The sequence below is a fragment of the Mastigoproctus giganteus genome, chromosome 14, assembly GCF_048544385.1.
Source record: "Mastigoproctus giganteus isolate SK-2022 chromosome 14, ASM4854438v1, whole genome shotgun sequence".
Classification (NCBI taxonomy): domain Eukaryota; kingdom Metazoa; phylum Arthropoda; class Arachnida; order Uropygi; family Thelyphonidae; genus Mastigoproctus; species Mastigoproctus giganteus.
The window spans coordinates 43688466-43760554 of NC_143588.1; positions in this window are offsets into that span (position 1 = coordinate 43688466).

The window sequence follows — 72089 nt, forward strand, 5'->3', positions numbered from 1 at the left end:
ATCTTAAGGTTCACAACAATCTTAAGATTTATGATTTGATAAATATTATTTTCCATAAATTTTGCTCAACTTTAAACGTACAACATTGCGTAAATCAATTCAATTAATTGAGTTAATATCCATTATCAGCGCGTGCGTATCGATTATAAGTTTCTTATTAAAGAAATCGGGGTCTTAGCAAATGGCTAACACCGGAACTTCGCTATTTCTCACATCTGTTGACATCCAATTCGCATGTAAATGAGCCGCACAACACTTTTTCTTCGGGCCAAGGGAGACCTAAATTGCATCAACTGACAAACAGTACGGCTTCCATCATCAGCCGAAGCAATCACAGGGAGACAACCCTTTGCAGGCTTCTTTCCATGTAAATTCCTCTGATAACAGAGGAGAAGGGAAGGGGTAAATTTCCCATATAATGCCGGTACTCGACTGAACCAAGTGAACCTACTAATTACGCTGTCTTTTACACTCGCCCATCTTTCAGGTCCTCGGAAAAGTAATTAGTGATTCGATTTTCAAGAACTATGTTCAGCGTCTTAGCCGTGAGAAAGAGTATAAATCAATTATTCTATACCATTGTCCCGCTGCATCATTCCACCCATCCGAACAGTCGAAACATTTGTTGAGAAAAGTAGCGAAACTATGTTGTTTACGTGCACGTGGAATTTTAAGTCTACCCGCTTTAAATCTTCACCAAAATGTACGCTTCACTTTTTCCACTTTGGTCTTCAGGTGGACAAAGTAAATTGATCCAACGAGCTCTTCACCTCCAGTAGTTTGGCACAGAATGACGTCATCGGTTACCCGTTAATATTATAATCGTTACCGCTGCGCCCAGGTAACAGAGGTCGTGAGGTAACGGCAGGAGCTTGTCTGTGTTCTGAAGTTAGTTTGGTGGATGAAAAACCGGAGCTTCTGCAAGAAGAAAGTGTACAGTTCTTTTTCAACACACGCCCTCGTGGGTAGAAAGAGGGCGTGTGTTGAGAAAGATAGTTCTTTTGTAGTATAGTTATTTTTCAACTCTGTACTCCCTCGTTGGTAGCACAGTGGTTATAATTACCACTGTGCTACCTACCACACCTGGTAGAAAAAGACCGGAGTTCGAATCCATCGATGACGCGAGGAATTTTTGTGGTCTTTGAGTCCCACTAACTCAGCCACGTTGTGAAAAAGCCCGTTAAAATTGCCTCTGAAGAAATTGGTGTTTTGTGGATATTTATCACACGACTTACAACATAAAGTTCTGTCTCACTATTCAGACTTTACTGTTTGGCTTAGAATTATCTCTTCTTCCAAATCAGCCGAATTTATAAGATATTCAAAATGTTCAGGATTTTGGCTCTCTCAGATGGGGTCCTAACCTTGAAGTTCATTTATATGAAATGATATCTTCTGATTGGGCAAATATTACACCCAAATCTGGTGAATAGATTTTCAGATCCTGAACATCCAGGACAGTACGGTACTTCGGTTAGGTTTTGGGTAAAATAAAGATTACAAAAAAATAAAAAGAATGTAACAGGAGAAGAAGGCTTGAAGGTTCCGTCCACTGGAAGAATGGGCTCTTTCGGATCGTACTCCAGTAAGCCGGGTTGGTTGTAGTAGAGTTTTTAGGTGTATGAGCAACTTCGGCCACGTTTCACAGTATATAATATGTAAATTGCGTGTATTCTGTTGTCGATTTGCTGTTTGCTAGACAAAAACCCGAATTTCCGGGAGTACAGACCATTCTACCCTCTCCTGAGACCGACTAACTCAGATGTTGTGAAAAAAACCCATAAAAATCTATCGCGTCTTTGACGGATTCGAACTCAGATCTTTACCACCCGATGTGGGGGAGGACGGTGATCATGATGACTGTGTTACCACAAGAAAGAGCTAGTCAGCCCCTAGCTAACGCCTCATTTCCCCCAATTAGGCCGGAAATCTTGACCAAATTCAAAATTTAAATGAATAAACCGTCAAGTGACTTCATCATCGTCTTTGCTTGTTTCTAATAAAGATATAGAAACGAAATTGTTTATACATCGCGGAGAATCGCCTACTGACGAGCTCCTAAAAAGTCGAAAGAGTAAACTGCGTTTAAATCCCCAAAATAATAACGCCGACGGAATGGGGAAGTTTCGAGCGCATCCTTTAAGTGTTTTAAAAGAAAACGTGAAGGGTGGGAAGGGCAGAGACATAGCAGAAGACAATTCTATAAGCGGAGCGTCGAAATGCAGACAATTTCAGGTCCAGCGCCAGAGAAGTATCCTGCCAGAAACGTGACTGTCGGCTAGTTGCGCAAATGGCGGCCTCAAGATTTATTATGGTGGCCGCCAGACGAAAGATTTATGCGGAATTAGTGTAAGCGTATCACAGTAGCCGTCATGTCTGTGGCGAGGCCAATATAAATCAATTTGCTGGTTTACAGAAAGGATGAAAAACGTGGGGGCAGCCGTCTTTGCCGCTTCCTATCTTTCTCCGTTCAGGTTCTTCAGTAGGCCATGAACAATATTTCACTCGGCGCGTTTCTACAACTCCGAGAAGTATATCTTTACAGGTGGCGCTCGTAAAGTTCGGTTAAGTGTACGAAGGCCGGTCCCGGCTGAGTTAGCAGAAAGGATAAGCGCAAAAGGGAAACAAAAATATGAGCGGGTTAGGCTCAGCAAGACGTGTCAGTTGAGGTCTTAATGTTAGGAAATTGTTGATCTGCGCGCGCAGTGATGGCTCCTACAAGTGCTCCGATTTAACTTCGACTTGCCAACCCCTGTTCGAATGATTCTCAGCACGTTGATTCTTTGCAGGAGCAGGAATCAGCGCGCTAAGGATATCTCGTTAAAAGCGTACCTATTTCTATTTTTTAGCTTATTATTGATGTTTGTCTGGATGAAAAACCCCCAGTTTCTCTGAAGTGTGAAATATGTGACCCTTCCCCGAGACGGAGTAACTCAGCAATGTCTAAAAAAGATCCTCCCTTCAAGAAGGGATTCGAATCCAGGCCCTTTTTGTGTTTCTGTTTAATAAAAAGACCTTTCTCACTGCATTCAGATAAAATCGTATCCAAAGTGTACTAATTAGAAGATGCTAGCTGATCATGTCCTAGTTTGTTAATTAGAGAGAAAATTTTGGAAATAACCTGATGGAATTTGTTGGTTTTCGGGTGTAAAAACGATTTTGTCCTGTGTTCTGTCTAGAAGTGATTATGATGTTAAAACCTTCACTTTGATCACCTTGGATAAGAGCAATCCTTCTTCAAATTTTCCCTTAGTAACTAGTTTTCTTGGAGTTGGTGGTAGACAAGGAATCTAGGGACAGTCACGAACCCAGGATTATTTTTGGGGGATTGGAGACTAGGGTCACAGCTGCTCCTTTGATCTAGAGAAAATTACTGTTTTGATCAAGCTATTTGTGGTGGCAAAAGCTACGCAACTACCACCTCCTCTTCTGGTTGAGTCCTCGCCTGTGGTAGAGGCTATTGCATTGCTTATACGAAAGTGATTTGGCAGTTTCAGTGATCCCATTCACCTTGCCAATAACTTGGTTTAATGTCCGTAGAAAATGTTACACCAAACTTTTTGGAATGTCGATTAGATACGAGAAGCGTCTTTCTCCTCCTCCCTTCTTCCTCTTCCCCATGGACCAAGGTTAGTTTTTTATTCCTCCCCCATAAAATTTCGAGTTATCTCTGTACATAAATGAAACTAGATTTCTGAAGATTGGCATTACTTGAGTTAGATCGACACCAAATTTTCAGGGTATGTTCTGTTAGTCCTTGGAAAGGTTTTAGGATCAAATCCGACACAATAATCCTCCCCTTCCCTCACAGTAATCTATTTGTTTTAGATGTTCAAGCATTATTCACATTGACACCAATTTTTCAGCGAAATGACGAAATGATGGTGAAGACAATTGGTGGCCAAGACTATTCGATGAATTCTTTGGGAGAATTCAGTGTATGGCAAAGCAAGACAGAAAATGCAAACCTCTAACATGTCGTATTGTAAATGGTGGATTTGGTGACCACGATATTTTATGATTTTGTACTTTTGATGGAGCGTACCATCCACCAATTAAAAAGAGTGCCATGGACAGATTGGACATTGGAATACAAGAAAACCTTGTATTCCAAAGGTCTTTTCCACCTGGTGTGGGGGAGGACGCCGGTTCTACCAACTGTGCTCCCCACTGCTGTCCAACCCATCCTGAATATCGTGTGAGGATTTGGTAAGCAGTTCTGGAGAGCGTTCATACTTCACCCAACTTGTTTATACCCTGATAAGATGGAATTGAACGAAAAACAGTAAAATGCAAATTTGGATCCAAGTTAAGAAAGTTGAATTTTAATGGAAATTCTTACAGCAGACCTGATTAGGAACTACATTTGCAGCGCTTCATCCCAATTGGAGCAAAGAAATTTAAAAGAGAAATGTGCATTAAGTAGAAAAATTTTAAACACCCAACTTAAAATTAGGTCAAAGTTTTAAAGGCTTGTCTGGATTAGTTGGATCTTGGTGGGTAGCGCGAGTCATTATTTATACAAACGTAGCTCACCTTCCTACTGAGACAGGCCCACAGTGACATGATTGAACATTATAGAAACTGGCTATGAATAGTTTTGGGAGAGGAAAAAAAAGAAACCAACTTCTTCCATCCATTTCTCATTTACGTCGCCTTAATCTTTCGTACTAAACTCTTGCCCAACAGAAGCTGACGTTTCCAAACAAGGAGAGAAGTGAAAGATCTCGGTGTGATTGCAGTCTGACTGCCGAGGAGTCTGGCATTTAGCCACATATCGATGGATACAGTCATCCATCACCACATTCGAAAGGCTCTGAGCACAGACGATCTACAAGGAGTTGTTCTTTGATGGAATTTAGACAAGAAACAAACCGGTTCCTTACATTCCGAAGGAAGAGGCAAGGAAACACGTCTTTGATTACATTTTGTGATAAGGATTCTAAGAATAACAAAACCGGAAAGTGGATGCTGTTGTCTTATAATAAAGATGGTTATTTAGCGATGAGGATTATGGGTAACGATATCTGCAGATATCATGAAGGTTCCTTTGAGGATTTCGAATTCGGCAAACTCTGGAGATTGTCATCCATTTATGCAAACGAAACGTTGACTTAAATATCTTGTTTTAAGACTTGTGGCAAAAGTATGGTAAGATGGAGTCTTGCGAAAATTCGATCATCGAAATCTGAGGGCTAGAAAAGGGCGATCTGACATCTAATCATATACACTCCGCCCCCTCCCCTGGTTATGGGTATATCTTGTTTTAAAATTGTGGCAAAAGTATGGTAAGATGGACTGTTACGAAAATTCGATCATCAGAATCTGAGGGCTAGAAAAGGGGGAGTCTGACATCTAGTCATATACTCTCCCCCCCTTGCTGGCTACTCTTACCAGAAAAGTAAACCGCTTAAAAGTAGCGTTTCTAATAATCTGGTCACGGAATGTAGTTTCATATCATAATGCTATTAATATCCACGTTAACCTAGGATGTGAAAACTCTTTAGGCTAAACTTAAGAAACCTTAGACCAATTTGTTTATTAAACACATCGGCATGCTGTCATCTGAAGAGGGAAGTTTCCTCTCGATCAAAAGACGGTGTGGCAGGTGAGTTATGGTGAAGTAACAACCCTCCATTCATCCAGATGTCTACTGACAGGGTATCGCTTAATCACGGATACACTCCGGATTTACAATCGCCGAACCACAGTTAACAATCACTAAGAAACTTTATTTCTGGGACAACATTACCCCCGATTTTATTCCTCCCCCTCCCGGAGATCACCTAAAGGCATCATCAAATACCCGGATGGTCCATGAGATTGTCGATTGTTCATCTTTTCAGTTAACTACCTATTATTGCTTCCTGCGCACCAGATATTGAGGCTAAATAGACATTTTGTTTTAGAATAATAACGCAGACTTTTTATTATAATTGTGACGTCACAATGTCTTTCGTCTTCTTGTGAATCTTTTGGACGCTGTTGTCTGCTGCAGGGTTCGGCGAAAAATTTTGGATAGATCCAAAAGGGTTTTTAACTATTTAAAGGAAAACTTTCCAAAAATTACATGGACAAACGTGGGCACAGTGTCGTTTGGCCCACTTGACTACTAAATACGGTAATGTTCTTGTATTCTCCATCTGGTGATCTGAGGCATTTCATATTTTAGTGCCTATTGAGTGTTCAAACCTCCCTGTGTATTCATAGTCATATAATATCGAGCTTGTCCGAGCCACTGAAACCTACAGCGCCACCTATTAATTAGATATCAGTGCTTTGGAGAACATTCGTGTAGCATCATTGTTTCTAACGAACATAGTTTTTTCTTGAATCCAATTCTCAGTTGTGGGAGGTGGTCGTTTGCACCAAGTGGCCGATAATTCCGCGGAGGTCGCATTACGGCGATTGACGATCAATCTCATTGGTTCGGCGGACCATTGTTAACACCTACTCACGTATCTGTGATCGTCTGGTCGCGAGAGAGAAAGAGAGAGCGAATTTAAATACCCGTACCTCGAATTAACACGCTGGAAAATGATTCAAGGGAAGCATCGATGTATTCCGCATGCGCTCGAGGGATCAAAGAACCCACCGAATGTCAAGGAAATGTCTCAGGTAGCCCGAGAAGTTGGTTCCCTGAAGAAAATGCGTGCCGGGAGTTTAATTTCTTTTAAGAGACAGAAAACGTCTTCTAACAGCTAATGCCCCCCACGTCTCGCAATTAAAACACACACCAGCGTCTTAATTATTTACGATATATGCAAATTAGAGAAACAGGAAAGATTTTCGAAGAAATAAATTGCTTCTCTAATCGAGACCTAATGATAATTTTGACAATTAGTGCGAAAAGAGCTACGTTTTTATAATGAATTAGCTGGATGAATTAATTAAAAGAATTTCGTAGCCAAAACGGTCTTCGGGATGTACCTTTTAACGGTACTCAGAAAAACCGGGGGGGGGGGAGGGGGGTCACAGAAGTGATTAAGTTAAAAGAGTCGATGTAGAAAAATTCTTAATGGTCGGAAAATGCTGACAAACAGCATTTAAAATGTTAATGCAGTTTTCGAAGTATACGGATAAATATGCCAAAAAATAATAGCGGATGACAATTCGCTTCATTGCTAGCAGACGATCGATAACTTTACACCAATAACGGAAGTCGTCGTCTGCTTCTAAATATGAACTGGTAGATTGGCATAGCGCTGATACTTAGACTAGCAGATATATCCCTAGACGAAGAAATCATAATTAAAAAAAAAAAAAAACGGATTTTAATAACTGACATTAAGTTATCGTTTGGTCAGCTTTTGAGGCAGTTAATATCGTTTGGTCGGCTTTTGAGGCAGTAAAAGTCATCTTTCTTGAATCCTACAAGGTGTGTATAGCTTATCCTGCTCGTTTTAGTCCATCCGTATAAGTGGCTCTTCGAGTTCTCCATATTTGACAGAAGCCTCGTGTTCTTAATTGCCTTGGGAAAATAATGTAGCCGCGAAGGTTCCCAATTACGTTCAAATCATCTTTGAGAAAGCAAAGATAGTATTGGTCTACTCCATTTGTATCTAGAGGTGTTCGTATATTGAGATATCAGTTCCTAATATTTTTACAGGGCACAGTGATTAAAAAAATAGATCCGGAGGATTAAAAGAATCATCTTTAAAGATGATTCTTGCATCAAATGGCTAATTTATTTTCTAAATATTTCTCGTATTTTTTTTCTCTCTGAAAAAAAATAAAGCTATCTACCATAAGACTATTGTTGGAGCGTCAGCTGCTTGCATTCTGTTCATTGTTGTATTTTACATGAAAAGTGGAGCATGTCTCGCGACTTTCAATAATGTAAAAAAAAAAAAAAGGAAAACACGCAACAATACTCCCATGTCACTTGTTAAGCAGATCTTTTGGCCTCTACTAATACTTAGACTAACAGATATATCCCTAGACGAAGAAATAATTAAATAAACAACGAGTTTTAATAATTAACATTAAGTTATCGTTTGGTCAGCTTTTGAGGCAATTAATATCGTTTGGTCGGCTTTTGAGGCGGTCAAAGTCATCCTCCTTGAATCCTACAAGGTGTGTACAGCTAATTGTGATAGTTTTAGTACATTATAAGCGACTCTTCAGGTTCCCCATATTTGTCCGACGCCTCATGTTCTTAATTTCCTTGGATAAATAATGCAGCAGCGAAGGTTGCAAATTAAAACTATCTACCATAAGACTATTGTTGGAGCGTCAGCTTCTTGCATTCTGTTCATTGTTATATTCTGAATGAAAAGTGGAGCATGCCTCGCGACTTTTACTAATACAGTATACTGTATATATATATATATATAAAATAAAGGAAAACACGCAACAATACTCCTAACAATACAAGCAACAATACTGTCATTTGTTAAGCAAGTCTTTTGATATCTACTACTAGTAGATATATCCCTAGACGAAAAAATTAAAATTAAAAAACAACAATGGGTTTTAATAATTGACATTAAGTTATCGTTTGGTCGGCTTTCGAGGCGGTAAAAATCATCCTTCTTGAATCCTGCAAGGTGTGTACAGCTAATTGTGGTAGTTTAAGTACATCATTATAAGCGACTCTTCGGGTTCGCCATATTTTTCAGACGCCTCATGTTCTTAATTGCCTTGGCATAAGTAATGCAGCAGCGAAGGTTCCTAATTACGTTCAAATTAACTTTGAGAAACCAAAGATAGTATTCGCCTACTCCATTTGTATCTAGAGTGTTCGTGTATCGATATATCCGATTCCTAATATTTTTATAGGGTACTATCGTTAAAAAATATATCCGAATGGATTAAAAGAATCATGTTTAAAGATGATTGTTGCATCAACTGGCTAATTTATTTTACATAATTATAAATATTTCTCCTATTTTTTTTCTCTCTCTCTGGAAAAAAAAAAAAACTATCAGCATAAGACTATTGTTGGAGCGTCAGCTTCTTGCACTCTGTTCATCGTTATATTTTGAATGAAAAGTGGAGCATGCCTCGCGACAAAATAAAGGAAAACACGCAACAATACTCCCAACAATACTGCCGTTTGTTAAGCAAGTCTTTTGGTATCTACTAATATTTAGACTGGCAGATATATCCCTATAAGAAAAAATTTAAATAAAAAAAAAACAATGGGCTTTAATAATTGGCATTAAGTTATCGTTTGGTCAGCTTTTGAGGCACTTATGTCGTTTGGTCGGCTTTTGAGGCGGTAAAAGTAATCCTTCTTGCATCCTACAAGATGTGTACAGCTAATTCAGGGCGTTTTAGTCACAAATGACTAATTTATTTTCTATAAGTCTAAATATTTCTATATTTTTTTTCTCTCTAAAAAAAAAATAATAATAAATAAAAAGCTATCTGCCATAAGACTATTGTTGGAGCGTCAGCTGCTTGCATTCTGTTCATTGTTACATTCTACATGAAAAGTGGAGCATGTCTCGCGACTTTCAATAATGTAAAAAAAAAAAAAAGAAAAATACGCAACAATACTCCCACGTCACTTGTTAAGCAGGTCTTTTGGTATCTGGTGGGCAGCAAATGTAAGTGGAAAACTGTTCCACCCAGTCGAGTCACTGTTAAGTCATGATTGATAGACCTAGTTTGTTTCGCTATGGGGTAACTTTGTTGCATGAAACAGTAAGTCCGCGCTGTCCCGTTCCCGCTTTCTCTTTCTCTCTCTCTCTTACCAGCCAAAAGATAGCTGAAAGCTAAAAAGCAATCGGCTACTCGGCCAAGCCATGCGTGTTGAGTAAATAGGGTTCCAGGTTCGCTGAGTGCACACGAGCAGTCGGCCGTGGCTACGTGAGACGAAGAGACTGTACCGGACAACCACGATCCGGTCGATGGCTTCTGCGGAGACCATTTCAGCAACCAATGCAAACAGTAGAAAGATGAATCGGAGGCGATTGTCCGTGGACCCGATCGAAAAAGCACCGTGTGGCTAACTTTGTTTCTTTCCCCCCTCTTATGCCCCCGTTTTGGTGGTTGAGAGGTGGGTTTGCGGGGAAGGATAACTTATGGTTTCGTTGGATGGATTGGAAACGAGAAAGAGAGATCTTATAGGCCAAGTGAAAGATGATATTTGCAGTTCTGGCTTTAACTGACGGGTTTGAAGTCGTTAGAAGAGTAAAGGGGCCCTTCTTCGCTTGTAAAAAGCACGTTTCTGCAGATATTGGGATTTCGCGCTGTGTTTGTCGATACCCAAAGTCATATGTATACGCGGAGTTAAAAAAAAAATAGTGTTCGAAGGTGTGGAGGAGGTTATAAAATACCAGGATGTATCGGTAAGTTTCAGTACATCTTCTAAACGATTTATTTCAGAAATATGGGGCAATTTATAGATTTTGGCAGAGCCAAAAAAGTGATTGGTAAAGACTCGAATCAATTACGCAGTGTTTTGAATCTTTGCTTCATTAACTGAGCTCCCAGAGTACGTCTGTCTGTTGCCCAAACAGGTGAAAATTGGAAGTTGTAAGATCAGGCTGTGTTGGTTGTTGTGATAGGTTCTCTTTCATAGCTCGTGGTGATCAACAGAAGTGTGTAAAATATGCCAAAATTTGAATAGCTAGTTGTGAGGTTTATCAGTCACTTGGGCTCCAGCCACGGTCAACTCAAAGACGTTTCATATCTTTTCAAAACAGTGCAGGGCTCAAATTTGTGAGTAAGATTTACACGTGCATGATGAAGATCCACAAGGGTTTCTTTCTAGGACTAAGTGGTGATGAAGCGTGGATTTATCACTGAGAATAAAATACAGATCCATACAATGGAAACATCATGGGTAACCATCTTGAAAAACATTCAGGACTTAACCCTCCCCTGAGAAGATCACAACCATTTTTTTTTTTTTTTTTTTTTTTTTGGTATATGAAAAGAATTCTTTTGATAGACTATGCCACATAATAAAATAATCACTGGAGATACCTCTGGCTTCTGTTCTCACAAATTGAAGAGGGACCATAAATAAACAGAGAAGAGGGGAAATTAACACGAGATGTCTTCCTTCTTCATGAAAAAAGCTTCTGTACATAAATTCTATAACGCAATTGCTGCTCTGAGAGATTGCGAATGTTAGGAGTTAAACCATCCACCTTATGGTGCAGACCTGGCACCCGGTGTTTATTTCCTCTTCAGAAATCAAAAACACTTGAACGGGAATCGAATTTCAAGTGATGACGAACTCAGAGAACGTATTGAACTAGAAATATTGAACGTGTAGAACTAGAAAATATATTGAACTAGAAATATTGAACATATATTGAACATATAGAACTAGAAATATTGAACATGTAGAACTAGAAAATATATTGAACTAGAAATATTGAACATATAGAACTAGAAAATATATTGAACTAGAAATATTGAACATGTAGAACTAGAAAATATATTGAACTAGAAATATTGAACATATATTGAACTAGAAATACTGAACATACATATATTGAACTAGAGTGAAAGTAGTTGCCATTTTTAAACATGACTTTCGCCGCTGGTATTGCCAAACTTATATCACAAGAATTAGAAATACGTGTTAAGGATATATAAATATAAAGAGTACTGTATTTATATAACTTGGCCCAGCAGCTCGATTACAATTTCATTTATTTTAAATCAGCGTCCAGTTGCTGCAAGGCCGTTGAGCCATTTAAGTACAGACTCTGAGAATTACCCAAGCTCGTCTACTCCCACTCTAAGATTCTGGTAAGCATATCGTCTTATAAATAAAAACACCCAGCTCGTTGTCTCTCCAAAGTTTTACCCACTGGATACACAAGTATGAGGCTCTCGAGCTAAAGATGTTTTTTCTTCTCTCTTTTTTCTTGTTTTCAACCGATGAAGAGTGTATTTGACACAAGGAGGATGGATTTGCTTATATTTTACGGAAAAATCTTCCCGCTCTTCTCTGAATGAGTGGCAAAATCCGGGTAGCCTGTTGTTTTCTCTTAAAAATCGATTAACTGCGAAGAAAGGGGAAAAGAAGAGCTTCAAAGACCGCCCACGGAGAACAGCTTGTCGAGACAGAGCGATCAACAGCCTGACATAGCGGAAAAGAAGAATACAAGGAAAGAAGTAAAACGCTCATTTTCCCAACCCTCCGCTCTTACGAACTATTTGGTAAGGGTCACTGTTTATTGCCCTGTCCAGCGTGATCGATCACATTTTCGCTGCGACTTTGAAGTATACAAGTGCAAGTATAACCTCGGCAAATGGATCACCTTGTATGTCGCCTCTGTGGAAACACTGACCCACCTGGCTGTGCGGACCGGCCAGTCACAGAGCAACAGGTATTATGGCAACGCTAAGGATTTCGACAAGATGCTCAAGGCGTAGAGAAAGTTAGCCTTCAGTTTCGGAGATTTTAAAAGATAAGCGAAACTCTCTCGGAGCATGGAAATCTAATATATTGCGTCATCCCGATATTGCATCATCCATATACTCTTCATCAGCGTAGACCACAGCGTTAAATAATCACTTGAGGTGTTTGGAGGTCAGATTACAGCAGATCTCTCTCGTAAAATCCTCTGAGCATGGAACTCTAGTATATTGCGTCATCCCGATATTGCATCATCCGTATACTCGTCATCAGCTTAGACCACACCGTTAATTAATTACGTCAGTTGTTTGGAGATCAACTGTGTGATCAGATTACTCTCCTGAAACCCTCTTAGGTTGTTGTGGAAATCTAGTGTATCCCGATATTGCATCATCCATATACTAGTTATCGGCATACACCACAGCGTTAATTAGACAAGTGGTGTTTGGAAATGAACTGTGTGATCAGGGGAGGTCAGAATACAGCGGATCGCTCTTGTCGACCTCTAAATGGATCGTTGGGGTCGAGGAATGCTGTGAACCCCCTCCTTTCCCCGATCCTTACAGTGCCAATCTCTCCTGTTGCAAATTTGTTCATTCTTCTTTAAAGGATCTCTTGGATTCAACTAATGGTATCCAGTAATTAAATCAGGTTGAGTTAATTACCTAAAAACGAAAATTATTCTGCGCTTTGTGAGACAATTGGACGCATCTGCGAGTTACTCTGGGAAGCGACTCAGCCTTAACAGATTACGGGCACGTGCCCCCCGAACCGGTTTCTATTGAACCTTATAAAATGAAGCTAAATCACCCGCACTATTTTTAGCAGTCAATTCCACATTCCGAGCAATAAAGCGAGTATCAGCTTCATTCCTCTGCTTTAAGAGAATTTCAAAATTCATAATACATTTCTTTTTGACTCGGGGTGCATTTGATGCGTGAAGGCGATATATTTCCATTTCAAGTAGCGAACGCGTTCCAAAGGAGGGAAGTAAATGGCCCCATCATTACTCTAATATAAGGTAGTGTACGTAAATAATGAGGTGATACATTGCTGGGATGGATGGCAATGGCAGACATCGTATTGTCATAAATATGTATGAAGGCTTTTAGATATGTTTGCATTACTGGCTCGGAAACACGTCACTAAATCACGGGGTTGGTTCAGGTGCGCGTGGAACATCGCAGCTAATAGTAAAGACAGTATTTTGTGCCACATAGACCTACAGATCTGATGGAGCATTATAAAAAATCCTCCCTCTTTCACTATTGTGTTTTGGAAGCCCATCCTCGGTTGATTTGAACTGATGGATAATGAAGACTGCGCATGATCTCTGGAAAGTTTGAATGTGTAATGCTTATTTTACTGACGTGGCCATGGTACTCAAGGTTTTTGTCTATTTTGTTTTCTCCTTAATGTAAAGTTGGTGATTTGTTTGCACTGGTGAAAAAACTATGGAAATCACAGCACGTGATGTGATGATGTACGTACCTTGCGGTGTAGTTGAAGGTAATTTCCATCCAGTGTACGTCGAAAACGTTTAAAGCAACTGCAGAATGAACAGTAAGGTCTCCAGCAATGTTTGACATCTAACATACATTGATAAAATCCAGGAATCGAGGAATTGTTGAAGAATCAGGCGCCATTCTTATTTAAGTGGTGTTTCCAGGTGACTGAAAGCCGCTGGACAGTCCGGAAGAGCTGCAGTACGTCTTCTGGACAGTACGGAAGAGCTGCAGAACTCGTTTCAGACGAGTTCGATGGGACTCGAGATCGGTGGAGCAGGCAGGCCAATCCATACGAACGATACTCTCATCTTCCAGCATATTTTTGACTAGCTGTGGACTTTGACAGTTCTAAAGGTCTAATCAGACACTTGGTCTGATTAGACCTTGAGAATTGTCATCCAGCAAAACGAACTCTTCGTCTACCGTTTCAGAGGGAAGAACACTCTGGTGCTGTAGGCGAAATCTATAATTGTGTGCAGACAGAGACTCGTCATGAAGAGTAGGGCATGTACGGCTATAGAAAGTAATGCCATTCATACCTGCAATCCACTCCCATCGAACTGACAGTGGTCCTGTATATATTCGTGATTGTTTCGGGCTTCTTTTTCACGCTGTCCTACAACTTGACAAGAATTTGATGGCAGGTTGTACTTAGGTTAATTTGTGAAGAGTCCAATTGTGATGTTCGAATGCCCACGTTCTTCTGGCCCTACGATGTTGGGCAGTCGGTGGAACACGCACTGCCAATCTTTTCGCATAAAGTGCAGACAATTTCGGATGGTCTGCGTTGACACCCATGTCCCTTTTGCTTCTAAAAAGCTTCCAAGTGACTGATTAGACCTCAAGCATCGATTACACAAAGGAAGTTGCGAATGGTCTAGATGTGGTGTAAATTCCTTGAAGGGAAAAAAAGAAATTGATGTAAGCACAGCAAGAAACAGTGCAAAGCCTAGTTTATTCACTGCACCAGTACCATTTTGTTGTATTAAGAGAGCTGAAAGACCATAACTTGCTGTCTTCTATTAGACCACTATTTTATGATGAACACCGACCTCAGCCAGCTGAAGAATGAACTTTGAAAGAAGCAGAATCAAGAGATAATTCGGACAATAAACCTACTAGTTTCTGAGTATCCATTTTGCTATTTAATCATGGAACATGAAACATATTTACTGTATGTAATTATGAATCATCCTGTATTCATAGATCCATCGAAGCTGTTTTCAGGTGGAAAATGCTTATAAATTGTTTTCATTTTCTCTGTGATAAATGTCTCTGTTGTGGTATTTATCACGGAGCAATAAGATTTCCTCTGTGAGATAAATCCTCTATTCTTTTTCTCGGCTTTCAAGAATGGCTTGATGTCTCCTGATAGCCAAATTTATACCTAGTGGTCTTCTAACATTCTTATTGCCTTCTTAAGAGGTCGAAATGGGAACTCTACTCAATCACTTTTAGGTTCTTCACTATCTTCTCTGGTTTAACAGATCAAATTGAGAAAGAGACTTTATCCTGGAATGCTAACGTTTCAAAGTTTTGAGTCTTAGTATTAAATGGTACCTCGACAATAATAGGAGGAGCAATTGTGTCCATTTCTGATGCTTTTTGATCCAACATCCTGGCATGACTCGAGCTGTTTCATAAGGTCCAGAAAGTTGTGTAGGGGATTATCTTCAACTGGAGAGAGGCTGGCCGTCTGTAGGCTGATGTACCTTTCTTTTGCAGGGCATTGTGAGTTGATTGGCTCACCTGTGACTCTGCTTATTTCTTTTTTCTGTGATCCTTTGATTCCTGGTGTGTTTATTCATCTCATCCATCTAATATGGAAAAAAGTTAACAGAGAAGATATAATCTAAATATTTGTCCATTTATGAATCTTCCAGTTCCTTTCTTTCGTTGATTGTGGTTTATACAAATTTTTCTAGATAGGATTGGTCAGAAATTGAATTGGATTTCAGTTTATAATATATGAACTGGGGTTTTCCACCCAATCGGAACTATAATGTACTCAATTTATACGAATAATTTATTATTATAGAAAAGGTTTTCGAAATCAGGGTGAATCCTCATTTTGTTTTGAGTGGAGTTGAATCTCAATACTCCATTAATAGAATTTGTCATTATATTCGGCTTTTCAAGCAAGGGCCGTTCTCAGGTAGACGCAGAGACACCACTGATTTAAACACGTACAAATGAGAATGATCGTTGGCGAACATAAAACTCCATGAACCATCTTCAAAGCACCAAGTTCGCTGGTGGGCCAGTCTTCCACCAGATGGCATTGCGATCTGTCGATCAAATCAGCCTTTGAAAACACGAACTTCCATTCTAAGCCTTAATTATCAACTAATACCAGATGGCGCTGCCCAACAAGGACATCGGGAAGCCAACGAGCCCCGACAAAGAGGCGGGCAATTAGGTTAAACAGCGTAATAGTTCAGATATCTACGGAGTAACTGCTTTTCTTCGGAATTTGCTCTCCAATACCCACTGCTGTCAGCTCACGAGTCACACTTTACCCCCCACAGTCTCGTTGAGACCTCCATCGACGCACTGACAGAGATTATTGCAGTTCTAGCAAAGTCAAACAATCCCGAAGTTTATATTAAACTTTCCTTCATCAGCTTATCCCAACTCCATTTTTTTCCCTTCCTTTTCTGAATACTTCATAAATTATTCTCAGCTCCGTTCGGTGTTTGCGCAACTTTTACGGGAAGGAGGAAAACCCCTGACAAACGACAGTCTCAGCGGTGTCCCGTGTCAAAACTAGTCGGAAGCGGAGCAAACGGGCCGTATAACGAACCGTAAAGCTGCACGTCTGGAAGAAGTTTCTCCCTGTAGACCCCTACCGTTTAACACTCGGAATGCCCGTGTCAGGCACCATTAGTAGAAAGGCCAGGTAGAAGGGGTAAGCGAAACTGTAATGTAATTTATCTTTCTCCCTGCGCGTTTTCACCACGTGCAGTCGGAGGATCCTGCTGCAGAAGGAGGCGGCATTAGAGCGATGTACAAGCGCCTAACAAAGGGATCCTTCATAGCCCCGCAAAATCGGAACAAATGCTGACAGGTACTTGAGGAACTTGGAGATAAATTAACCGAATTACAAACTAAAAGAGCGCTCACGTGACTCGTAGGTACTATGCGGAAAGTGTTGTGAAAGCAAATAAGTTTCGAATCCTACCCCTACCATCCCCCCCCTTCCACGCACTTCAGTAAGGAACAGCCATTAGTATTGATGTCAACTAATTGATTTAAATCAGAATGGGTGAGTGTGACAATTGAATTTGTGAAAAATTGTTAATACAACTAATTATCTCTAGAGGGAGTTTATTTTATTCCCCTCCGGAATGAACTAATAATATTTAAACTAGGTAATCGGTATATATATTTATCTATTCTTATTTTTTTGGTTGATGAGGACCTTGGCCCACTTAACAGGTATCAGAAACCGACGATTTTAAGAGAAATTAACGAACGAATTTAACAAAAGGCACGAGGATCTGATAGGATTTATCTGTTGATCTTAAAAAGCAGAGGAACAGATGGCCAGATCCCTGTCCATTACAATAGATGTGTTCAGGACTTAGGGGAAGTCCCAGCAGATTGAAGATGTGCAAATGTTCCAATGTCACTCCAATACCTGTTAAAATAAAATCTCTTTAGAAGGTATCTAGGACTCAAGATGTACTGCAGCTGTATCTGGAATTGAATTGCACAAGAAGCAGAGTACGGTTCATTAAAGGCGAATCGTGTCCATCTAATTTGGTATGCTTAATGAGGTTGTTAAGAAACAACTGGATTCTAACAATAATTTTGATATAGGGCCATAGATTTTGGTACGAATACTCCAAAATTATCTTCATAATCTATTGCCATTGAGGATGCAGTAAAGGTTCATGGGGAATTGCTGGTTCCGGGGGTTTGGGTAGTTGGCACACGATTGGGTCAGAAGAAAAATCAATCGGCAATTGAAAACCACTTGGGAAAACACTTTGAAAGTAACTGTAAAGGTGAATTGGGTTTGTTAAAAAGGGAGTGATCGAGGGGTCGGCGTGATGCTTTTGATCAAAAACTGCCTGAAGGTGGAAAGAATGCTTCTTGAGTTAGATCAAAGTAAGGCGGATATTGAGGAAATGTGGTTGATATGACTTGCAGAAAAAGGAAGAGAGGTTTGGGGTATGTTACTGGAATTCTGCTCCTTAGTTTTAAGAATAATATCTTAGAACTAAGGAGCGGAACTCTATCGAAAGCTTGAAATTCGGTGAATAAATAACAGGCAGTGATCACCAAATGAGTTATATCTAAATAAACATATTTAGAAGGGCGAAAGCTGATTATGAGAAAGCACTAGCAAAGAGAGACAAGAACGGGGATAAGAATTCCCTTTTCATACGCGAATAGAAGAAATCCATTAAGTCCCTTAATTAGCTGCAATGGAAGGTGTGCAGAAATCCCAGTAGAAGTGGCACATAAGTGGAACAGATATTTCTCTATATATTTACAGTTGAAAGCAAGCTCGAAACCATCCGCTTCATTTCCTTGGGCTTGCCATTTTAACACTTCGGTTGTGTTTTTATTTTTTTCCTAAATGCCTTCAATGGACTAAAAATGGGCACACTTTTCAGTTTAGGGAAGAGAAAAATATCAGAAGGGACTAGGTCTGGCAAGTAGGGTGCAGTTCACACAGAGGGATTTGTTCTTTGGCCAGAAACTGGCGAAGAGAGAAGGCTTTGTGGGCGGCAGCATTGTCTTGATGGAGCATCCAACCATCCTTCCACAGTTCGGGTCTCTTCCTTCGAATTTTTTCCCCGCAGCCTTGTCAGAACTTCAATGTAGCATATTTGAACGACAGTCTGATTTGGTGGGACGTATTCAGTCATGATAATTCCTTTAATATCGAAGAAAACAAGAGGCAACAAGAAACGTGATTTATCAGACAACTAAGGAAAGATTCAGAGTCAACTTAAGTGCCTTTTTCCCCCAAGTAAAGCTTAGTGTGTAGTGGCTGTGCGTGCGGTCTCGTTATTTAATAGCACACCTTGTAATGATCTCGGAAGAGTGTTTGCTAGAAAAGCTACTGATGTTAAGAGGGCAAGGGGTCCAGAAGTAGATGGCAAGTATTCAGTTGTAATTCAAAAGGTTGCTTGTGAGTCTATCAAACCGTTTAGAATATTAATTGCGAGCATTGCTGCATTTGGGAAGGATTCCGTTGGACTGGAGAAGTGCTAATGTCTTCCACAATCCACAAAGGTGGTTCTAGAATGACAGTCTACTTGGTGGGACGTATTCAGTCATGATAATTCCTTTAATATCGAAGGAAACAAGAGGCAACAAGAAACGTGATTTAGCAGACAACTAAGGAAAGATTCAGGGTCAATTTAAGTGCCTTTTTTAGTGCCTTAAGTGCCTTTTATAGAGAGGAGGTAGTTAACTACAGACCAGTGAGTTTGACTTCTGTGGTAGAGAAGATCATGAAGTTAAGGATGGGACGAGGACTACATCAACAAGAATGATATCTTAGATTCCAGCATGGGTTCTTTAAGAGGATGTCACGTTTAGTTAATCTGGTCAATTACTGTAATGTGGTCATCAGAAAGTTGGATGGCTAGACCAATGTAACAAGTTGGGTCCCTCGGGCCTCAGTGCTGGATCCCCCCAATTTCTAACTTTCATAAATGATATTAATTAAGGTATCCAAGGGAAGCAGTCATCCAAATTTGGCTGGTGATTTTAAGGTGTGAAGGGTGGTTAATAACCCGAGCCAGGATTATTTTCAGTCTGGATGGGTATGCAAGAAGAGATCCTTCAAGCTCACATTGCAAACTAACTTTGGAACTTCAGCCATCAGATGGGTTTGTCTTTCAGCAAGACTTCCAAGTAGCATTTGTGAACTGTTCATTCAATATTATTGAAGTCGCTCAAGATCATTAACTTTCTCCTAAATGAGAACTAGAAGCAGTCACCATTTATCCAGTACCTTCACAAACTGCTTCATCAAGGTCAGTTTATGTGGAAGAGAGGTAACAGCACATTGGTTTGGTGTATCAACTTTTAACAGAAGCTTTTTCTCTCTATCCGACTCCTTCCCTCTGTCTAAAAGATTGGTTGATAATCATACATAACTTTAATATTTAAAGATTTTTCATGTTTCTTTGAAGTGAACAGTAGCACAACGATTAATTTTGGAGGCGATCATCTTTCGAGTTCGTCTTACAGGAGTTTTGTTTCTTTGGTGCAAAATGAAACAGGTGATCAGTGGGCTTGCACAAAATAAGAAACAAATTGAGCATCATGCTTTCTATACCAAGGAAAGGATTCTCTTGAAGAAAGCAAGCTGTTGGCTTGGATTGAAAGTATATAAAAGTATATGTACACTGAGTGATCATTGAATTATGACCACTTACCGAATACCGTGTTGTCCTCATTCTCACGGATACAGCAGCTATTCGCCTAAGCATTGACTCTACTAGATGTCTGAAGATGTTCGCGGAGATCTGCAGCTATGGTGCCTGAAAGGTTTTCTACAGTGTCGGAACATCCCGTTCCAAAACATCCCACAGGCATTCAAGTGGATTCAGGTCAGGCGAATTTGGAGGCCCATCAAGAATGGTGATACCTTCACTCGTGCCCAGTTGGGGAAGCCCGATGACAAGGCGCCTTATCATCTTGGAAGATTCCAGTTCTGTCCGAAAAAAAAGAATGCAACGTGGCAGGGTGCACATGGTCTCCTAAGAGGTGCCAGTATAAGGTATAAGGTATAAGGTATGTTAGTGTCTAACGGCTCCTGGGATTTCTCCCATCTCCGCGGGTGTACATTGTATCGGGGCCAGAGATTTGAAGTGTGTGGGGGTCATGTGCTGTGTATTGTGTTGTGCCCTTTGTTCCTCCGGTCTATTAGCCGCCGAGCCCCTAGTGGGACCCGACGTTACCACACCATGCCACGGGGAGGCTGACCGGGTGTACCACTGTAGCTAGAGTACTCTGGCGGGTCCTGCCACCTACTTTCCTGGGATTTCAGTGGCTAGGACCAGATTTGAGAATGAGCTGATCGCTGTTTCTTGAGCAACGGTTGTAATTTTAACAGAGCGTAGGGTTGTTCGCTGATAACTTGTTCTAGGGCCAAATAGGTCGGGCAGTAATTTTGATGTTTTTAGATTTAGACCTGTGGGGAATGCGTGTGTGTGTATATATAAATATATGTATATACACACACACACGCACACATATATTATATATATTATATATATATATATATAAACTAAATAAAAAAAAAAAAAAAAAAAAAAAACGTTGTGCAAGAGAAAAGTAAGGGAGGAAGGCAGAAGACTGGAGGGTAGGAAACAGAAGAAAGGGGCCAATAGGGAAGATGGCCCCTGATGACAGTGTGGCATGCCCAGTGCCTCACCAGAGAGAGGAGTGGGGTGGCGGGTGGACGAAAACCACCACCCCACAAAAAAAAAAAATAAAATAAAATAAAATAAATAAATAAATAAATATAAAAAAAAAAAAAAAATCATTCTGTAAGAGAAAAATAGGGGGGGGGGGATAAAAGAACGGATGGCAGGAAACAGAAGAAAGAAGCCGAAAAAAAAAAAAAAAAAAAAAAAGGAGAGAGAGATATACTCCGCAAGTTCAGGGTAGGTACAGCTAGCACGGCCAGTCAGTTGGAGCCGACAACTTGCTGGAAATCCAGCAGTGTGAGTGCTGCTATGGTGGATGGGTCATGTTCAGTAAGGTCTAGTTCAGGTGCCGTCATTGGGGCTCCATTTGGTGAGTCTATGTCGCATCCAGACTGAAGGCTGGTCCAGTAGTCCATCAGAACGAACAGTGGGGGGGGGTCAAAACCGGGAGTCCAAGATTGATGGTCAAGTCCAGGGATCGATGCTAGGCCTCTTCTTGATGAAATGTGTCACATCTGGGCGAGAGAAGTTTGTCCAGAAATCAATGATGAGGAATTTGTCAAGGTATGTGCGGACCCTGTCTTTTATTGCACTGCTAGTCAAGTCTTGTGCAAGTTGGTCCAAGGCGTTAGCATCCATGGCTCAATGATGCGTAGCAACAATTGGCAGTCATGGTTGTTATGACCTATTGATTCGGATACTAAGGTGGTGGTAGCGCTTTCTGCCTGGTAAATAAGTCCATTGCAAATTGAGTCAGAGCTCGGTAAGTTTCTTCATTCTGTAGGGTGAGGTGTTCTTGATTTTGGTAGTTGAAGCGTAGTTTTGTTATTAGGATCCTCCTGAAGTCCTCGTAGATTTCACAGCTGTGGGCAAGGTGCTCCCACGTCTGATCCTCTCCACAGTGGCAGCGGGGTGAGTCTGAAATTCTGAAGTCATGTAGTTTTTTCTGGAAGGAGCCATGTCCAGTGAGGAGGTAGGTAGCATAGAGTCCTGGTGAAAACCAGACAGGTGTGAGGGGGTAGGAGGCCCTGACATCAGGGAGGAATCTTTTGGTGACAGCGCCTTTAGTTGATGCCTGCCATCTTTCTTGCCAGGTGTCTGTTAGATGTTCATTAAGTCTCTTCTTTTCAGCGTTTCTATTATTTGCTGGGTCAGTGGTGAAACCTGCACAAGTAACTGCTCTTCCTTTGGCTATTTGGTAGAGCAACCCATGACGAACAATCTCCAGGTCCAGTGGAAGAGATCCAGTGAGGACCTGGAGCGCATGGGTGCTGACAGTGCGACAGGCACGCGAGGACAGAAGGAGAAGAGAGCGCTGGATAGTTCCTAGGCGCGATCTGTTTACTACGGTATTGGCCTTCTTGTACCAGACTCCAGAAGCATAGGTGATAACCGGGATGAAAACTGCCTTATAGAAGAGTGACAGCGTTCTCTTCTTTAAGCCCCAGTCCTTCCGGGCAACTCTTGAGACTTGGGCAGCATACTTCCTGATCTTAATCCTGAGTTGGTCTAGATGAGGAGTGAAGGAAAGGTTTTTGTCTAAGATCAAACCTAGATATTTAAGCTCTGTTTTTAGTTTTACTGTAACACCATTGACCTTGATTTGGGGAGGTCTTCTCAAATCAAGGGTGCCTTTTAGTAGGATCGAATTGGTTTTCTCTGGGGAGATCTTTAGGTTGTTATGCTCTGCCCAAGCTTGAAGGGTGGAGATGGCCTGGTTGGCAGTTGCTTCTAGTTGGGTTCTGTTATTGGCAGAAAAGAGCATGACCAGGTCATCTGCATAGGCCTGGGTTTGTACATTGTTGAGTTTGGTGTTCAGGAAATCATCCAGCACCAGATTCCAGAGGAGAGGCCCCAGGACAGATCCCTGAGGGCATCCCCTGAAGACTGGTCTGGAGACACTGCAGTGGGGAGCAGACACGACAACTCGCCGGTCCTGGAGATAGGTCTTGATGCATCTATATAAGTTTTCTGGGACATGCGCTCTTCGGAGCCTGCCCAGGACGCTGGGCCACCAGAGGGAATCGAAGGCACCAGCAAAGTCAAAGGAGATTAGTAGAAAGTATTTGGAGTTGCAGTTGGTAGCAGCTTCAATGATTGTTTCCAGTGCATCAATCGTGGAGCGTCCTTTCCGGAAACCGTACTGCTTAGGTGAGGAGAGACCAGCGTCATTGTAGTGGGCTTCTATTCTATGGGAGATCATCCGTTCGAGAAGTTTGCTGAAGACTGGCAGCAGTGCAATGGGCCGGTAAGATTGTGGCAGATCATGTGGTTTGGTTGCATTCTTCAATATAAGTCTAAGGATTGCAGTCCTCCATTGTGTGGGGAAGAATCCTTGGTGGAGACAGTGGTTTAACAGGTTGAGTATTGTAGTGGGAATAAGTTCAATGACCTTCTGGACGATTTCTGGATCGAGCATGTCTCTGCCCGGAGCCTTCTTGTTTCTGATTCTAGATGCAGCTAAGTTGAGCTCGGTTGTGGTGAAGGGTTCTTCAATTGCAGTTGTGTGATATGTTTCATTTTCCGTGCAGAGCTGTAGCTGTTCCGATGTGTGTGGGTCAGCAGGCTGCTGGAATGTAGCGTCTAGAATATTATTGATAGTATCTTGCCACGATCTGGTGTACAGTCCGTTCGGTAATTTCGTGGTTGATACGACCTCACCTCTGGGGAGCTTGTTAGTGGTCACTTTGTACACAATCCCCCAGGGATCGGCGTTCCCTTCAGTGCTTACCAGGGCTTCCCATGAGCGCCTTTTGCGCTGTTTTATTGTTGTGGTATACTGGTTCCTGGCCACTCGATATTGCTGCAGTAAAGCCTCTGTTTCTTCTGGAGGCCATGTTCTTCTTGCACGTTGATAGCGTTTTCGTCGGTAAATGACTTCGCGTCTAAGAGTCTGGAGTTCAGGTGACCACCAGGGGACAGCACCAGGTCTGAATCTCTTCTTTTTGATAGCCTTGTTTGCAGCATTACTGACGAGCTGTGTAATTGCGCATTGATGCTGGTCTGGGCTGAGGCCGCTAGGATTGAAGCGGCTGGCTGCACTGGTCAATTCCTCCTTAAAAAGGTTCCAGTCAGCCTTATTCAGGGCATATCTTCTTTGTTGAGTTCGGTTGGTTGGTTGAGTGACTAGTGAACGGTGTAGTTGGAAGGTTAGTACCCTGTGGTCAGAGGTGGTCCAGTCCTCACGGACTGTCCAGGAAGCAAGGTGCTGAGCAATGGAGCTTGAGGCTAAGGTGATATCTATTGTAGCTTCCCACAGGGTACTGGAGAAAGTTGGCAGGCAGTTAGGTTTGTTTAGAATGACCAGGTTGCTGTTAGACAAGTAGTCCTCAAGACGTTGGCCATTTCTATTTCCTCTGTGATTTTGAGTTCGGCTGTGCCAGGCTGGGGACCTGCAGTTAACATCAGCCCCTATAATGAGTTTTGCATTTGTCATTTGTAGCTGGATGGTCTGTAGATATCGGGTGGCAGGAAGAATATCTTCCCCCGGTCGACAGTATATCGAAACTAAGTAGAATTGCCCCAGTGGTGAAATTACATGGGCGCACACAGCCCAGCTAGTACACAGATCAGTGATTTTGGTGACAGTCAGTTCGGGATTGCGAACGACGATCGCGGCCCAGGGTGTGTCACCATCAACCTGGACCACTTTAAATCTCAAGGGGTAGCCTTTTACCTCCTTGTTATGAGTGTATGGCTCCTGAAGTAGCAGCACATCTAAGTTCTCTTCATCTGCCTTTTTGACCAGTTGTGCAGCAACAGCCTTGGCCCTCTGAGCGTTATGTTGTGCTATTTTCACGGTGTGGGTATTTAGGTTTGGTCTGTTACTCCCCATATTCTATTCTTGATTGTTGAGCACTTCTGGCTTTGAGATAAACTGGGCAACTGCTGTCACGGAGCGAATGGTTGGCTGGCACCTTTAGGGCCTTGCAATTGGCACATGTGGGAGGTTGAGACTTTTTGGGACATGTAGCGTATTCATGCCCCATTTCGGCACAGTGGCCACAGGTGGGCAGATTTTGCCTGCACGTGTGCGTGGTGTGGCCGAAACGGCAGCACCTGAAACATTTGGGGACGGCTACATGCTCCCTAAAGCGGTGGCTGCCCCAGTTGATGTAAATTCTTGTTTGTTGGGAGAGGATCTTCCAGGCCTTGGGTGATAGCTCAAAGACCCAGTTAATGGTGTGCCCAGCTCTGGGTTTTGTTTGGAATTTAGGGATTATGTGAGAAGTTGGTTCTTCATCTGGGAGTTCCTGTTTCAAGTTTCTGTGGAAAATTTCGCTTTGCAATTCCTCTGGAAGGAGATCCTTGTCCACATCTAGTACCAGTATGCAAGGGCCCTTTTGTCTAGGGGGCTCGGCCAGGAGTCCCAGAGATGGTAATTTAGGATTCTTAACAATCAGTTCAGCATCCTCTTTTGTGGCTGTTTCTATAATTACTCCCGTATTTCGCGTTTTGCGAATTGACTTGATTTTAGTGTTCTTTAAGTCATCTGTCAAGGAATCCATGATGGTCTTCTTGACCTCCTCACTGGACATACGACCTTCATTGGTAAGGGGTTTAAGTACCACAAAGAGGTGCCAGTAGACCTCATCAGTGAAACGTTGGTCCGTACACACCAGGAATCCTAGTTCTTGTGAGCAAAACATGCGCCAAATTAAGCAACCACCGCCAACTGCCTGGACAGTGGGAACCATGCACGATGGGTCCATGGACTCGTATTTCTTGCGTGTTGCACCAGGCATTTGGGCTCATCCGGCCAGCGCACTCGTTTCCAGTTCGCCAGTGTGTTGTTGACACCACAGCATTCGCTCTCGACGATGATCAGGGGTGAAGAGAGGGTGTCTCTTGAGACATCTGCTGCGGAACCTCATGTCTTAGTGTGCGGCGCATCGTCATTTGAGATATTATTCTTGCATTCCTCGTGTTGTATTGCGATTTGAACTGTTGCTCAGTGATTTACCTTTCAGCCTGTGAATGCAATAATTTAAATTATTCTTTCATTCTGTTTCTGCCGTGTGTATTTTGTTGTATTACATCTTATATCCAATCTTGATTCTGTTTTCAATAAAAAAAAGAGCCGGTTTTTCTTTGCAAGATATCAAAATTCGTGCTGTTGCTGCAAAATCTTCCAGAATTCAATCTTGCAACAATTGGAGGATTTCAAAAATCGTACAATTGTTGTAAAATCCTGCAGATTTCCTCCTTCAACAATTGGAGGATTTCAAAAAGCGCACTTTTGAGAAATTTAACGAACACGATCTGCAAAGACACTCCAGCCACGAAACCGCTTTTCAACTTCGGCAGATTGCAGGGGCTAACATCCCGGGATGTCAGTTGAGAATTAAGCGACGCATAGATGCATAAATAAAGAGTTTATTTGTGAGGTGTGCCTCCGGAAATCCTTAAAAGCGACGATGGGGCCCTGTTACCAAAATTAATTAAATGTACACTCTCGCAGTTGGGGTGAGAAATACGCTCGCGCAGATAAAAATTAGAGAAATACATCACGGTAAACAAACGTGTACGTAGAATTAGTTTGCTCACAGTTGACAGAAAAGGCCACTGTAATCAAACGGGAGGGAGGAGGACGTCTTGAGGAGAGCGGGCTCGAGGGATGTGACAAGCCACGTGAATCAAACGTCATTCATCGTCCGCCGAGACACGAAAAGAAATTACAAGTCGGTAATTTCAAAAATTTAGTTTGACAGCATAAATAACACGAAATAGGAATAAAAGGGAATGCGGCTAATGCACGTGGAAGAGGAGAGAAAAATATTTTAGTGACGCTGATGAAAAATAATCCTTTTTAATTATTTTCAATATTAATGTCGTTTAGACACTGGAGAACACTTGCTGAGATTATCTGAGCTTGAAATTTTTATTGAAGCAACGGATAGAACTTAAATTATAGAGGTAGGAAGGAGAAGTACACTACCTTGCCAAATTACTAGACGCTAATGTAAAATAGATACCAGATTCTGTTTCTTCCACTCAGTTTACATTTCCTGTTAGCTTCATAACCCAAGAAAGTTTGTTGGCAGCTCTCGTCGGCAATTAAAATAATCTTTTGCCAGTCCCTAGACCATTAAACAGACTTTTTAAATTTTCAGTGTGGTTTGCCAGATAGTAATTTCTTGTACTCCATATTCGCTCAAAGAAAAGTGGCCGAATAGACCACAGGATCCATATTTAGAAGTCCCTGCCAAATTGGTCAAAGGCTTTTGAAATTCCAGCAACTTATCGAGTTTCTCCAGATTTTTCCATAGAATTTATCCAAAGACCGGAGACTTGAAACTACAATAGGCATTGCGTCAATTGTGTTCAATCTGATGTACGTGGATTTAACTATCTTTCTTTAGATGGAGATACTCCATGAAAACGGGTTTTTCATCCAGCAAACAGAAAATCGACCACAGAATTTAGACAATATACGTGGACCAATATGACCTTAGTCCGATGCCCTTAATACTTTACTGCAACACTGGTTTTTCATCCTGTTTCTCAATGTTCACCAGAGATCAACTAACTCTTCTAAAATGGGAAAAATATATATAAAAGTTGATCCTCCGAAACGGGATTCGAACTCATGGCCTTCGGCTGAACTCTCTAATACTTTGGACACGTAGTGTACTTATTAAAGACTCAGTTATCTTAATTGACTAAAGATTAACATCATTATTCAGAAAAATAGGTTGCATATAGTGCATTATAAATGACAGTTTATTTATTATTTCAAATCATTCCAATTTATTTAAAAAAAAAAAGAAAGAAAAATCATTATCCTGAATGCTCAGAGACCTCTGTGGTATCTTCCATCTCTTGTAAGAATAAATAATGCATATCAAAAGATTAACATTTATCGTTCTTAATGCGATTAAATCCCAACAGCAGCGATCGGTTTAAAATGTCCGCCCTCCCTCTTCTATTAAACAAACTTAGCAAAACATAAAGAAACATTAAAAGGGGGGTAATAATAGAATATTTCGAGAATCATTTGCAATGCTCAAAAAGACGTATAGGCCACATTCGCATAATGTTTCCAAGCTCATTTAAATTCACAAAGCATTAGTATTTAGCGAGCTGAGAACAATCGCAGCTACTCGACATGAAAAGCCCCATCTTGCTCCCACTTTAACAATCCAACAGTCAATTTGATTCGGCCAATTAAAACGCCGCTTAGTGGGGCTTTTTTTGTGGGGGGCAGGGGGGGATCCCACGAAGAATACAACGTACTCAGGTATAAGTTATGACGGTTGTCTCTTTCTTTAGCTTCCAGCGCGGTAGCATGCACCAGTTGTCAGAGTGTAAGGGAAGAGTAATGGGGCTATATTAACCTCACTCACTAACCTATTTGTCACGTGTTGTATGCCATCAATTGAGCAAGAATGAGCACTTATTTTCTCCCGCCTTATGTTTTAATATATCTTTGGTGACACCGGGAGACGGCTATAGTGACGGGGTACCGAAACACACTATTAATTCGTTCTGGGAAGGAGAGAATTGAGTCGCATTATCTTTTACAGTATTCATCTAAGAGAGGTGACGCGGGGTTTTCTTAACACCATTTCTCGTAAGGGAAATATTTCTTAAAAAAATGTGGACCTCGATTACTACCAAGTGTTGGTCTCTTTTTTTTTCTCGATGCGTGTGTGTGTCATCGGCACGTGCAGCATGTTTTTGAAGCTGGCGTACCGTCCTATTACATATTAAAATCATAAGAATGGAAGGCTTTTTTTTGGGGGGGGGGGACTGAGGGCCGGCCACGTTCTACATACGCACTTGTCTTTATATAAACAAATAGTGGCGGTAATCAAATGAAAAATGACCTAGAATCTACAAGTCACTTAGGATTTGTTTTTCTTTTTATAAAGGGAAAGACGTTCTGTTGCTTTATAAAATACTTAAGAGTGAACGTGGAAATTGGTAGAGGCCGATTAATCTTACGAGACTTTTTTTTAAGGTTTTGTTCTCGGTGTATCAATAAAGGAGGCTTAATGAAAGATAAGGGGGTGTTGTGTGTAGGGTAGTATACCATTGAGGTTCGAGAAGAAAAAAGGGATAGCGTGATGCGAAATATTCATGAGTGGAAAAGAAAATATTTTACATATCCGGTGGAATTGTGGATTACTGTTCACATCATAAAACTTAGATTAACAGCTTTTGAGTTCGCTCATATTAGTAACTCTACTAACAGTTGCTTGTTTTTTGAGTCTTTGTATTTTCTTTAATATAAGAAAACCTCAAATCTAAGGATATTTGCATTTATGACGTGTATTCCTCAAAAGATGTCTATGAAAAATTTCTGGAATACTGTGGGCTGCACAGACCGCATTTACAATGAAGTCTTTCGGATAATGAACTGTTTTGAAAGAGAGAGCGGGAATTATAGAAGCCAGTTCAGAAGAACAGTGCCCATGGAAGTATCTGTAGAAGAGGCATGCAGCAGAAACAGTACGTCTATGAGAAAGCGAGTGGAGAAACTCTGTTAAAGAGGAGTCATTAATTAACCTAACTGCCCTCTTCTGAATGGAATCAAGAAGCCTGAGAGAGGTTTTGGGGGCACCACCCCAGCTGTGGGAACAATATTCCATGGCAGGGCGGATTTGCGATTTATACAGAGTGAGCAGCTGTTTGGGAGAAAAGTAACGCCGAAAGCAAAAAAGAAAATCAAGTTTTTTAGATGCAGAGGAAGCAATATTTGTAATGTGCTTGTGCCAAGAGAGATTAGAAGTCAGGGTAATCCCCAAAAGAGATATATCATTTTGCCTAGAAATCGGAGTGTCATCACCAAAGATAAGCATAGGAGCAGAAGAATCCCTTTTGCGAGATATAAGACAAGACTGAGTTTTAGAAGGGTTGAAATCAACTAAGTTGTCTTTGCCCCACTGGAGAATTACTTGAAGATCGATATTTAAGGAATTGGTAGCAAATTTTCGAGAGGTTGGAGCTGATTGAGCAAGACAGGGTTTCTCAAAATGGAAAGTTGAATGCAATGTGCTATCATCGGCAAAACTATGGATAGGATTTCCAGTCAATGGAAGAAGGTCATCAATATACAAGACGAAAAGAGTGGGGGAAAGAACTGAACCTTGAGGGACACCGGCATTAGTGGAGAAGTCATCTACCATCACCCTCAGTGAGCGATCAGAGAGAAAACTGGATAACCAATTAATAAAAATAGTTGGCAAACCGTAAGATGGAAGCTTGTTTAGAAGACCTTTATGCCAAACACGATCTTTGAAATGTCAAGAGCAGCTACTTGTGTTTCACCGAACCTTTCCATTGAATAGTCCATAACTGGGTAACATAAGCCAGAATATCACCAGTGGATCGACGCTGACGGAATCCATACTGGCGATTGTTGATCAGACGGAAGATTTCTAGGTAGTTTAAGAGTTGGCGGTTAATTGATTTCTCCATTACTTTAGAAAGAGTAGAAGTAATTGCAATGGTGACAAATCCCTCCCATCCACGATAATTGGATAGGAGGGATTTGTCACCCTTTTTAGGAACTGGCTGGATATGAGCAAATTTCCAAGCAGAAGGAAAATCACCTTTGGAATAAGAAAGTGAAAAAAGACGGCAAAGAGGAGTAAGTTCAGGAGCACACATTTTGAGAACAAGTGGAGATTACCATCAGGAACTGGAACTTGCTCATCATCAAGATTGTTCAAAATCATTCTGAGATCCTTTTTTATGGAAGACCACAGGAGGCATTGAATGGAGCGTGTTGGGAATGGTGGGGAGTGTTTTACCAAGATCATTAATACGTGAGTTGGAAGAAAAATGGGATGCTAGCAGGTCAGCTTTATTTGGGATGCTAGCAGGACAACAGAACCATCTGGTTTTGAGAGAGATGGGAGCAAAGATGGGCAAAAGTTGCGGCCAATAGCTTTGGCAAGAGACCAGAATGCTCGGCTACCATTAGGGCAAGAAGCAAGTTTTCTACTCTTAGCCTGTTCAAACTTTAGTTTAATAACTTCTTTACAATTGTTGCGAGCTTTGGTGTAGACAGAAAATGAAGACCTGGAAACAAGCCAATTACGATATGCAACATTCTTCTCTTGGACAGCCTTAGCACATTTATTGGAAAACCAAGGTTTAGATAAAGGACGAGATTTTAAAGTGGAGTTTGGGATAAAGGATTCCATTCCTACAAGAATAATTTCACTGATACGATCTGAGCAAACGTTGACATCAGAACTTTTGAAACAGTAATCCGACCAAGGAAAAGAAGAAAAGAAGTCTCGCAGGTCATCCCATTTTGCATTCTTGTAATGCCAAACAACACGAGGTGTTGGGAATAGCCATGAGATAAAGGTTCCATTGGAGAAGAGGCAATCACCAAGTTGTGATCTGAAGTGCCTAAAGGACCTCTCACTTCAACTTTGTACTTAGAAGGGTTGTTTGTGAGAAAAAGATCAAGCGTATTGGCTGTATGATTAGGATTGTCCGGTATTCTTGTAGGTAAATGAACAATCTGTGCTAGGTCGTTAGTAATTGCAAAAGCCTCAGCATCTCGACCTGCTGAGTCGGTGTGACTAGAAAACGGAAGCCAGCTGGAGTTGTGAGCATTAAAATCACCTAGAAAAATTACCTCACTGTTAGGAAAGTTGGACTGGAGAAAGTCAAGTTGCAAAGAGAGGAAGTCAAAGAGCTCCAAGTGATTAGTGGAGTTGGGAGAACGGTAGAGACAACAGATGAATTTGACACAATGAGGTAGAGAGATTTTAAGCCAGAGAAGATCAAAGAGAGGAGATTCCAAATTACCAATTCTCTCACAGGGAATATCAGAACAGACATATTCACAAGTACCTCCTTTGAGGCGAAAGGAATCATACAGCGAATAATTTGGGCATCTGAGATGAGCAGTAGTTGAATCAACCGATAACTGAGATTCTGTCAGAAAGAGTACATGGGGTTTGGCAGACTGCAAGTGGAAATGGACATCGTTGAGATTAGAATTGAGACCACGTATATTTGTGAAATGAATTAGGAAGTGTTTTGGGAAGTACGAATGAAGCCGTATATACTAATGAAGACTTTCAAACAATGAAGTACGAATGAAGCCTTTCGTAGAACGAAGTACGATGAAGCCTTTTCTACTAATGAAACACGAATGAAGCCTTTTGTACCAATGAAGCCTTTCATACAATGATGTAGGGCTTATAATACCGGAATCCCGATCATTTTTTTCCGGTATTTAAATCCCGGTATTGATTCAAAAATACCGGTTTTTCGGCACTAATTTAAAAAATAATTGTTTATGATTTATTCACATAAAGGTTATAAAATCGACAACAATAAATCATTAATTAATATTGCTGAATTTGCAAATGAGGGTTTGTTATTCGCAGTACAAATGCAACGGAACCTGAAAACGTCATGAAACTGTAAGACATAAAATCTTACAAATATATTTCTCTTAGTAAGTATAGTGTGTGTGGAAGTAAAGCACTTAAGGAATAACGAAAACATCATTACAGAAATATTTCCATTAGTGGCAGCAGGCCTGATAGGGCAGGGTTAAAATTAAAAGCTTCTGAACAATAGTTTAATCCCTCTAGTACACCGCTATTTGAGGATGCGACATTTAGTGCTTTTGGGAATGGAGCAGTTCAAAGGTATTGTGAACAGGTGATGTTGAGGTAAAAGATGAAAGCGTTTCGTTGTGTGGGAAAAATATTCTGTTTTTCACACCAAAGGAAGAAGAGTGAGTTTAAAGAATAACACCGTGATTGGATCAGGTTTAAATTAGATAGGGGGAGATACGTAAATACTCGCAAACCCCAGAGGGGTTTGCACATAAGCTTGCGTATAAAAAAAAATAGTACAAGGGGCGATTGTAACTCGCAATAAATAAATAAATGAGAAGGAAATAAATAAGGTGCCCGCGCCAAAAGAGGGGTTTGTGGTTGTTGTTCGGAGGGGTTGCATACTTGCTGTGGTAGTTCTGGGTTCAGTTCGGGTCCAATTCTGGGAATGTCCAGCTGTTTAGTAAAGGGTTCCGCCGAGCATGTTCCTGTGCTAGAAGTTAATCCGGAAGTTGGATAACAAGCCAGTCAGATACTGCCCTGGCTTCTACTACTGCTGTGGTCATCATCATCAGCCATTTTCAATCCACTGCAGGATGAAGGCCTCTCCAGCAACTTTCCAGTTCCTTCTGTTTTGAGCACTGGCCATCCATTTACTACTCAAAAACTCATGAATTTCATCTATCCATCTCCGCCTTTGTCTTCCAGGTTTTCTTCTAGCTCCTCTTGGGTACCATTCTGTTATTTTCTTAGTCCATCTGTCATCATGTCTTCGAGCTATGTGTCCTGCCCAAGACCATTTTAGTTCTTTAGTTTTGATAAGAATGTCCTTTACTTGAGTTTGCTGCCTAATCCATGTGTTTCTCTTCTTATCTAACAGTCTGATTCCCAATATAATTCGTTCCATTCTTCGCTGTGTAGTTCTCAGCTTCTCTTCCATTCTTTTGGTGAGTGCCCAAGTTTCACTTCCATAAGTCATGGTGGGGAGTATACATTGATTCATTATTTTACGTTTCAGACAAACTGGGATATTGCTCTTCAGTATGTGACTATATTTCCTGAATGCTATCCATCCAAAATTTATTCTTCTCTTGACTTCCAGACATTTATCATTATTACAGCTAATAACTTGTCCCAGATAAGTATATGACTCCACCTTTTCAATTACTGCTCCTTCAATCATTATTTCCCTTTCCGTGGCATACTTGTTCATCATTACTTTTGTTTTAGCCATATTCATCTTTAGTCCAAAATCCTTACTAACTCTGCATAACTGATTAAGATTTTCCTCTAATTCTTTGGGATCGTGGCTTATGACCACAATGTCATCTGCAAATCGTAAATGGTTTTACTACCACTGCTGTGGTAATTTCCCTCAATATTAACAGAGGACTGTTCTCGAAATCCTGAAATAAGACAGTACTGGAAGAGCTGTACAGCAGAGATGCAGAGTTCAACTAAGAAGAGAGAGAGAGAGAGAGAGATCACGGCACTCTGTAGAAGGAACCTGCACAAAGGAATCCCACCGTGAAAGAGAAGTCCTCTGAACTGTGTTGTTTTGGAAATGGTACTTAGATAAAGTGGGAGATTATTTTAGAGTACGGTTGAAGTTGAAGAAACAAGGAAATGTTTAACTTTGAGTTTGTTTATTGGTTGAAGTTATAAAGAAAATTGATATTGCTAAATTAAGAGAGATTATATGCAATTGTTAGTCGCAGACTTATGGCTTGCTGTTGTGAAGACGGTTGATCTTGGTGATTAAGAGAAATATGAGGAAGTGATTAAGATTGAATTAGTTTAGTGTTTGGAGCTGTAGAGAGAGTTGTTAAATGAGAGAAATTTTATGGAAATTATAGCATGTATTAACAGATCAAATGAGAAAAATAAATGGATTTGATGTAAATGAACCCCAGTTATGTTTTTTAAGTAGATTTGTGTGAAAAAATGACTTTTGTTTTATATTTGTGTCATTGCTTTTGAGAAACTGACAGCTCACATATAATATATATACGATATATAATATACTCATGTGGGGGAGGGGCAAATATCCCTCAGTTCTTGGAAATTATCATTTTTTTTAACGCAGTAAAAAAAAAGTCAGGTAGATTGTGGGGCTTAGTGCTTGAGGGGAGCTGCTGTATGGCCACTGACGGAAATAAAAATAAAAAAATAAATAAATAACCCCCCCCCCCCCCCACAACTTAGATTTGGTTTCCTCACCAAGCTTAACCGTCAGATCCTTTCTTTCATTAATACGAATATAGTACCATAAAAAGTCAAAAGGGAAGTGTTTTTTATTCTTGATAAAAAGGAAATAAGATTTATTGAAGATGAGGGAATAAGGTGGGGGTTAAACTGCAACTCGTCTATTACTATCTCAGTACAGAACACCAACAAGCTTTTCGTACAATGAAATACGAATGAAGCCTCGTTGTAAATGAAGTACAAATGAAGCCCTTCGTACAATGGAGCACGAATGTATGAATTTTTATGAACGAAGCCCCTTTCGAACAATGAAGTACGAATGAAGACTTTCTTACAATGAAGTACGAATGAAGACTTTCTTACAATGAAGTACGAATGAAGACTTTCTTACAATGAAGTACGAATGAAGACTTTCTTACAATGAAGTAGGAATGAAGCCCCTCTTCAATGAAGTACGAATGAAGACTTTCTTACAATGAAGTACGAATGAAGACTTTCTTACAATGAAGTAGGAATGAAGCCCCTCTTCAATGAAGTACGAATGAAGACCTTCTTACAATGAAGTATGAATGAAGCCTTTCGAACAATGAAGTACGAATAAAGACTTTCTTACAATGAAATATGAATGAAGCCTTTTCCTACATACGAATTACATGACGGGAGTATGTTATTCAATAATCTTCAAAACTAAAAGAATTTTGGAAAATTATGTACGAGCTGTGTACACCAGTATATGACTTTACCAGTTGCTTAATACAAACATTTTAGATCCCCGTTCATCTTAGAATGAATGCATTAAAGTAACACAATTAATGAAATAGATTATATCATTAATTCTACGCTTATAAATTAGCATCATTTAAAGATGGGATCGTAATCTTCTGCAATACAGACTGCGAAGGAGCTGGTGAGTCGCTAACCTTAGTTTTCAGAATTTGAGAAAAGAGTTTCTTTTGTTTTCAGCTTACTGCGAAAGATGCGCTCACCAGATAATAAGGAATAAATGTAAGGGGACTTCGCCAGATATTTCAAACTTTGTATGTGTGTTGCTTTCTCGACTGTTGTGTCCATTTATCTCCTTCTATTCTTCGCTGTACGATGCAGTTTCAACAGTTACTCTGTACCTCTCTGCGGTGTTAAGTTTTGTGTTTCTGATGTTCTACCCAGGTCGCAGGCTCGGAAACCATTGGACAAAACCACATCGAGCCATTTATGCAGCAGCTTCCCTGCAGATTTAAAACCTTTCCTGCACACCAGAGCATACAATCAGTCATCGGAACGATTTATCTTCCGAAAAGGATGGAAATGTCACAGAGTTAGTACGTGTGCCATAGTGAGTGATCCCGGAACAGTTGAAATCCATAGTTTTCCGAGTGATAATGTATTCCCACCCTACTGTCAACTCCAGTAAATATTGTTTACTAAAAAATATTGTTTCTTCAATTTTTACCGAATATGGTTTTTGTTTTGTACTTCTAGGACAAAAAAAATGTCTTGTGCTCTTTCACATTCTTCGCAGAAAGCCATCAAGAAAGCGAATTCTAAAAAATATGGGCCGAAATTATGAGTGGAATGTTTATTTAATGTTTTCTCTTCTTGTAGGACTTCATATACCCCGGCTTTTTGGCCTTCGCGGCGACAAAGGGGCATTGTGGGTTTCTGAACAGTCACTGTCATAGTGATTGACTATTTTTCAAATTGACTGCATATTCCGAGTCGTGCAGAAAGAGAGGAATGCCAGCTCATAATCCAATAGTTTTCAAGATGTATATTAATCACGCTATGTGCTTTTTACTCCACGAGTTATGGAGACTCATTAATAGATTAATACTGGTCACCATCCTCTCCACACCGGGTGTAAAACACCTGCAATCGAGAGAAGGAATTTTTAGGGGCCTTTTTTCGCAACGTGGTTGAGTTAGTCGGTCTCAGGCGAGGGTAGAGTGGTTTTCATCCCGGAAACTCGGGTTCTTCATCTAGCAAACAGATAATCGATCTCAGGATCTCAGCACACAAGCAATTTACAGACATGTACGCAGACAACATGGCCTTAGTCGCCTATACTTCTAAAACCCTACAACAACAACTGAAACCTCGTCTTCAACTTCTTCAATAGAACTGTCAGTGATAACTGTTTGCCCACACAGTTTGTATCAAAAGAGATTGTCTTTGGCTTTCTACGCTGTATAGGAAAGGTCTGGATTCGAATGACACAGAGAAGAGTAATTTATGGGTTTTTATTTCCACTGCGCCAAATTATTCGGTGTTGGACATTGCGGTTTTTCATCCAGCGGACATAAATCACCTACAAAACATACACGGTTTTTCATCCAGCAACCACTCGTAAGAGTTATGCCAAATTAATAATTAAATACAATTTAGGGATACGATTTAACTAAATACTGCGCTTTAAAAGTACGCGTAACCTCAGAATATGAAGTCGAAAAACCTTTGGCAATTATTAATAGAAGGAAACTTCATACAACAAAGTCTTAAAAGCGCCTTCTGTTACTTTCCTTCAGGCCGGCCACATAATCTCATAATACGAGACCTGTCAAGCAGTTTTTAGCGACCAATGTGTTTAACCAATGAGAAAATTGCGTTTTTCACCCCGTGTGCCCTCCGACGCGAAACCACATCGATCAAGAGGAGCTCTGCGAATCTTGAGGTAAGTAAAAGGCCTGCCAAGATACCGGACAGAAGCGTTATAGATTCCTCAATTGTACGTAAGAGTTAAGCGGGCGTTTTTTGAACTGTTCGGCACGCTCTTTATTAACTCACTCTGTCCACCAGAAAATAATGTATCGTGCCATTGCAAACCTGACCGGAAATGCCACTGATTTCAAACTTAATACATTTTATTTGCCAAAAGTATCATTATTGAATGTTGGAGTACTTGGAGGTATTGAAAAGGCTGTAGAAGATTGGGGGACTACCTGCTCCCACTGGGGATATGTGTCTCTAATTTAATATCAAGATACTCTGGTCAATAAACAACTGGTTGATTTACCATAGAAGTTTGGATGATTTCCTCTCAGGCCCACAGCAATCATCGGGAAATGGAGAGAGTTTCTGTATTGAATTGAAAAGGTATCGGTGTGAAGTTTTATCGTTTGTCAACGTAGTGGCCGAGTTAATCGGTCTCACGTTTTTCATCCCGAAAATTGAACCTGGTTAATAATTATGTTTTATTTTATGGTGAAACATCGTCATAGGAAGAAATCTGATATTTCAACTCTATATAGGACGCGACTTTCCCTTGGGATAGAGGAGTGCACGAGCTTTTAGATTAAGGCTAATGAAAGAAATGGACATTTTTATGAATTGCACTTTGTATGATAGATTTAAAACCATTAAGCCTGCTTTTTGAAAATTTTAAGCTCGAGATGTTATATACAAGTTGTAGTTACTACCCTTGCATCCTTTTTGCGATGGAAGGTTAAAAGTTGTGGTAGATTCACACCATTAAAACTAAGACAAATGATCACACATTTCTTTAGGATCCTTTCTTGCATTTGTTTGAGAAATTTCTAGCCTATCAAAACAGTCATTATCTCATGTTAAATTTAGACACAATGTTATCTTGTAACTCAATGCACCTTTTCCAGAAGCTCATGTGGAGCCTGTTGGTAGAATCGCTGTCCTCCCCACACAGGGTGGAAAAGATCTGAGTTCGAGTCCCGTCGATAGCGTGAGGAATTTTTATGGGCCTTTTTCACAACGTGACTCAGTTATTCGGTCTCAGGAGAGGGTTGTTTCAATCAGAGTTACGTATCTGGTCAGAAAGTTTTCAGGATCTGCTTTATAAAGAAGTTTTGAATGGAAGACGTTTTTAATTAGATGTCAAAAAGCAGGGCCCCATCGAGCAGAAACCTTTGTCACATCTAATTCATTTGACTGAATGTTTTGCACCCATTCAGTCAAGATGGCAATAGGCCTCTACTATTTCTCTAAGAGTTACTTGCCGATCATCCATCATCATGTCATGAACTTTATTGATGTTTTCTGGAGTGGTTGCTGTTGATGGACTTCCTATGCGCTGTTCATTTTTGATGTGGGTTCTACCACGTTTAGATTAAGCCACCTAATCTTTGATAGTTGTTCCATGTCTTCATGAGTGTCTTTGTTCCATAACCCCTTTTGTAAAGGTATTTTATTTGCCCGGTGTTCAGTTTTACCCATTTAAATAAAAGTGTATAAACCTGCATGCGTTATAAAGGTTCAAATTATTGAAAAAAATATAAAAGTAACAAAAATACATCTACCTTCCATGAAAAGCTAAGAACTTATCAAAAAAATCTTCCTAAATTTTATCTTTAACACAGATTTTGAGTGTCATAATTGGATGCCAAATCCTTGATGACTTTGAGTTTCCTCTCAAAGCTGGTGGCACGACAAAGCTGAATTTAAATGTTCTTTTGCAGAACTTGGATTTATATTATATATCTCCAGCGATAATAACACACACACACACACATGTTTAATGTTAAAATTATAGGTAAAATATTTAGAAACAGGAGAAAGAGAATTTAATTGAAGAACACTTAAAAGACCAAAGATCGTGAAAAAATCTGAAAAATATTCTTAGAAATATCGACAGTTGAGCCAATTTTAATAAATCAAACAAAAATCCGTGAATAGTTTACTGAAATGTATTCATATTTATAATGGAAAATAGACAGAGAGAAAAAAAAGGACAATTTTTCATCCATTTATAATTATCCGATTTGATTTGTTTTATATTTGCTGTATTATTGTGTTAGGATTTTCGAATTGTTGTTTTTGTGGTCACAGAAGTGTCTGCTTCTATAAAATCATTTATAAACAGTGCTGTTGATTGTTAGTCAAGTTGTATTATTGTAGTCACAGAAGTCCTTCTATAAAATCGTCTGTGAGCAGTTCTGTTGATTGTTAGTGAAGTTGCATTGCTGTAGTCACAGAGGCGTCTGCTGTTATAAAATCATTTATGAGCAGTTCTGACGATTGTTAGTCAAGTTGTATTGTTGTAGTCACAATAGCTTGTGCTTCTGTAACATGATTTATGAACAGAACTGTTAATTGTTAGTGAAGTTGTATTGTTGTAGTCACAGAAGTGTCTTGCTTCTATGAAATCATTTTCGAACGGTTGCGTTGATTTTAGTAAAGTTGTATTATTGTATCCACAGAAGTATCTGCTTCTATAAAATAATTTTTGAAATTCTGTCGATTGTTAGCAAAGTTGCATTACTGTAGTCACAGAAGCGTCTGCTTTTGTAAAATCATTTATGAGCAGTTCTGGCGATTGTTAGTGAGGTTGTATTGTTGTAGTCACAGAAGTGTCTGCTTCTATAAAAATCATTTATAAACAGTGCTGTTGATTGTTAGTCAAGTTGTATTATTGTAGTCACAGAAGTCCTATAAAATCGTCTATGAGCAGTTCTGTGGATTGTTAGTAGAGCTGTATTATTGTAGTCACAGAAGCGTCTGCTTGTATAAAATCATTTATGAACAATTTTGTTGATTGTTAGTGAAGTTGTATTGTTGTAGTCACAGAAGCGTCTGCTTCTATAAAATCATTTTTGAAATTCTGTCGATTGTTAGGAAAGTTGCATTGCTGTAGTCACAGAGGCGTCTGCTTTCATAAAATCATTTATGAGCAGTTCTGACGATTGTTAGTCGAGTTGTATTGTTGTAGTCACAATATCTTGTGCTCCTGTAACATGATTTATGAACAGAACTGTTAATTGTTAGTGAAGTTGTATTGTTGTAGTCACAGAAGTGTCTTGCTTTCATGAAATCATTTTCGAACGGTTGCGTTGATTTTAGTAAAGTTGTATTATTGTAGCCACAGAAGTATCTGCTTCTATAAAATCATTTTTGAAATCCTGTCGATTGTTAGGAAAGTTGCATTACTGTAGTCAGAGAAGCGTCTGCTTTTGTAAAATCCTTTATGAGCAGTTCTGGCGATTGTTAGTGAGGTTGTATTGTTGTAGTCACAGAAGTGTCTGCTTCTATAAAATCATTTATGAACGAGCAGTTCTGTTGATTGTTAGTGAAGTTTTATTGTTGTAGTCACAGAAGCGTCTGCTTCTATAAAATCGTTTATGAGCGGTTTTGATGATTGTTATAAATGCTCGAATTCATTTCAGTTTCTAAAGCGATGTTTTCTTTATTATTTTTGGCGTTTTTTGGATACTTTCGCAAATAATTCATCCATTTAAAATGGAAATAAAAAAAAAAGCCAACACCACTCATTAAAGCATTACTAAAAGTGGATTCTTCCACAGTTATTTATCATATTGTGATCTCTTCTATAAGTTCATATGCGCATTTTAAACTCGGTTATAATAAATATTTAAAAGAATAACCCTCACAGAAGCATTCCGTTGTGTAGTATGGTAAGCAGTCTTTCTCTCGGAGAAAACGATTTCTCCCCTCAACAATGAGAACGCTACGATGGAAACCTCGCCCGTGGCTTCCTCCTTAGCGACGAAGGGGGTAGCATTTTCCATTGTAGGATTCGCAATAAGCAGATGAGTCATTTCCAGCTGAAATCCATTAATTTTGTCTGAGGACACTGTACTTGATAGCAGGCGGCACGAAAGGGTAGTAAGAAGATGAAGGAGGCGAAGAAAAAAACCTTCAACTTCAAATGTAACCCCTTTGCCTTCGCCGCTAGGATAAGGAGAAGTTAATTACCAAGGTTTTCGTCCGTGTTGTTTGGCGAACGTAGACTTTAGAACAACAATGGGGTAGACAAGAAAACGGCGTAAGAAAACAGATCAGAAACATGCATCGAACAAAGCGCATACGACACAAGAACAATACGTTTCAATGAAGTACATTGATAATGGAGAGATAGCTTGTCTTAACGGTTTCTTGGCGTTTCTTTGGGTGGTCGAACATGGAACATTAAGTTTCGATAACACCGATCAATGAATCTTAGCAATTGTTAAATAACTCGCGGCGATTTAGATTTTGGAGGGAAAAAACCGTTTATTTTTAAGCTTTGGAAGGGGCCGTGTTGTTCCAGCCTCTAAAAATAAAACACGAATATTAAGGGAAGCTTGTAATTCTGGCGCCAATGACTTTTCTTTTATCTTAAGGTCTGATCGTGTCATCTTCAAGACGGATGACGTGGTTTTCTGGGTGGTAGTACCGTGGACGGTGCGGGCGAACTCTTATTTCGAAACAAATTTGGTGTCTTCGGAACTCGCCACAAACTCGACTTTTGAAAAGAGTGGTAAAGTGGTCATTGTCGCATTCCAGCTGTGGGCGAATTAACTTCCCATTTTTGATCAGCGCGTATCATCGGCATCCCGATTATCCGAAACTCGATAATCCGGCTATTAAATGCATTCCAATTACTTTTCAATTGTCATATTTCATTTTTAACTATGATACGTAATAATCCGATACTAGTCTTATTAGAAAAATGATGGGAAAGCATCCCCCTCCCTTCCCTGGGATCTTAAGGTGTGTGGTTTCAGTTTCTCAATACTTTAGGGCAGCAGTTAGTCATCTACGGGATTTTCACCCAGGCTTCTGATAAGTGATAAATGGTGACTCCCCACTGTATTAACAAGCCCCCACACGACAGTGTAAGATTTAGGAATAAGCCATGGATTTGGGTCCTCCTATAATTTCTTAAATAAAAGAAATAAAATCGACTTATCCATATCAACAAAATCAATATCCTATCGACTGTATATTGATTTTGTTGGTGCGGATAACTGTTCCCTTAAAACCACTACAGTTTGGGCTAGTTGAGGGTTGACCCTAAGTTGTTCTTCCATCACGCCCCCAGGTATGTCCAGAAAGAGACAAGGAACTGCTCTATTTGTGTTTAAGGGGTCTCTAAATTGAAAAGTTCTTGAAGACCTACATCCTCTTCGTCCAAGTTAATTCCAAATTAAAAACCCGTCTACAGTTCTTTTCATTTTAAATTTAATGCGCTCTTTTAGTGCTATAAATAAACCAGTTCTGATCTAGTTCTAACGTATAGCTACATTGGGTGTTCAGCCATATTTGGATGGTCGAAAACTGGTCTGAGGAGATCAACAAGAGGTGACCATGAAGATTACAAATTACTTTTCAAATATCCATAGACATCGCTAGAAATATTCTAATGGTGGTAAAAAAAGTATTAAACGTTGGAAGGGACTATAATTCCCATGTAGAACAGAAATCCAAGTTGATACACGTAGTGTTTCAACTGACTGAAGATAGAATCATTTTTAGAAGCAAAACAGAAGATAATACGTTTATTTTTAAATATAATATCTGCAATTAAGATACAGAATTCAGTATTTTGCATACAGAGGTATCAATCGTATTCATTATCCCCACGATTGGAAGTATTTCCCCCACGATGTTGGACTTCGGTTTGTTTCAGTTTAGTTTGGGTACTGATTAGGCTTAGCGAAGGATTCATTATTTCACTTTCATTAGTTTGAGACTGGATATGAACTCAGCAGCAGATAAGTTGTATCAAACTTCGAGGAAGAGTGGGAAGAAGCGATAGAAATGAGAGAAAGATTTTAAAAGGTAAAGCTCGGGAATTTATAATTAAGTTTGGAAGGGTTGGAATGGTGAGGGGAAGACAGCACCACACTGGTCGGTTTCGGCGACATGATAGAGTCGCACAATGTCATAAAAATAAGGGGACGGGCCGGCCTCAAAAGGCAGAGCTGTCGCAGCTGCCTGGCATTTCTCCTGCACTTCCCACAGACGATGTAATGTAGGAAAGTACAAGGAATGAAGTGGAGAGTTCCATGTGAGGGTTCTACTAGCATGCCCAAGGCAACCAAGTTCGGCCTGAATTCAAGGACTCGGCGGGCTCAGCGCTGGCGGGTGTCAGCAAAGCACAATGGCTGCCATGCAGCAGGAGCTCGATGAAGATTAATGATGGTCCGTAAACCTGAAGGGAAGACTCATTGCAACATTAAGGGGGAGGCTTCTCTCGGTCCCAGCTCTATTTAACACATGCGGCTTTCCCCGGATCTACCGACGACTTAAACATCTTACTGGTGACGGAAAGAAGAACGCCAGGCTTTTCAGCAGAAAAATACTTCGCCTGATCTGAGAAGTCGCACCAGCTCTGTGCCATAACAGCTTTGTTATTTAAATTAAGATTTTCAAATCTTAGCCGGTCGACCGCAACCAATAAGAAACGTAGTGAGAAAGGCAGTAATTCTTGGAAATCTTCGCTTAAGTCCCAAGTTTTTACGTAGAAAGGAAGAAAAAAAAAACATAAAAGTTAATAATTGTAATGCGCAATGAGTTATGGGAAATAAACAGTTGGCCCGAGAGCTTCGCTGTTTTTCTCTCACTTTTTGATGTACAGGAATGAAGTCTGTTATTGTTTTTTGTACCGAATAAAGAGATTATAAATGATCGTGGAGAATTTTTATATATATATTTAAGAGAATTCATCGTTTAAACCAACTGATATTCAAAATTAAGGTATATAATAATTGTGGAAATCATTGAAAATAATTCAGTTTAATTTTTATATAAACGACCCCTTATAGGAAAGGAATTTAAACAATTTTCAAATAGTTGCACACCGTATTCCAGCCATTACAACAGATTCTATAAATTAGTAAATCTGAATTTCAGTTTAAGTTAAAAATTCTGTGGTCCTTTCCATAGTTAATCTTTTTTCCCTCTTTGGGGCGCTGATATCGTGAACCTCCCCTTGGGTGCGCCCTTGACTATATCCTCGATTGAGAAACCTCTAAATATTCTTAACGATTTTTCTTTGGAGAAGGCTGAGGTTTGGAACTCCTCTTTCCCCTTTACAAGTGAGTCCCTGACTACATCCCAGATTTAAGAAACCTTTAAATATTCTTAAGGATTTTTTCTTTGGGGAGGCTGAAGTTCGGAAGCTTCCCTATTCCCTTGGGTGGACCCCTGACTATATTACCAATTGAAGAAGCCTCTAAATATTCTTAAGAATTTTTCTTTGGAGAAGACTGAAGTTCGGATTATTCGCCCTCCCCCCCCTTGGGTGAATCCCTGATTACTTCCCCGATTGAAGAAACCTTTAAATATTCTTAAGGATTTTTCTTTAGGGATGGCTGAAGTTCGAAAGCATCCCTATCTCCTTGGGTGCATCCCTGACTATATCCCAGATTAAAGAAATCTTTAAATATTCTTCAGGATTTTTCTTTGGAGGAGGCTGAAGTTCGAAAGCTCCCCTTGGGTGTATCCCTGATTACATCCCCCATTGAAGAAATCTTAAAATATTCTTAAGAATTTTTCTTTGGAGAAGGCTGAAGTTTGCAACTCCTTCTTCCCCGTACATTGAGTCCCTGACTACATCCCAGATTTAAGAAACCTTTAAATATTCTTAAGGATTTTTCTTTGGAGAAGACTGAAGTTCAGAATCTTCCCCCCTTGGGTGCATCCATCCCTGATTACTTCCCCGATTGGAGAAACCCTAAAATATTCTTAAGGATTTTTCTTTGGTGTTGGCTGAAGTTCGGAAGCTTCCCTTTCTCCATCGGTGAGCCCCTGATTACATTTGGTAATCAGGTAAAATTACATTTGGCACCTGATTACAATTCGAGCCTCCTGATTACATCCCAAATGTGATTAGGAGGCTCGAAAGGACTCAACAATTTATAAAATACACAAATTACGTTTCTCTTAAATACGGTCAGAATTCTTTTAGTGGTGATTATGCCTCTGAAAATCTTTCAAAAAAAGAAAGAAAGAAAAAAAAAAAAAAAGAGAGAGAGAAATCGAACAAAGTGAAATTAATAGAAATAACTGTAAAGTATTTCTGGTGGTTTCAAAGGGAACTCAATATAAATTATCAAGCAAAAAATGAGAAAAAAAACCAATTAAAAAATATTTAAAAAAAAGTAAATCCTGGTGGAAACTCGTAATTCTTAGCTTTGGAAAAAGAGAAAGTACACGAGTCATAGGGGATGTTTAGTACCATACCAATACCGGAATTTACCGATAAAAAAAAATCGAGAAAAAAACACAAATTCGATTGCCTTTACCGTTCAAAGGAATGCTGAGCAAATGAAAGAAACCCAGCAAGACGGAAATTTCCACGTGCGGCCAAGACTACACCGATGCGATGAATGGGAGCTGCTAGGCGAGAGGCTGGTGTGAAAAGGTGTTCCTGTTTATCTGCTAGCAGAAGATTGATGTCAGGCTTTACAGCGGGACCATAAATTTTAGTGACGTGAATTCGGAGGTGACTTTGTTACAGGGAGGGATGGGGAAACGAACAGAAAGGATCGTAACACAGCAGTCTTGGCTGTAATTGCAAAGTCAAGAAGAGGTGGATGAGAGGGGGGGGGTTGACAGAGAGAAGTGCAGTGGCCTAATTAGAGTGGCAATAAAACTTCTCACGTGATCCTCAAGGTAAAGGCGGTGTTAGGTGAAATTTGTGGAGTCTCTGTGCTCACAGGCAGTCAGTTCCGCTACTTCACCCGCGGCGGGCACGCGTTGCTGCTTTTGTGGTGGTTACTGGTTTGTTCGCGTGAAAAGAGGTTTCAGGGGGTGCTTGCTGTTTGACTGGCTGCTCATTGGGACACTCGTTGACGAACAGGTGTGACTCTGCTCTGCCAAGTCAACTTTTCTTTCTCGGTTTCTAGCGATGGCGCCCAAGGGATGCTCTGTCTCTTAATTTTGTGCGAATTTAATAAATGCTCTTCCGGTCAGCGACTTTTCAGCTTCCGGTCAGCTGACAGGAAACGTCTAAAATGGATTTCCGAAAGGTTTGTCCTTTTTTTTTTTTCACTAAGCAGCCATTTACATCAAACTGATTTATAATATTTACTTATAGACTACCTAAAGTGGTATAATATAAAACTATATATAACTTAGCTGATTTTAAGAAAATATCATTTAAACTTTACTTATAGTCTTTTAAATATTATTACTATTATTATTTAATATTTATATTCAGGCTTAGATATTTTTTTACGGATGAAATTATTTTATGGATAAGATCGTAACTGCTTATAAGACAATTATGCTGTCTAATTATGACCATAATTGCCCGGGTGATGTCGCGCATAACCGGAAGAGAATCACACGCATGACCAGTTCTTGAGGGATTCGAATATACAGCTTGCTGGCGAGTTTACAATGCAACAGAATGCTAGAAGAATGTAGAGCATGCATTTGTGGATTGTACGCGTTTGTGGAGAAACAGCAAATTGTCTGAAATGGGGAGGACGTTGGTTTCTAACAACAAGGTTATAAAGCGCTAAAGAATCCTGCTTTACGTGTCGCTACGAAGGGGAACTGAAATAAGTTTATTTCTCCCAACATTCTTACGTTTAGAAGTTCATTAATTGAGCAGTTAATGTCAACACGTGCTGTACCATTCTATTTTTCCCTCCATTGTTCATCCCTCTCTCATATTCGCTATTCTTACAGCCAAAATGACTACTGCGGACTTACAAAGGTTGGGGCAACACCCACAGCGCAACACCACCTGCCATACCCACCCAAAACGTATTGTTTCATTCTATCTATTATTCATTCTCTTCCCGAATATGGCTTCCTTCGGCTCCATAATACATTTGTTACTAGAGCAACCAAACACACCTTAATCGAGCTGCCATGGTAGGTGTTGTTTTTCCTATCTGTCCGCGTACTGCGTATTATCGCGGCCTTTATTAATACACGGTAGGGGAAAAAAAAGAGAAAGAAAGTAGAGACGTAGGCAACCCTTGTTTCGCTGCCGACCTCATTTCGTCACGATCTTAATTTTCTATCAGCCGTCACAACACATTCTCGCCAGGAATATAAATCTTCCAGTAATCGATAACATTATTTGAAATGCTGCATAACTTTGCAATTTTCCACAAGGATGGAGCAGCTACGCCATCGAAGGAGTTTATAAAATCAATGAAAATGATGTTTCAGATTTTTGGAATTTCCTTACGCTTCTCTCTATCTGTCTATCGCGCCTTGCCTATCGTCCTGTTTGCTTCTTTCTTTCTTTTTATGCTTATCTGTTCCATAAAATATGTCCTTTATAGATTTTATCTCAGCTGCTCCCCACCTGTCCCCCTACGTCATTAGAGTCAATTTTTCTCTCTCTCCTTTCATCTATTGATAACTCCGTATCGACATCTTTCGCCTTCTTTCCATCCAATTCCGTCTATCGGTGTTTCTTTGTTTATTAATACATGTGTCCGTCTGTTTACTAACTGCGCACGTAAATCTCTTATTGCTGCGCCCCCCTTTTGTCTGCCTATCCGATTTAGTGTTTTGTAATGATGAATTAGCACCTGCAATGTGTCAGCTGCTGTTTAAAATATAATATTTTCACTCTTTCGTTCTGTTTATGTCAATCGTGAGTGTGAAGTCAAAGAAAGGTCGTGTAGTGTTTTGGCGAAGCAGCTGTGGGGACATAATTGGGTGCAACTGGAACCGTAAGTCATAGTAGGCACAGCAAGACAAGTCACAGCTCTGGTGGGACTTATATCATCATTTCTAAGTACTTATAATTTCAAGAATATTCCAGGTAATTGAAAATTTTGAATTCTAAGATGCAAAAGGTGTAATTTTGTTTTTTTTTTAAATTTATTTGTATATTAAATATTCTCCGTACCTTCCCTCTCCCCTTACAAAGACTAAGGGTGCTTCTTATCGACACCCCGAGACATCGAAACCATACATTAGCGTATTCTAGTAAAAACGATCCCCACTTTGTTCAATAATCTAAAGAATTGGCATTGCTTCGATTCTTTAAGTGGAAGTAAACAGATCTGTAGAAGGGTGTGATGCAGCTACTGATAGACATAATCGAATGATATAATTGGATTATATCGATTCAATGATATATAATCGAATGATGTTCCCATGATCCAGTCATTCATTCGAATGATATGAGTATAATTGAATGATTTTCTAATGATTCATTAGAATGATACGAGTATAATCGAATGATTTCTCCCATGATGAAATGAATCATTCGAATGATAGGAGTATGATCGACCAATTTTCCAATGATGGAGTGAATCTTTCGAATTATACGAATATAATCGAGTGATTTTCCAATGATTCATTAGAATGATACGAGTATAACAGAACGATTTTCTCATGATCGAATGAATCATTAGAATGATACGAGTATAATCGAATGATTTTTCCCATGATGAAATGAATCATTCGAATGATACGAGTATAATCGATCAATTTTCCAATGATGGAGTGAATTATTCGAATGATACGACTATATTCGAATGATATGATTTTTCCCATGATTGAATGAGTCATTCCAATGATAGGAGTATAATCGACCTATATTCCCATGATCAAATGAATCATTCGAATGACAGGAGTCTGATAAACCAATTTTCCAATGATCGAGTGATTTTCCCATGATCCAATGATTCATTAGAATGATACGAGTTTAACAGTATGGTTTTCCCATGATTGAATGAAACGAGTATAATCGAATGAATTTCCCATAATCCAATGATTCATTCGAATGATACTAGTATTAATCGAGTGATTTTCCCATGATGGAATGATAAGAATATAATTGAATGATTTTTCCATGATCGAATGAATCATTCGAATGATCAAGAATATAATTAATAATTTCCCATGATGGAATGGATCATTCGAAAGATAGGAATATATTCGAATGATTTTTCTGTGATCGAATGAATCATTAGAGTGATAGAGTATAACTGAATGATTTTTCCCATGATGGAATGGATTATAATCGACCAATTTTCCAGTGTTCGAGTGAATCATTCGAATGATACAAGCATAATCGAGTGATTTTTCCCATGATGGAATGAATCATTCGAAAGATAGGAATATAATCGAATGAATCATTAGAGTGATATGATTATAACTGAATGATTTTTCCTATGATCGAGTGAATCCTTCGAATGATACCAGCATAATCGATTGAGTTGCTATAATCTAAATAATCGATTATGATCTCTCGATTATGCCCATCACTAAATGCGAGCCTTCCTCGATAAATTAAATGCATTTTTGTTTGTGTCTTGGGAGGTTGGTGGTTAACTTTAGCGAAGTGTTCCCATCCAAAAAAACTGGGGCAGAGAAGGGAATAAACAATAAATAATTTATGTATATAAACACAAAAGAAGAGATGCAAAGAAATCCGAAGGCGAATTGAAAGAAAAACAGAAGCATCTAAAAAGCAGAAAGTAAGAACATAAAAGGGGTGCAGACAGAAATAGAATTCTGATAATTCGTTGCCTGATAAATTCTATCAGCAAATTCTGATAAATTCACTCAGAATTCCTCCTTGCCGCTACTTTTCTTATTATACCGAGAAAATTAACAAACAATGGAAATAATCTTAGCAGATATCTAATTAAAAAAGCGGCGAATAACACAGCAAAGCGTTTCAAATAATTTCGGGATTGTTTCAGAGTGTGTTTCGAAAAATTTTCCGCTTTATGATCAATAACTGATTCGGGTTTAATTAAGCGCAATACGAAAATTTACATTAGTACGAACAGACCGTAGAAGAGGCCAAGCGATCGAAAATCCTGTTATTATAGGGCGTAGTCCTAAATGGAGCGGGCAGCATTATACTTAAAAGAAAAATCATTTCCCCCAAACCGTTTCCGTAAAAATGAAAAGACTGCTGTCGATCCAGCAACTCCCCATGCAATGGCTAAGAATAACTGACTCTCTCGTCATTAATTATTAATCGGCCTGTCCTGGAGTTTTTCCACGCAAATTTTGGGACAGACAGACAGCGAGAGGAATTTTTAATAGAGATTTTATTCACTTAGGGTCGCGTCGTTGTGATAATGTGTTATACAGCTCGGGTGAAAGGGAATGGTAGGGGCTGCTAACGTCGAGCATTTCGTGGGAAATTCCTCCGCACGTACGTGTGGTGAAAGGAAAAGATGGAGGGAAACAGGAGCATAATCAAGGGGATATCATTTTTATCATTAACTTGGTGGGCGAGCAAGAAATCGTATTGCGGTTGTTTGTCTTAAATGTTTTCTGCTTCTTTGAATTAATTCGTATCTATTTTAATCGAAACTTGTATTAATTTAACGAATTCAATAAAAAAAAAAAAAAAATTGTAGCAATAATCTGCGCGAAAAATTACAGAAAATGCGCTGACAGAATCATCAACATTAGCAAAAGTCCTAAGCATGAAATCCATTACGTCATGTCCACGTGCCTCGTGGACATGACGTAATGAAAATGACACACTGGAGGCATTGTTTGAACTGCATTGTTTTCAGTTTTGACTCGTGAGCGCGTGTTGCATTGTTCGTTTCCTGATCCACGTGTTTTAAATGAGACACGTGGACATGACATAATAATGAAACTGACACTTGTGGCATTGTTTCAGGAGCGCGTGTTCGATTGTCCGTTTTCTGATCCACGTGTTTTAATTGAGACGTTAAACACGTGTTGCATTTTTGAGTGGACAATAAGATATATATATATATTTTTTTTTTTTTAATTTAGGAACAAGAAATGGACTTGTAGAGTTGCTGTTTTTCCCTATCTGGACAGAACTTTTTTTTTTTTTTTTTTTCTTCCCCAGTCACAAAAATACAAATGACATAGAAAACCAATTCTTATTCTTGGAATATCAGAAATTCTCGACGAAGTTTCGTGTGAAATGATTGGATATAGAGGGATGGCATGCTCAGTTATTGGGGAGATGTCAGTTTTCATTATGAGCGGCTTTAAAGGCCTTAGAAATGGATGGTTTTCATTAGGGCTGGCTTTAAAAGGCTGTTGATAGGGGCGATCATGGCACTGCTGCTTAAACACGCTCCTGGCTACGTGGTCGGCATGCTCCCAGACTTCATTAATCATCGGCACTCGCATCTCAGCACCAATCCGAAAAATTTAATTACCGTGCTTTTTTTTTTTCGTTTTTTTCTTTTTTTTTTCCTCCCTTCTTTCCACCTCCCGACGGAGAAGGAAAGAAAGATAGAGAGAGAGAGAGGTGTCGGACTTTCTAGGCCTAGCCGTCTTTTTCGTCCACAGCTGATTATCAGGAATATGGAGTCGATATTGGAAGCCGTGGAAAGTTCAGGGAAAAGAATGAAAGACAAAATTAATGAGTACTAGTAAAGTACTGGGACTTCGGGCAGGTAGGGGGCGCTTTTAATTTTCGTTGATCTTTTATTATGGGGAAGGATGGTTGCAGAGTGACCGCGAAGTAGAAAAAGTTTGGAAATATCATTGCTTATCGAAAAAATATTAAAAGGTGGGGGAATTGGCGGGAAAATGTTGGTTGGGGGGGTCGTATAATGTTTCCCCTAGCGGCGTTAACTGCGAATATTACGGAGGAAGCGATAGAGATTTGTACGATTTAAAAATGAAAGTACTATTTTTAAGGAGACTCTTTTGAAGGCTGCTGACGTAGATGCGCATGCGCAGAAAGAGCTGCCTAACTCACCAACGTACATTGTTGCAAGATAGCCGTTATTTTTTTTATAGAAGCAATAATGGCTGCCTATTTATTCTAGTAAACATTTTAATATAATAAAAATATATTTTTTTAAATAAGAAATTTTGATAAAGGTACGCCTTTTGTGTTTCTGTGGAAGGTGGAAAAAAAAAAAGAGAAAAGACGACATTATATTGAGCGATTGTGTTTAAAACGTACTTACCTAATCTGGACACAAAGCGAACATCAAAGGTAATTATGGTCAAGCACGAAACGCCTGCGTGAGAGCTAATGCGTTTTGGTGTACCGCTGTCTCAAGGTCAAACCGAGAAAAGTGTAAAAAAAACCTGAAAGTTTGTAGTCCACTTCGAGAGTTTCTTTGTTTGCCCAAAATAACATCAATCATTAACAATCCTCAGAGTTATTGTCGATCCACTGGCTGGTTATTGATGTTTATCACAGAAGCTAGGATTTTACCACACGGTGATTTTATCACAGTGTTCAATCTCTGAATATCAACAATCAAACGAATTTCATATTTATTTTTAATATCTGTTGTGTGTTCTAAGGCTGGTTTCTCTGATGGCATAACATAAAAAAATGGAAAACTATTCAGTGGACATAATATAACAGCAACCCTAATAACTTCAGAGTTAACGCGCTATTAATTCTTTAACACGTCTTGAACACACTGGCATTTTTATCGTTTACACCACGAAATACACTCCCGCCTAAAAAGTTTGGAAGCAGGTTTCGTTTTTCTTAATTTTCAAAGTTTTTATTAAAATAAGACCAACTTTTTTACCAATTTTCAAAAACATAAAAATGAAGATTGGAAAAATGTACTGTGGATGGATGGATGGATCCAAATTTTGAATTTTTGGATCCAAGCATTGAGTTTATGTGGGCGATCAACTGGACAAGAAATAGTGCAACATTCTTTGTGCCTATAGTCATGTGGTGGTGGTTCCATCGTGGTTTGGGGTTGCTTCTGTTTTTATAGGGTGGACGAGTTTGTGGATGAAATTTTATATTACAACAAGACAAAGACCCGAAGCACAGCTCTAAGCTTTGCAGGGACTTTATAGCAACTAATCAACAGGAGGAATTATTGTAAATTAAGGTGTGGCCACTCTAATCACTCGACTTAAACCCAATTGAGTATGATATCAAAATACTCATTCCCATCACCCAAGTCAAGACCTAGATCTGGTAAAAGCGGAAATTAACAACACTTTCACCACAGTCGCATCTTACCTCTGCCAATTCGGGCTCAAGATCAATCCCGCTAAAACCAAATTCATGATGTATTTACAAAAGCAAAATCCTTCATCACTCCAGCCTTCAGTCGGCAGCACCCTCATCGTAATCTAGGAGTTGTGTTCGAGTCCAAACTTCGATTTAATGCCCACTTAGACATGCTCCTCACATGTGCTTCAAAATGGTGCAAAGCAACATCTCTTACCTATTACTGATTAAAATACAACCGTGCAGTACACAAGAACAGTGATCTTTCCACCTTTACTCTATGCTGCTGAAATTTGAACCTCAGCGGCATCGTCAATAAAGAATTCTGACTCCTAAAGTGAGCCAACAGGAAACACAACCTTCCAGCTCTGCCCTGCACTACGCACCTTGTCGAATCTTTCGGGATCCCACCTTAATCGACGACCAACGTCTCCTAGCAACAGTCAAGATGATAGCACGCATAATTGCAACACCTTCATTCTGGGATACCTGTAGCTGGAGGATTCCTCCTGCTGCCCTAAGGGCCAATCTCGAGCTCTACCTGCGTTTAGCATGACTCCATCTCTCAGACAGGTTCTTCCCTCAGCAGATGCTCAAGCAGACTTGTAGCCAATCTGAGCAAATTCGCCATAGATCTGAGATATAGGAAGAAAATTCTCAAAAGCAGGACTAATCTGCCATAACTCATCTGCTTCTGTCTGATTGAGCTTGCGCTCTTATCTCGATGTTAATCCAGCTCGATTAGACCTACTCACCATTCTCCAGTCTCTTCGGTTTTAATACTACGCAGATCTATGGATTAGTCCTGGTTGATGACATTTGCTGTTATACTCAGACCAGTGGATTATAAATCCTTCCAGGATTTACAATCATGGCCCTCATGAGTTGTATTCCAAGGTGGGTGTCTCTTCTACCACTGTCTATTGACGCAAAAAGATCCATCTCTTGCCCTGTACATCCACTTCCTGTTCAATCGCTTGTGATGGCTGGTTGCCTTGCCCTCAGTTTATTAGGACGTGTATTTCTTCGTATCAAAAGCTCTGGAACGGATTATTGGACATATTTGTGTGCGGGGAAGATCTTCCCTCCACAGTACAATTGCCAATACTACTCAGCTCTTCTTTTATCTCTAGAATGGTTCTTTGTAAACCAATGTGTTGTGGGCGTGGGTGGTTATACGTCAGCGCCTATTGAGTTCTCAAACCTATTACTTTCTAGCCTTAATCTAAGGTAACTTCAACCGGATACGTCTGGACGTCTTTAGTGAACAATTTTACCATAAAATTACAATTTTTTAGCTCAATTTCTGGTCTTTAATTTTTGATTCATCATTAGCCACTCACTAATTATTTCTTCATAGTTTTCGGCAACAGTAACTTAATTAGCAATTAACTCTTTTACTGATTATGATTTAATGAACGATAGATATGCATTTGTCGACAAAGATTTCACATTTAGTTCTGTCAAAAGATGTGGATAAATGACTGTTGTAATTAGGAAGCGAAACTTCACTTACCCTTGAAGCAAATATATCTTTCTTTCTATTATAACTCTCTTTCTCTCTCGAGAAATCTGAAGATAAATAAACACTTTATTTTGCTTAGTTTTCTTTAGCCTTTTCTTATAAGCGATGCCCATCTCTCGCCGTTGTACGTAAGATTATTATGCTTCCATAAACGCGAAATAAAAAAGGGTAGCCTTATCACTAGCAGACAGACAAGCTGGATGCAACTTTAGCCCCACCCACTTAATTAAAATTCCCGCTTGGAGCTTTTAATAAAAACATAACACAATGAGCGAACAAACGATATCACTTTGATCACAAATCAAAAAATCGATGTTTAACTTATTAATCCTTTTTTAAATATGGCGCATTAAAAGATGGCTTTCTATTAAGCGAGAAAAAGATTAATTTCATTACTGGTCTTCGTATAAAAATAATATAAACTGAGTTCAATTTGTTTCTCAAAAGATCCGATGGATCCAGGTGGGACCAAACTAAAGGTGGAAACAAACTAAAGATGGGACCAAACTTTTTATTTTTTTTTTTATGTGAACCCCAAACACGAGAGGTATTAGAACCCATAGTACTTAGTACCGTGCTTGGATTGGAGGTTGAGAAGACGAAAGAAGATATTTGTGGCGGCACGTATCCAGACTGTTTTGAAAGAGAGAGTGGGAATTATAGAAGCCAATTCAGAAGAACAGTGCCCATGGAAGTATCTGTAGAAGAGGCATGCAGCAGAAACAGTACGTCTATGAGAAAGCGCGTGGAGAGACTTTGTTAGAGATGAATCATTAATTAACCTAACTGCCCTCTTCTGAATGGAATCAAGAAGCCTGAGAGAGGTTTTGGGGGCACCACCCCAGATGTGGGAACAATATTCCATGGCAGGGCGGATTTGCGATTTATACAGAGTAAGCGATTTATACAGTTTGGAAGAAAAGTAACGCCCAGAGCGAAAACCAAGTTTTTTAGATGCAGAGGAAGCAATATTTGTAATGTGCTTGTGCCAAGAGAGATTAGAAGTCAGGGTAATCCCCAAAAGAGATATATTGTTTTGCCTAGAAATCGGAGTGTCACTAAAGATAAGCATAGGAGCAGAAGAATCCTTTTTGCGAGATATAAGACAAGACTGAGTTTTAGAAGGGTTGAAATCAACGATGTGGTCTTTGCCCCACTGGAGAATTACCTGAAGATCGGCATTTAAGGAATTGGTAGCAGATTTTCGAGAATTTGAAGCTGATTGAGCAGGACAAGGTTTCTCAAAATGGAATGCAATGTGCTATCATCGGCCAAACTATGGATAGGATTTCCAGTCAATGGAAGAAGGTCATTAACACACAAGAGGAAAAGAGTGGGGGAAAGAACTGAACCTTGGGGGACACCGGCCTTAGTGGAGAAGTTAGAAGACAGAGAGCCATCTACCATCACCCTCAGTGAGCGATCAGAGAGAAACTGGATAACCAATTACTAAAAAAAGTTGGCAATCCATAAGATGGAAGCTTGTTTAGAAGACCTTTATGCCAAACACGATCGAAAGCCTTTGAGATGTCAAGAGCAACTGCTTGTGTTTCACCAAACTTTTACATTGAATTAGTCCATTAATGGGTAACAAGCCAGAATATCACCAGTGGATCGACACTGATGGAATCCATACTGGCGATCGTTGATCAGACGGAAGGTTTCTAGGTAGTTTAAGAGTTGGCGGTTAATTGATTTCTCCATTACTTTAGAGAGAGTAGAAGTAATTGCAATGGGACGATAATTGGATGCGAGGGATTTGTCACCCTTTTTAGGAACTGGCTGGATATGAGCAAATTTCCAAGCAGAAGGAAAAACACCTTTGGAATAAGAAAGTGAAAAAAGGCGGCAAAGAACAGGAGTAAGTTCAGGAGCACAGGTTTTGAGAACAAGTGTAATTGTTCTCAAAGAGAGAAATACCATCCGGACCTGGAACTTTCTTAGCATCAAGATTCGTCCCATTGCAATTACTTCTACTCTTTCTTTTTCTTACATGAATTGGAAGAAAAATGGGATGCTAGCAGGTCAGCTTTATCCTTGGCGGATGTGTCAACAGAACCATCTGGTTTGAACAGAGGTGAGAGCACAGATGGGCAAAAGGTGCGGCCAATTTGGCAAAGACAACAATGCTCGGCTACCATTAGGTCAAGAAGCAAGTTTTCTACTCTTAGCCTGCTCAAAATCTTGTTTGGACTGATTAATGACTGCTTTACAATTTTTGCGAGCTCTAATGTAGGCAGAAAATGAAACTGAAGAATTGGACACAAGCCAATTACGATATGCAACATTCTTGTCTTGAACAGCCTTAGCACATTTATTGGAAAACCAAGATTTAGATAAAGGACGAGATTTTAAAGTGGAGTGTGGGATAAAGGATTCCATTCCTGCAAGAATAATTTCAATGACACGATCTGAGCAAATGTTGACATCAGAAGTTTTTAAACAGTAATCCGACCATAGAAAAGAAGAAAAGAAGTCTCGCACGTCATCCCATTTTGCATTCTTGTAATGCCAAACAACACGACGTTGGGAATAGCCATGAGATAAAGGCTCCATTGGAGAAGAGACAATCACCAAGTTGTGATCTGAAGTGCCTAAAGGACCTCTCACTTCGACCGTGTACTTAGAAGGGTTGTTTGTGAGAAAAAGATCAAGTGTGTTGGCTGTATGGTTAGGATTGTCCGGTATTCTTGTAGATAAATGAACAATCTGTGCAAGATCATTAGTAATTGCAAAAGCCTCAACATCTCGACCAGCTGGGTCGGTGTGACTAGAAAACGGAAGCCAGCTGGAGTTGTGTACATTAAAATCACCAAGGAAAATAACCTCACTGTTAGGAAAGTTGGACTGGAGAAAGTCAAGTTGCAAAGAGAGGAAGTCAAGGAGCTCCAAGTGATTAGTAGAGTTGGGAGAACGGTAGAGACAACAGATGAATTTGACAAAATGAGGTAGAGAGATTTTAAGCCAGAGAAGATCAAAGAGAGGAGATTCCAAATTGCCAAGTCTCTGACAGGGAAGATCAAAACGGACATATGCACAAGTACCACCTTTGAGGAGAAAGGAATCATACAGCGAATAATTTGGGCATCTGAGATGAGCAGTAGTTGAATCAAACGATAACTGAGATTCTGTCAGAAAAAGTACATGAGGTTTGGCAGACTGCAAGTGGAAATGGACATCTTTGAGATTAGAATTGAGACCACGTATATTTGTGAAATGAATTAGGAAGTCCTTGAGAGGTTTAGATCTTTTCCCAGATAAGCTTACTTTATTAATTTGACAATTCATGGTGTATTCAATAGTAAGAAAAATTGGGTGGGACATGCTGTATGAAGTAATGAAATTTGTGGATAAACTAAGAAACTTCTAGAGTTTCTTTTAACATGCCAAGTTATGCAAAAGTGTGTGCAATCTATTCTCTGCCACGCGCTCAGTTGGTTGTTATCAAAACACTTTATTAGCATGGTCACGATTCAGCATAATACCAAACATTCCATCCCTCATTATAAAAAAATTTAATTTTCCTTCACATCGTCCCGATGAAGCTAGAGAAGAGTTGATCTTCATTATTATCTTTGGCCTGTTCAAAGAGGAATCGCAGTGCCTTCCAAGCAGGGACATCTATGTCTTGGCCCTACTGTTACATAACCTCTTAGATCTAAAGCAGACAGAGCAGTTCTTTCCAATTGGACGCTGTTCCAGTTAGGATAGAGTTTGCATACAGAACCATCTAAATGCTGAGTAGAATAAACTGATTGGCGGTATAGTCACGAGAATTGTGTTCTTCGCCAAATGCCCTTAGACAGAAGTAATCTTGTTCCGCCTTAACTGATAAACAAATTGAAATCTTCAGGTGGACCAATCTCTAGTTCCATGGGGGTGGTCAAAGAAGCATTCCACAGAAAACCTAAGGTATTCGAGAGATGGATTATTGAAACTTATGAAGGACGGGCAGCCTTCCTCAGGTGCAGATGTGTGCACCTGATGAAGGATGTCCGTTCAGCCACCACAAGAATCATCGAACAAGACTATCATTGGACAGGATGGCATTGTCAGACCTATCGTTTATAATATGCCCGACTGTACTCAAAGACTTGGGAGCCATCTCTATTAGCTCTGGTAAAACACCATTCTGACCACCGTAATGGATCAGCGATTCTCCCACAGATGCTCTTGTCCACTATAGCCTCCCAAAAGATCAACTACCATCTTTTTGGATGCCCTATACATCTAGCAAGCCTCAACACACAAAAAAAAAAAAACAGCCGACCGGGCTAGCCGAGTGGGTAAAGTACCTGCCCGGCAACCCAAAGGTCGCGGGTTCGATTCTCGCCTAGGGCTTGGATCAAAGTACTGCAAAAACCTTGGGAGGTGCAATATGGCCACAGAAGCCGATGCGCCAACAACTACCAAATCAAAAAAAAACAAAAAAACAACCTGACTTTAGATGATTCTAGTATCAAAAGAAGTCTATTTTTCTTTTCACGTGGGAGCAGAGTGATACCATCTTTCTAACTTGTAAAAAATATGACAAAATGTGATGACCAATGACACAGTTATTCGTAGCTGCTCCTAATCCAAACTTTTGGAAAATCCACACAACCTTTATCACCTAACTGTGGACTTCTTTCATTCTATTAAGATGCGCTGTGGTAAGTTTATACGGATATCAATTTTATCCAAGTTTCAATGGATCTTTTGTGAAGAGATAATTATAAATTGTCGAAGAATCATCAGTAAAGGTTAAACATAATTGGATTGAAAGTCGAAATTTTTATTTATCCAATAATAATAATAATAAAATATTTCTTAAAACATTATGTGGTCAAGCCATAATCGATAAAAGTTAGTCCAAAAGATATGTTTCTCTATTCAACAGAAATGATCAGACGATTGACTGTGACGTCATTCAGCTTCTCTACGTTCGTCTGCTACTTGTCATGTTCTGATAGCTAATTGGACAATGTACGTTTGACGTCTTGTATTGGTTGATTCCGCGAACCAATACATATAACAGAATGATCGTTTGAAACCTATGAGGAGAGAGAGTTTGATAAACAAAAAAATCCTATTTATTTTTTGTTTTTACGCTTTATAATCTTGTAGAAATAATCCCAGCAGAGAGCGTAATACAATTATCTATTATAGAGTGCTAAGTCTGGTGTAATACATTGAAGGAGGTTTGCTGTAGTGTCAGGATAGACATTTTAACACAAGTGTTCTGAATGATGTGTGTATCGCGTGAAGCAAAGTGAAATAATTCTAGACATTAGTCAACGTCGGCTACTGCGTGTTGTATTTATGGACGTGTTGAAGTGTTGCTGACGTAGTACCACGCTCTGTCTTTTAAGCAATGTCATCAGAAATATTTTACGGTCGGATTTCCTCTGGAGTTGAGCAGCCAATTGTGTTTGGTGTGTTGAAATGGCGAAGTTAAGACCGGGTTACCGTACCGTGTTTGACACGAATGCACAATGATAAGGAAGGCATTTCAAAACGAGTTAAGGACATTATTTGGGTTGGTAGATTACGTTAAGTGGCGCGGAAACTTTTTATACGCATAGTAGACTAGTCAAGTGCAGAGGCCAAAATCAGATAAATCTCGAATAGTGGTCCGATTATTAAAAAGCGTATTGAGTAGGATGTTGTGGAGATTCGATCCACCTTTTGATCCACGTCGTAATCAAAAGGTGGATCGAAGATGCTGCCATGCTGAAACTCGGATTTTTCATCCAGCAAACAGAAAATCGACCTCAGAAGACACGCAATTTACAGCCAATATACACAGAGCAAGATGGCCTCAGTCGTCGATGCTTAAAATCCAAGTCATAAATTGCATAACTGGATTTTAACTGAATTGAAGTCTGAGCCCCTACATGGAAAAGCGCTCTGTCCAGTGACACGTTTTCATTAGGGCCCATGGCGGTTCTCGACGCTCCTAAGAGATGGCACATCAAAAGACACTTAGCATGGAGGATGGTAGTTAAATGGACGTTTATTTTTGCACCAAACGACTGAAGTCGTGAGGCGTCTGCATATAATTCCTGTGATTGCATATATTGTATTCTCCGTTACCTTTTGCTTCAAAAAAACCTCAAGTTTTTATGTGGCACAGGAAACCAAGCACCATCCCATAAAAATTCCTTCTTTTTGATGGGATTCCAACCACCTAATTTGAACCACAAATCGTATATTTAAATTACGAAGAAGGAAGTTGGCTGCATCGCAGGAATGATCGTTTGATAGTTAGTTACGTGAGAAGGTAAACATGTGGTTTATTTAAGCTTGGGGCTCTCCTACATATGGCTAGTTTTTAAAGATTTTTTTTAACTGATACTAAGTTGAGAATTTAGAACAGAGGAATAGCTCCCTCTCTTCTAAAGTCTCAACTAAGGCTGGAACTCGTCAAGGCCCTGTTTTCTTGTCCACTCCTTTCTTCTTATATATTAATGACTGTTGCACTGGTTGGAATATTGTTCCCACATTTGGGGTGGTTCCCCAAAACCTCTTTGAGGCTTCTGCATTGCATTCAAAAGAGGGAGGGACAGTCAGGTTAATTAACGACCCATTTCTTACAAGGTGTCTCCACTCTCTGTTTCATAGCCTTTCTGCTTCATGCCTTACTATGGATACTTCCATGGGCACTGTTCTGTAATTCCCGCTCTCCCCTCCAAACCAGTCCGAACACGTGCCGCAACCAGTCAGCATCCTTTTACTGTCCAACTTCAAACTTACAGAACCAACTTTTCCTCATTTGTCATCTTCCGTTTTCCAGAACAAATTTCCTTCACATGTATTAGCACAGTCGGTAGGATCGCCACCCTCCCCACACTGGGTGGAAAAGACCAGAGTTCGAGTCCCGTCATTGACGTGAGGAATTTTTATAGCCCTTTTTCACAACGTGGCTCAGTTAGTCGGTCTTAGGCGTGGGTATATAGTTTTTCATCCAGCAAACAGAAAATCGACCTCAGAACACACCCAGTTTATAGGTGAAAATGATACTTTTTACGGGGGAAGTTTTGGCAATGTGATCTAGGGCGAGACTTATTGCAAACAACTCAGCAATAAAGATACTGCACTCCATTGGAAGAGACTGAAGCACCAATGTGTGAATCCGTCTTGGATCCATCAGTGTACAGATGAGAATAGTCAGAGGAATGTAGCTGTTTTATATGTTGACTTGGGACATTGTTCTGTTTCAATTTTATGAGGTCCATGTCACAGTCAACTGAACCGATTTCCCACGGTAGAAGGGATGTGGGGGTATCTTGGTAGATTTTATCCATACTTGAGTTCAATTGTGAGAGTATTTCTCTTAGTCGGATGCCTGCAGGTTCGCATATGAGGTTTCCCATTTCGGTTTATACAGATATTGCCACGTTGGATGTCCAGGAAGGCTTTTAACTTTCGCAGTATAGTTCAGAAGAAGGACTTGTCTACGAAGATTGAGTGGGAGTTCATGGATCTCTGTGTATAGACTATACACAGGTGAGGTACGAAAGGCTCCGGAAACAACACGTAATGCACTGTGATGGCCTCGAAGTCCTAATTTATGCAGTTCATGAAGGATACCATATCTCCAGGTAGCATCAAATGCCTTTTCAATATCAAGGTGTTCGTTTCGGAGGAAGGCATTGCGTATGTTTGATTCAGCTTTTGTTGTCATGTCTATTGTTGATCTGTTTTTCCGAAAACCGTATTGGCTAGGACTAAGGAGGTTATGGAAGTCAAGAAACCATGTTAACCGATTATTCACCATTTTTTCTAAAGTTTAACCTAGACAGCTAGTGAGAGCAATGGGGCGATAATTATATGGGTTGGAATGGTCCTTCCAAGGTTTTGGAAAGGCCAGTACAAACGAATGTCGCCAAGAGTCTGGATTTCGCCAGGGCTTTATGCAATTCATTTATAGTAAAGGGTTGGTTGTATGAAATCTCATGAGCTGCGTGGAAATTAATTTTGTGTTTTTCGATTTGAGCTTTATATGTTTGAAGATTGGTGTGTATGATGTTGTTGCTGACAATTCCTCAAATGTTTCTCCTGGTAGATTTGCAATTTTTTCTGGTTCAGTTTATGTCATGACCTTTCCAGCTTATGATCGGTTTTGGGACGGTTGAATGTTTGCCCGATATTTGTCTAATTTTATTCCAGATAATTCTGGTGTCTGTATTTCTATTAATTTTGCTTGAAAAAGATATCCAGGACTCTTTCTGAGATTTCCGGCGTATATAACGTGCTTTTGCTCTGGCTTTCTTATATTTTATGAGATTAGTGGTGGTGGGGAACTTTCTGAATTGATTCCAAGCCTTATTACGAGTCGAGAAGAGGAAAGAGAGCTGGGGAACAGATGGTGAGATCAATTGCGGAGGTAGTCCCTGTTGGTAAATGGACATGGGTGTGGGTACCTGTGTTTAAGAGTGTTAAGTTCCTGCTGTCTATAAGTTTTTCGATCATTTGTCCTCTTTTTGTCTGTATGAAGTGATCCCCAAATGATATGATGCCCATTTAGGTCGCCCATCAAACAGAATGGAGATGGTAATTGTTCAGTTAAGTCATCCAAATCTTGCAGCGAATAAGTACGATTAGGTGAAAGGTAGAGAGAAACTATGGTCAATGTAATTCCAGTCACGATGCGTACCGCAATTGCTTAAAGGGGTGTTTGCAGCTGAATGTGCTTGGATGGAATATTTGAGTCCACAAAAATGGCGACTCCTCCATGAGCTGTTGTGGTTTTTCGATCTTGCCTATATACATTGTAGTTCTTGATTGAAATACTTATGAGTGGAGTTAGGTTTGTCTCTTGTAAATAGATACTTGCAGGAGCATATATGGAAATAAGATCTTTGATATCGTTTAGATTACTTCGAATGCCACGACAATTCCACTGTAGAAGTGTACGCATTATTTGGGTTTAGTAGCTGATTCGGATGACTTACGATGGGCTTACAAGTGGCACAAATAGCTTGTCCTCTGCATACTATTTGGGAATGGCCATATTTTTGACACTTGAAGCATCTTATTGGATTGGGGATGTATGGCTTAACTGGCAATTCAGGTACCTTGGTTTGACTGATGATGGTAGAGTTTGAGTACTGAAAGTAAGTAATGATAGTGCGGGTTGGAATCAGGTTTCCATCCTTTTTAATAAGGATTCTTTTGGCATGTGACATTCTGGTTTTGTAGCTCTTGTACGATTTCTTCTTCAGAGCTGTTTAGGAGGTCCCATTCCACGATAACCCCTTTGGGTGAATTTAAAGTGGCAGTGGAGTGACTTTGATGGGAATCCCTCCAAAAGTTGTGGTTTCAAGAAGAAGCTCAGAATGTCGATGATTTCTCGTTTCTATTGGTAGGTCGCCTGATTTCAAGCGGCGAACCATTTTCGGTGGACCAGCTATATGTTCTAGACACCTTTCTATAACAAAGGGAGAAAGTTTAATAACTGGCTGGTCTGAGAGGGAATGAAAAATTAGAAAGAGTGGAGAGATGGTTTGAGTCACATTTTACTTTTGTCTTTTGGCAGTAGATTGATTAGGATCATCTTGCTGTCGATTATGGTCAGTTTGATCCATAATTCCAGGAGAGGCCTGGTTTTTCAAGTCCATTGTTGCTCCTTTTAGACCTGAAAAGATTATTTTTCCTTTCAGGTTTCCGGGCTCACCACGGGGAGGCAGGAGCAATGCCACTTAGTGACCAAGCGGCTGTAGGATTAGTTTGTTAGTGAGAAAATGGATAAATATCCTAAAAAAAGAAAGGTGAATTTCCTTCCTTGGTTCTACTTAAAATCTACTAAGTGAAGAACCACTTACAATGAACTGAATGTAAGAGAGAGGCTAGAAATGAAACAAAACAAAATCACTTGGAAGGATCACTTTATAATTCGCTTGGTCCCTATCGCTTGGCACTCGGGGCTGTCGTTTTAATCTGTCCAGTGTAGGTTTTTGAAAGAATCATGACAGCACATTTCAGCCACAGGTATTTCAAAATCGATAGAAGGAAACACCCATAGCTGACTTTAATTGGTTTGTAATAAGCGCCAAGGAAGCTGAAGTCATGAGGCAGTAATGTATATTGAGTCCTCGTGACCATGAACGTCAAGACACGCTCTTAGAAATCACTGCCTCATTATTATAAAGTAGTTGCCACCCAAAGAAGGACTTCTGGGATGAAAGAGGAATAAAAGATCAATCTATGATAAAAGAGGTTGGATAACCTCTTTTTTCTCCCAAATTTTGAGAAAATTTCCGAGTGTCATTTTCTAGGAATCTGCTTGTGAGCAGTGGCCAGAAGTATTGTTGTACAGCAACATGGCCGGGCCTTCTGAAGGTCATTGATGATGACCATACCATATTGGCCCAAAAAGCCGAAAACATCGACTTTCCATCTTCTAAAAGTTGTCAGTTCTCCTGAAAGGTTTTTCATCCCGTAAAAAAGATAATCTTGCTACAAAATAACTCCAATTTACAGATACCACTACTTGATAGTCCATTGGCTTCAACTGGAACTCGCTTTCAAATTATTTCACAGAAATAATTTGAAAGCGAGTTCCTAAAACGAAAAGAAAGAAAAACAACTTCAATTTCAAAAAAACTACAATTATTTTCTGCGGATCTCAATCGCGTAAAAAAAATCCATCTTTCGTTCCTTTCCATCCAAGTTACGTCATGAAGGGTACTTCACTTCCTCTTCTACTCGCAAATAACATTTCTTCTGTTCCCCTCAGCCCCCCCCCCACAAAGTTCACCTCCCATCTCTCCCAAAAACGAAGACTAATCTCTAGTTACTGAGTTCTTTTCCTTTTACTTTGAACGAAACGAATCCATGGGTGTACTTCAGCGAACATGTAAACGGCTCGACACTATTCGACGGGAGGGTGGTGAAATCTGACACGACGTTGTAGCTACCCATTGTACGAAAGCGGGGCGTTATCAGTGCGATTTGCAGTGGCGGGAGAGAGAGAGGACTGAGGCACGGAGGGGGCAGGACCGACAGACGCGTTCGATTTTCCAATAACCCCGGAGATTGTGGACTTGGACTTAGGCAGAGATACGGTCCTTCAGACAGGATTGGCAGATAGTTGCAGAGACTATCTGCCACGGTCTTGTGTATGGCTAGTATAGAAATATCTATCCATTAGATCTTTTTTTTCTCTCTCTCTCTTTCTTTCTCTCTCTCTCTCTCTCTCTCTCTCTCTCTATCTTTTGACAGCCCACGCGCGCGTGCCAATACGTACTCCCGATACTTTCCTCCGTCGTCGAAATTGACAACAGAGCAAGGGGGGAGGGATGGTTAAGGGGGGTGGAGGAGGAGAGAGAAACAGAGCGAGAGAAAGAGTGGAACGTCGCGCTGTTTTCTTGTCACAAACTGGCAGAGAGAAAGAGAGAGGGAGAGACGCGTGTGCACGCGATATTGGAATCGATGACAGAATTCGATTCTTGGTAGCGAATCGAATAGCTTACATATGGTACCGAGCTTGCCACAGCACTTCTAATTTGTTCGCAGACAACAGCAACTAATTTTAATTAATTTCTTTTAGCCTGCCTCATAATTACCGTCGCACACAAAGATAGACAGAAGGAGAGAGAGAGAGAGAGAGAGAGAGAGAGCATCTCGTAACGCTACAGTGCATTATGTCTTGGATACACACATATCTATCGCTTCCTAAGCTCCCCTCCTCCGCTTCCATCCCCTTGAACTTCATTAGAGACGAAAGATTAGAAAAATCGGCGAAATAATCATCACAACAGCAAATAAGCGTCTGTTTGCAGCCATGTTTGTTTCAATCCACTTAAAAGTGATTAAATATTTATTTTTAACGCTTCCGAATAGAACTAGCGTCTTAACTACCCCATCAGCCCAACCCCCCCACCTCCCGTTAAAGAATTCCGCATATTATTGTCGAATAACATTCCTCTACTACCCCACTATTTATTTTTCGCTTCACTCCCCCTTAAATCCTCCGAGAGAGAGAAAAAGAAAAAAAAAAGAAAAAGACATTTTTGTGAGTAACTTCCCATATATATATACATAAAAAGAAAAAAAAAAAGCACGTGCAGGCTGCTGAAGCCCGTTTACCAAGGTCAAATCATTCACATTTTGACAGTCATAACACACATTATCCTTAAGGATACGGTTAGAGCCGCCATTACAGGGCCATAAAAGTAGTCAGCCATATTTCTTTCCCTCTCGCAGACAATATGGCGGACATGGAGGTCGAGCACTGCCGCTTCTGCCGACACACCGCTCTGGCTAAGGTACGTAAGTCAATCCTAAGCTTTTTAAACGTTGTTTCTGTTCGGGGAATAGGTCTTGTGGACAAATTTATTAGAGCGATGCTTGGGGAGACTCGGTGTGATGAAAATTCAGCCGGTTGATGGGTGGCGAGAAGCCAAAATGACGGTCGATAAGAACTCGTCTTCATGACGACAGAATAGGCTTAGGGTTGTCGCAGACGATAAGTGTGCTTTACTTCACTATTTATGCCGTAGCACTGCGGCAACCAGGGCTCGAGAAAAGACGCTATTTGGAAAGGCTTCCCAGTAACTCTGGTTACGATCTTAAAAATATCTCTCTCAAGACTCGCTGAAAGATTTTAAAATAAATGGTTGTGGTTGAGTTGCTTTAATTTCTCCTGTCTGGCGTTTGCGTGTGTTGTAAATGAGCTTTGGTTAGTTGCTAATGTATTTAAACTATATCTGAGAATTATTTTGAGGTATCGTGAAACCAGTTATTAATTTAGCAATTTCGGTAATTATATGTTATGAAAGTTCATCTGTTAATGTAGAATACTAAGCAATGTTTTAATTTTTGTATTTTTAATTTCGTTAAGCGGAAATTAATTGTTGAAATATCGTCTGCAGCTTTTTGAACGATTGTTTATTAATTGTTGGAATATCCTCTGCAGTTTTTTGAACGATTGTTTATAAATTTCATTGTTGGTTCATTGTTGAAATATCGTCTGCAGTTTTTTGAATGATTGTTGTTTATAAATTTTATTAAGTGGCAATTCATTGTTGGAATGTCGTCTGCAGAGTTTTAAATAATTGTTTAATAATGAATTATGAGTAAATTGTGTTAAAATATGATCCTAATGCACAAACAAAAGCATGTTTTGCTTACGAAATAAATAAACACAGTTTATAATCAACTAAAACATAAAATGAGCTGATATTTAAGAGTTATTTTAATTACTATAGATTGCCTAGAAAAATCTTATTTATTGAATATATATTTTTACAGCATTATTTGATCACAGTTATAAAATCAAATAATTCTGTGAAAATATAGAACAATATGTACTCTATAAATATTTTCATTTTCTTTATAATTACTGTATTTAATTTTTCTTGTTGGAAGTAGAAAATTTAGGACATTTCACGCATTCTTTGGATTTATAGTCAAATCAAAAATACTATAATAATATCTCGTTAGTTATCCTTAAAGGAGAAAAAAACTTTTGAAATATTGCAATAATTACCTTTGATTATCACATCCTTATAACTGGACTGGCACCATTTGCTTTTCCTATGGCAACTTCCTGGTGCTGGTAAAATCTGTCAGGAAGTGCTGTTAAGTTTCTTCATTGGGAATAAGACAATATATTTCTAAAGGAATGTGAAAACAAGGGACCCTTCGATGCTATCAACATTCCAGAAAGAAAATAACTGAAGTTTTGATTTTTTTATTTGATGGTTCAAATATTTTATTTGTTTATTGGGATCGTGCAATATTGGAACCCTGTTGAGTTGAAAATTCAGGCTTTTCATCCCGCATAAAGAACAAATCTAGCATGAAATACACGCAAGGAGTGTATATGACCCCGGATTATGAGGTAGTCATTGATAGAGATGGCTACAATGGTTGATACATATTTTACAATAATGTTGCTTAGATAAAGGTGAATTGTAGGATCGAACAATTAAGATTGGACGTATTCAGCTATGGAAAAATTGCAGAAAAACGTCCTCCTCTGGTTCAAAACCCTCACCTCCCCTTCTGAACAATGCCGTCGTCTGTAAAAATAGTAGAGAATGAGTATTGTATTGTGAAATTTGGTTTTCTAGCGATTTCTCTCTCATCTCTGAGTATTTTAATATAGACATATACTCAGATGTGTTTATACTTAAACCAGTCAGTTACTTAACATTATAAACTGAATAAATTTGACATTATGTTGATAACATTGATTATTCATTTCTCCTCAGATGTTTTGAAGAAAGCAGTAAAAGCACGTGGCCTTTGATTCGCTGCCCCCTTGAAAGATGACATCTTATATAACGAAACTAGAAGGTAAGTTTATCTTTTTGCTATGTTGAAATGTTTTGCTAGGAATTTCTCCCTCTTTCTGAGTATTAACATAATACTCAGGGTGAAGGAGGAGAGTTCGCCAACCCGCTGATTCTCTTAAGTACCTCCCCCAAAAAACGATTCGCTGTATATGTAAGAGGGAAGGCACCCGACCTTCACTACCCTGCTGTAGTTGACACCTTAACTAGGTGTTTTTAACCGATAGGTTGCAGCTCAAAGTTGGGTGGTTGGGGGACAACTTGTTCCAGTAATAAACAACTCGCTGGCAGAAAGAAAACTTCCTATAATCTAATCTAAAGCTCTTGCTCTGTAATTTGAATTTATGGTCTTTAGGACAATGAAAATTCCACCTTCATTTTACTAACCCCTCTCAGATCCTTATAAACCTCAATCAGGTCCCCTTTAAGGTCAACATAACCAGTCTTTCCTCGTCCGTCTCCGTTTTGCCAATCTCACCATGCGAGTTGCTCTTTGAATCCTTGAAGAAGCTCAATGTCTTTTATCAAATGAGATCTCCATACTTGGACAAACTATTCCAAATGCAGTCTTTGCTTTGTAAGTGGGATTATGGCCTTTCTAATAATGGGTGAATACATTATTATTTAAAATAAAATTTCGCTTTATATTCGCGGACATGAGGGCAGAGGAATTCATAAGATTGAGAGATACAAGAACATTGCCATATTTAGTAATCATGCGAGCTTGAACCACAGTCTTTTAAACGCTTGTACTTCTGCACCATTGGATTAACCACTCTAGTGTTACTTTATTCCAGCATTTTTTTCTTTTGAGAGTTATTTCCTTATAATTGTTTATTTATTAATTTTGTTTTTAATTTTTCTTGATGATTTTAGGTTTCTTTAATGTAATTTGACTGTAATTTGATGAATTCTGAAGCGTCCTGTTGACCATCTAGACATTTTTAAGACGAGTCGAATTTGATAACAGACTTTTAAATACAAAAGTGTCTCCAGATTCCGTGAAAAGCGTATTCTCGAAATTCAGAATGACTGTAGAGAGGTATACTTACCCTTGATGGAGTCCAGTTTATATCTTGGTACCAAATGTCAAAATAAATTGAGTTCTGAGTTGTAGCGTGGCATGAAAGGAACGAATTATCATGGAAGGAGAGTGCATTAGAACGCTGGCAACTCTGGGATGAAATGAATCGTTAGCTAACGTTTTAACAGATAGATCAAACAATATTCATATATGTAATTGTTGATTTAAAAGCGAATCTCTTCTTTGTTGACTTTAAAAATGAAGAGTATCTTTGTTACATTATAACGTAATGCAACAAAGATCTGGTTTGATTTAAGATTCACTTCCATTGGGTCTTCTGGTAACAGTCCCTAACTTTTGTAACTTCCTCCAAAATCTGTGGACAACCACACGATGAACATTAAACCGCCTGGATGCATCTGCTTAAAACTGACCAGCCTCAAACCTTCCATTGGTTCTCCAGAGTCAGCGACTACATCATAGTATGTTAATTTTCTTTCCGTATTTTGGCATGTAAGGATTCTTTCATTTTGCATTTACAACATACAGGGTGAGCGTAAAATAATTTTCGGGGTTTTGTGATTAAATAACACTCAATGCACTTGATGAAAAGATTTGAAGTTATTCTGTATTACGCATGCGTTTAAGACATCCGACTTTTGAGGTTTTTGAATAATCACGCATGCGCTCAACGTATTCAACATTAATTTATGATTGTTTTTAGTCCCCGGAAAGTCGGATTTTTCAATATTTGGTGCGCATGCTCAGTATAAGGTTAACTCAATATATTAATCGAGTTAACCTGATAATTCCGGAAAATTTATAATAATATATTGTTGAATAATGAATTACTAAACTATATTTTAGTAAATAATATATTATTCAAATAATATGCTATTAAATTATATACTTTTATAATATGAATAACATTATTCATATAATAAAAGACACCAATGTACAGTATGTATTCTTTCCCTACAAATTTCAATGCTTATTAAACATTAGGCTCTCGTGATTGGTTAATCATACTGTCAATCATAAAAAGAAAAATTCAGAGCTTTGATCCTTTGGCACTGTTTTTTTCTGTGTTCTGAACCAATCGTTAAGAGTCAAGTAGACATTCGAGATAAACGATACCAAGAGGAAAACCTCTCCCTTCCAGTTGGGGAAACCATAATCTCCCTATAAAATCATGGTGATATCCAAGGTAATCTGTAAAACAATATCTCTCAGAACAAGTGTTTCTGGGCGAAGATATTACAGGAAACAGTTGTGGGATCATGCCTGGAGCTGGGCAAGAACCCATGACCATAAAGGTGGAGTTTTATGCTCTTTCGTCCAATAAAATCTTCGGGGGAGTTCGTACTCGGCTTCTTGTTTCCTACAAAACAATCTGGGAATTTCCGGTTTGTTGAAGGCCGATTTGGATGTCAAGAGAGAGATGTCAGCTGCAATGAAACAGATACTGCGTAGAGGGGAGTGAATGAGGTGGGAAGAAAACCTAGAATTTTTCGACTTTTTTATTTTAAAACTCATTCATTCTTAAAGATCAACGTTATTTCATTAAATTCCTCCCTTTTTATTCTTCCCGGTCTTCTAATTGTATATATTACACCTTTCTTTTCATCCTTCGCCAGTCTTATCTTCAAAAAAAC